Here is a 72,089-nt window from a genome sequence, read left to right as displayed (position 1 = left end):
CACCACCAAAATTCAAACTTAATCTGTATTTTGTGGTAATAAGCATTGTGTATAAGCTTCATAACATATGGTTGAGGCAAACTTAAGTAAGAGAACGGAAACGAAAATTCAGCAATTTTCCCATTTGTGAAGGGCATAACTCTAGAACAGTTAAAGTGACACCACCAAAATTCAAACTTGATCTGGATTTTGTGGTAATAAGCATAGTGTATAAGTTTCATAACATATGGTTGAGGCAAACTTAAGTAAGAGAACGGAAACGAAAATTCAGCAATCTTCCCATTTGTGAAGGGCATAACTCTAGAACAGTTAAAGTGACACCACCAAAATTCAAACTTGATCTGGATTTTGTGGTAATAAGCACAGTGTATAAGTTTCATAACATTTGGTTGAGGAAAACTAAAGTTAGAGAACAGAAACCAACTTTGGGACGTACGGACATACAAGCGTACAGACGGACAAGGATAAAACTTAATGCCCCCTCAGCTATGGCAGGGGCATAAAAATAAGAATTCACTGAACAACTCATATTACTGGCATAATTTGACAATATAAATGAACCACACTAGTTGAAGTTTACTTTTAATCACTTTACAATAGAAATTTTCCCATTACAATTCATTTATAATGATCTCTCATTATGCTGTTACAGTCTGTTGATCAGTTGAACCTACAAAACTATATGATTATATTGGGTTTTTTTCTAACACTAATATTAGTAAATTGGAATACGAAAGTGCTTTGTTTGCTCCTATATTTAATTAATATTATTGTTTTATTGATGTTTGTATTTACATATTTTGTAAAAACATTATAAAGTTGAGGGAAAACACTCATATTTGTCTAGTTTTAAAATTGTTTGAACACACAATTGTACATATAAAATGGGACATGAAAATAAAAACTTTTGCAAATACAAACAAGAATGTGTCCATAGTACATGGATGCCCACTCGTACTATCATTTTCTATGTTCAGTGGACTGTGAAATTGGGGTCAAAATTCTAATTTGGCATTAAAATTAGAAAGATCATATCATAGGGAATACCTGTACTAAGTTTCAAGTTGATTGGACTTCAACTTCATCAAAAAATACCTTGACCAAAAGCTTTAACCTGAAGCGGGACAGACGGACAGACGGACAAACGGACACACAGACCAAAAAACATAATGCCCTCTACTATCGTAGGTGGGGCATAAAAACAAGTAACTGTTTTGTTGTATTTTGCTGTATCTTATATTGGAACTTTCATATAATTTGCTAGATATACCAAAACAACTTGATGATACCTTATTTTAGAGAACACTTTTTTGGGATGCAATGTAAAAATATATAATTTCACACCAAATATTCCTATTTCATTTTTCCACTAGTCAATATTCATTTGGATATTTTTTTTCAATAGACAAAGGAAAAGTAAAGAAAAAATGGAAAGAACTAATCGAGGGCTTAGTATGTATACAAATGTCTTAAACAGAAAAAAATCTTTGCATACATTTAAGCTTTTTTACTGGATGATTAGTTTTTTAAAGTATTTTTTAAATTCAAAACTGCTAAAAAATGTATTTTTAAAGATTTAATAAGTTATTTTCACAATTCCTAATTTTTTTAAATTTTTGTATAAGGACATAAAAACAAGTACATTGTGTATGGTCTGTTTATTTAACCAGTAAACTGTAACTTAAAGTAATTTAGTAAAATTACTATGAAAACATGTAAATGTAATTACTCAAGGATTGTTTACATTTTAACAACAAAATATAAAAGTTTCCCTAAAAGCATTTACAACCATTCCCCCCCCCCCCCCCCCCCCCCCCCCCCCCCGCCAAACCAACCATTAAACAATTCAAAGTATTACTGGATTATAAATATAAATTACAATCTTCCTGCACCTATCTTTGCAGTACACTGAAGGTTCTTGTACACAGGGGTTTCTTCATACTTTCACACACATTCATTCAATTTAGGACAAATTATCAAAGTATTTCATAAGTACACACAATCTGGTACCTATAAAATGTCTCTTACTTCTCAGAGAATTCTCTCTATATTTAAACCATCCTAAATTGTTCTAACCCTCAACTGTACATGTGACGCTATGTGCCAAAGAAGCACATAAGTGATTTATTAACAGTTGCAAAAAATATTTCAGCTGTCACTATGACTAGTACCATGTTCATCAAATCCTTCACTTTCTGTAACCAGAGCACGCTCCAGGATTACTCTGCCTTCTTTATATCTTTGATTATCTTCCGTAGCAAACTCATAAACCCATCCAAGTTTAGCTTCACAATTTTTACATGAGACATCTCTAACCATATGACGACCTGTTAACATCACTCTGTCTTGGACTTCACTATAGCTGAGATTCACAACTCTGTTAAACAAAAAAGCTCTTCCAGTGGCACCTGAAAAGTAAAGACATGCTCAACATGAAACTGTATATATATATATATGAAAATGCATTTTAGTCATTCTAAAATTGTATTCTCACATATCAAAGAAGACCTTGTCTTAATGTTATACCCTATAACATGTATATGCCATTTCAATCTGATATGACAAAAATCATAACAAAACCGGCCCTATTCTTTCCCATATTCCTGTCAGTTTGAGCCAGACATTTTGTTTAAAATCCAGAACACTTCTCTTTATTATTAACATAAACGGTACCAATTTTGCTGCACCAGATGCACATTTCGACAATCAATGTCTCTTCAGTGATGCTATAGGCTAAAATATTTGAAAATCCAAAGCTTATTAAAAAGATGAAGATCTATTAGCCAAAAAAGACAAAAAAATATAGCCAAAGCCGGGCAAGGAATCAGAGCTTTGCATGAGGGAGATATATTCCTTAATTCAAAATGATTTCCAAAATTTTCTAACAGCAAATTTTAATAACACAAAATCAGTATTTTCATGCCAGTACCAGGGTAAATTCAGTCAATAAATATACCTCATCAGGGACCACCCATTTGGGGGAAAGCTTTCTGTATACACTGAAGTCCTGTGCTCTTCTGATTGGTAGATAATATTGGTTATAAATATTTTTTGATAGATGGATCAAAAGTCGAGCTAAAAAAAATAAAAAATAAATGGGGAATGTGTCCATGGGACACAGATGAAGCCCCCACTTGCATATAACATTATGAAGGGACATAACCTAAGAACAGTAAAAGTGACGCTTGCCAAATTTGTACTTGATCTGACTTTTGTGGTAAAAGCATTGTTTATAAATTTCATAACATTTAGTTGGCGCAAATTTAAGTTAGAGAACAGAAACGTAATTCAGCAATTTTTCCATTTGTAAAGGGCATAACTCTAGAACGGTAAAAGTGACGCCACCAAAATTCAAACTTGATCTGTGTTCTGTGGTAATAAGCATTGTGTATAAGTTTCATAACATTTGGTGGAGACAAACTAAAGATAGAGAACAGAAACGAAAAATTCAGCAATTTTTCCATTTGTAAAGGGGCATAACTCTAGAACGGTAAAAGTGACGCCACCAAAATTCAAACTTGATCTGTGTTTTGTGGTAATAAGCATTGTGTATAAGTTTCATAACATTTGGTTGAGGCAAACTAAAGTTAGAGAACGGAAACCAATTTTGGGACGTACGGACGTACAAGGGTAAAACTTAATGCCCTCTCTGCTAGGGCGGAGGCATATAAATGAATGCTGAATGCACTTAATTTTTTTTCTACTGAGTAGAAAAGTAATGGGGGTCAGTATAGGAATTTACAGTGTTTGTAAACAAAGATAATTTGTTATTATGTGAATGGCACAAAAATGCTGCATGACCCTACATGTATGTTTTTATTGTTGCAAAAGATGAGGCTACATTTGTACTTTAATGAATGATATATAAAAGCTTCTGATTTCTAAAGGTAAACCAGGTATAAATTTAATTCAAGACATAGATTTGCATTAAAGTCAATGGGAGATTTTTTACTGACTTTACCCCTATAGATATTTCACACCCAACAACAAAAGCAATCATTGTGATAGTAGAAAATGTGCATCAATTTAATATTCAGACTGAACAACAGATTAAAGGTATTTAGAAGGTTTGTTATATGCTGAATTTTAATAAATATATGGTGATCAGTATATTTGTTCTATGTAATGTAAATATTTCAGCCAAGTCTTTTGATAAATATATGTGAATCAGTATATTTGTTCTATATAATTTAAATATTTCTGCCATGTCTGTTTTACTACTGAACAGATTGTAAAATTGAGAATGGAAATGGGGAATTTGTCAAAGAGACAACAACCCGACCAAAGAGCAGAAAACAGCCAAAGGAAAGATGAGAAGTTTTTCCTTTTTCCATTTTCATTTAAGATGGAGGTGTGCTCAGAGCCCTTTTATGTCTAATCAAAGTATCTTCAATGCTATGATCGAGCCAATTTTGTAACTAGTCTGATATTTTTTCTTACCTCACTTTGTTTGATATCAATGCACATCTTATACAAAATTTTATTCCATTACTTACAAAAGCAAAAGGTACTGATAAAATACTTTCATAATTCTCATCAACTGCTTAAATTTTATATATTATCTTTTCAATCTAATTCATAAACAGTTATATATTATAAATTTTGTTTTACAAAATAACTATATGCAAGTGTATATCTAAAACTTAGCAGCTGTGCAACCTTTAGTTTCTTAATTTAAAGGCAAATAATGCATCAAAAGTTTGCAGTAGATGTTTAAAATGGTCTGAACTTTCTGCAAGTCATAAAACACATCATTGAATTCATGATGTGTCTTCAACTCAGAATTCTGTACCATCTTAAAATCTGGAGTGATCACATAGATCCAGCAGGGTTGGATAAAAAAATAAGGGATTACAAAATCAGGTGATTTTTGGTTTAAAGATAATAGTTTACTTTAAGTACCAATGTATGTGCAAAGTTTAGATTCGAAGATCTTTGAAATATTATGTAAATTCACAATGGTAAAATTACTTAGGATTCTCAAATGGCTGGGTTACAGAGTATGTGCAATAATCATTGTTGAATGGTTTACAATGAAAAATATTCAAGTTTCTAAGTCTGGAAAATTGTGGAATTTTCTCAAACTATTTCATAAAACCAGGTGCACAATTTTAATGTGTACAGTTCTTTTTTCTGTCAAATTTCAGGGATCTAGGTTTTTAACTTTATGGGAGTTGATTACTCAAAACTGGTACCATCTGTTGAAAAATGAAAAAGTTCCCACGTGTAGAAATATAAGAGAAAATTCTAAAAAAAATCCATAATAGCATGTGTGCAATGTTTGTATCATGTGTTCAGGTATCATGGTTGAAACTTTAGGAGTAGCTGATTACACAAAACAGGTACACACTTTTCCTTCCCTGCCCATCTGCCCAACATCACCATACTATTAGCCAGTTATAAACTTTATCTTACCCGACCAAAAATAGCAAATTTCTAATTTTTCTACTAACAACATTGCACAAACTAAAATGTATCTGGAAAGTATTTAAGATCAAGTTTTAACAACAGTATCCATAGAAAATAAGGTTAGATGAATCCTACCTTCAGCCATATACACCTTACAATCATTCCATAAATATAGTTGGTTGACCTATTGATTCTAGTATCTGAGAAACATATGTACCTAATCATGAATACCTAATGTTGACTAATAAATCATGAAAATGAGGTCACAGTCAATGACACTTGTCTGAGAGAAAATGTACACCTTAGGGGACGACTATTTGATATTCTGGGGGGGGGGCCAGGAGGATTTTGAAAATAAATAACTCGGCCTTGATAATCACAAAAATAAATGGTTTGTTCTGTGGTAGTTCGAAAATAAATAACCTGACTTACAATGTATTGAAAATGAATAACTCGGCAGGTCTTTAAGCCATTTTATAAATGCTATTCGAAAGTATGAGGTGGCACCAGATTCTTCATAAAATTCATCTTTTTTTCAAAAAAAAATTCTGGAAACACTTCCAAAATCTTTTAATAATAAAGGTATAAATATTATTTAAATATACTTGAAATGTCTGAAAATGGGTTTCATTTAACTTACCTCACTTTTATTACAGGGCTGTAACTACATTGAGGCAAATGCCTTTATGTAGGAAATTTTAAAACCAAAAGCTTGTCTTCATATCAAATTGTTTTCACAGCGAGTGTTTGCAAGAAGCAAATTCTGTTCTCCCTTGGACGTAGCACCTGTTTTTTCGGGATCAATGTTTCTTTAAATTTGTCTTTTGTTCATTGATTGCCCTTCTGTATTCTCTTAGTGTTGCATTCCTTTTATGATTTAAAAATTTTGTTTTCAACTTGATCATGATTTTTATTTTATTTAGTACTTTTTAGCTAATTTTACAACTTAACTACTTTAAATTGTATCCCAGTTAAGAGCTACATCAAGTTGTAATTGAAATGTGTTATTAAAAATTACTTGACATAGTTATATCACTGATAATCAGCCCCCTCTTAACTTAATTTGAATAAAACCCCATATAATTTACAGGTATAAAAGATTTAAATTCTGCATGCTGAAACAACAAAAAAAAAACCAAAAAAAAACCAGCAGCCACATTAATATTGGTCTTTTGATGTTGTCCATATAAACTTAAGTCTTACCCTGAATCTATACATTTTACTTTGAGACCAAAATATTGTCAAAAAATTATTAAAACAGAACTTGCGTTTTCAGAATAAGAAAGGGTCTGGAAATGCCCAGAAAGCAAGATTTTGCATCATTTGTTCTATAGTTTCCTTGGGCCTTCAGCGGCTTCAAAACCCTTCAAAATTTTTTTGCCTTGCTCCGCTCGGCGTAAATACATTTGGCAATACTTTTAAAAGAGGCTAGTCACAGCCCAAGTCTAATACCGTGTAAAAGGCGTGTATGTATGCAATACATGTATATGCAGTTTGGAATTCAGAAGATTCATTTCGCAGAGGATGATGATTAATTCTGATTAAATGGTACATTAATGACTTGACTGTACATGTATTATTTATAATAAAAAATTAATTTAAAAATTGTATGTTTTCAAATATTATTAATATAGTTATGAAAATAAATAATCAGTCCCTTGTTTTAATGAAAATGAAAAATCTTGCTTCAACAGTGCAGAAAATAAAGAATCTGTCCTCTTAGTTTACAAAAATAAATAACTGATCCAAAACAAATCCTCCTGCCCCCCCCCCCCCCCAGAATATCAAATGGTCGTCCCCTTACAATCATTTCATATACCAAATATAGTTGACCTATTGTGAATTCATTATTATTCCTGAGATAGCAATTTTCATGGATATGTACATGTAGGTATAGGTTAATCTTGAATTTAAATGTTTAATGGAGTACAAATTTTCTATGGTCTTGTATGGCAGACTTTGGCAGACATATTGTTTCCAAATGTTTTAATGTGACCCATTACATCTACAGTAGAAACTATAAATAAGCCAATAATTCAAAATCAAACAACCCGAAATCAAACTTAAAAGCACTGTCTGAATAGTCTCTTACATGTACATGCAAAACTTTAGATTATATTGTTCAAGTAAAACCTGACAGACACTTTTCTGGTTTTGGGTGTCATTTCCTATTTTATTTTTGGCTGAATTTGGAATACATTGCTACTTTTTGAAGTTTTGGGTTTTTCAATGGCTTCATTTTCTTAATAGATTTTGCCTACTAAGTGTTCTGATTCAAGTGTCACTAATTTTTTTTATTATGAGTCATATTAAGAATGAACACATATTTTGAAAACTAAGTTATTGATTGCTTTTTTATCTCAAATAAAAGAAAATAAAATGTATGAACTTCAGAAAAAGGGTTTTCAGATACTGTGAGTAGAAGCTGAATATGCATAATGTACTGCAAACTAAAAACTCTTTTTAGGGGTAGGGTTGTACTCTATACTATTTCTCAGTATGTGTTAGTCCAACAGTCAAAAATGTGTGCAATTTCACAATTTTAATGATTTTGCTGTGATTTCATTACTGTCTAACCTATGGAAAAAAATGTTCAAACCTAAAATGCAATGTTTTCTTTTTTTTATGTTTTAGTTTAGCTGAAGGTCTAAAATGTCTGACAGCTATTTCCAAGATGTTGAGTAGCATTCTTGACACATTTTTAAAATTCAAATCATACTCAATGTTTCCACAATGTTCTGTTTGTTTTTGTCTAATGGGAATTTAACCCATAAAACACAATACAAAGTTATTTTTAATTTTGTACCTGTAAATCTTGTTGAGATAAGTTCTGCTCTATTAGTCAATGGAGTGTCACAGTTGGAACACGAAAAGAGACGAGTACCTCCAATATGTCTTAGAAATATTCTTCCCATTTTCAGCAATACCCCAAATCTGGAAAAAAAAATCTATTAGAAGTCAGTTCTTTAGTATACATGTACATGATGTAGATTACAAGTTGTCCATTGGTGTAATTTTTATTTAGAGTTAATAAGTTTGTACACCACTGTCCCAGGTATGGAGAAGGTTGGAGCACTTACCAGGGATCTCCATGGATGAATATTTAACAATAGAGGAACCTTCACTCTGACAAACCCATGTGTGTCATGATCGAAATTAAGTCATTCCTTCATTTCATTCATGATTGTAAGGAATAGTGAATTAAAGACTGATATAATGTTTATTATATCAATTTCATTAATATAGAATAACCAATATTTTCATTAACTGTCATTTGTAACAATTCCAATGTCTAGCCTGGCTCCTCTTAGTCAAGGATGGCCACAATTCAGTTGTCCTGTTAACCTCAAAATCTTTTCATGTCAGAAGGTTCCTGAGTCGTTTTCTTGCAATTTTGGTAATTTTGTTAGAACTTAAAAAATCATGGTATTTTTTTCAAATTCAATCCAGAAGTAACGAATCCAGATCAATGATTTGCAGCATCAACGACAAGAAGTTTTGTACCCGTTTTCATAAAATGTTGAATATAGATTTGTGGAGGGCAATAATTTAAAACTGAAATGGTTTAAAATGACCTAAAATTGCAAGTGCCATAAAAACTGATAATGCAACATGCATCTTTTGATTCTGAATGTAAACCACTGGCAGATGTATCAATTTGATTGGAAATTACAAAATAAATTCAGAATTGCATTTGTATGATACAATTTTTTTTTATCAGAATAATGATTTGTCAACTTTTACACTACTGGTAATTGTTGTATTTAGCTCATCATTTGATTCTGTTTTATGATTCAGAGTCTGATCTTGTATTCGTTTAAAAAGGTGGATTCGTATTATCCAATTTGGTAAGTCAATAAAAGCACTGGTTTTGACTTGTTCAACCTTTGTCTTCGTAATTGATTTTAAATTTTATTTTTTTATCTAAATTTTCATGAGCAATTGCTGAAAAGTAATTAAATAATGCATTTTATCATCTATCTTCATCAATATTTTCTCTTGTCCGGTGTGTCGTTCTACCTGTTCAAGTGATTAGCGATCATGAGCCTGATTTCCCTCATGGCCCAAAAACAGTAATGAGAAGGACCCTGTGAATTATAATACAATAGGGATTATGCAATTCCATGCAATTGACTTACTAATTTCTAACAATAAAGTGTTGACACAGAGATTTATCTCATCTGTCGCAATGAAAGAACCTTAGTGAGCGCGTTCACATACCCCACGTCCCCACATTGTCATTGGAGAAATAAAATAAGGGTAAGAAAAAAAATTGTATCAGAAAAAAAAATTGAATCATAATTTCCTGTCAATATGCACATCTACATAGTATGTCCTTATTATCTACACAGTTTCATGAAATTCTGTTGTGTGGTTTGAGAGGAGTTGCGATGACAAAAGGTTGCAGTAGTATATTGGGCAAATAAGTTCAAAGGGGCGTAACTCCTGGAAAAAAAATTGAATCGTAATTTCCTGTCGATATGCACATCTACGTAGTATGTCCTAATTATCTGAAAGGTTTCATGAAATTCTGTTGTGTGGTTTGAGAGGAGTTGTGATGACAAAAGGTTGCAGTAGTATATTGGGCAAATAAGTTTAAAGGGGCGTAACTCCTGGAAAAAAAATTGAATCGTAATTTCCAGTCAATATGCACACCTACGTAGTATGTCCTTATTATCTGAAAAGGTTTCATGAAATTCTGTTGTGTGGTTTGAGAGGAATTGCGATGACAAACTGTTGCAGTAGTACATGAAAGTAAATAAGTTCAAAGGGGCATAACTCCTAGAAAAATAAAATGCTCCGCAGGGCGCAGCTTGATACGACCGCAGAGGTCGAACCCTGAACAGTTGGGGCAAGTATGGACACAACATTCAAGCTTGATACAGCTCTGAATTTGGATTGTGATTAAATATTTGACACAGCATAGGTTTCTGACACAGAATGAATGTGGTCTAAGAACTTAAAAATTTTAAATTGGACATTCACCTATTATGGTCCAATATCCAAAATCTAAATACATGGTTAGATTCAGCATATCAAAGAACCCCAAGAATTCAATTTTTGATGAAATCAAACAAAGTTTAATTTTGGACCCTTTTGACCTCAATGTGGACAAAGTTGACAACGGGGCCCAAAAATCTAAATACATGGTTAGATTCAGCATATCAAAGAACCCCATATATTCAATTTTTGTTGAAATCAAACAAAGTTTAATTTTGGACCCCGATTTGGACCAACTTGAAAACTTGGCCCATAATCAAAAATCTAAATACATGTTTAGATTCAGCATATCAAAGAACACTAAAAATTCAATTTTTGTTAAAATCAAACTAAGATTAATTTCGGACCCTTTGGACCTTAATGTAGACCAATTTGAAAACGGAACCAAAAATTAAGAATCTAAATACACGGTTAGATTCGGCATATCAAAGAACCCCAATAATTCAATTTTTGATGAAATCAAACAAAGTTAAATTTTGGACCCTTTGGACCTCAATGTGGACCAATTTAAAAACGGGGCCCAAAATCCAAAAACTTATTACACAGTTATATTCAGCATATTAAAGAACCCCAAGAATTCAAGAATAAAACCCCATTGAAATTGATCAAGAAATAAGCAATTTATAAGAAGTATCTTCTTTTGCACAATACTGTGCAATTGAATATTTCTTGCTATTGCGCAATACTGTACAATTGACAATTTCTTGCTATTGCGCAATATTGTGCTATTGGATATTTCTTGCTATTGCGCAATACTGTGCAATTGAAGATTTCTTGCTATTGCGCAATACTGTGCAATTGAAGATTTCTTGCTATTGTGCAATACTGTGCATTGAAAATTTCTTGCTATTGCACAATACTTATTATATAAAAATTTACACATCCTGTTTGGTGTGTATCTCCTACCATATCATAATTACTTGCTTTTAAATATAAATCAGAAATAACCAACTTAAAATGGAAAATTTTAAAAGAAAAAAAAAATGAAAAAAAGAAAAAAGAAGAAAAAAAAAAAAATCCCCCCCCCCCTCCAAATTTTTTGAACCCCCTTATGATTCATCACCCCCAAACTCAATCCCAGCCTTCCCTTTGTGGTATGGTACCTTGCAGTACAATTTCAGAGAGATCCATACACTTGAATACAAGTTATTGTCTTGAAACTAGAAAAATGCTTATTTTTGGCCCCTTTTTGGACCCCAATTCCTAAATGTTTCAGGCAATTACCCCCGAACTCAATTCCAGCTTTCCCTTTGTGATATGAAACCTTGTAGTACAATTTCAGAAATATCCAAACACTTACACACAAGTTATTGTCATGAAACTAGAAAAATGCTTGTTTTTTGCCCCTTTTTTGGCCCCTAATTCCTAAAATTTTGAGGAAATTACCCCCAAAATCAATTACAGCCTTCCCTTTGTGATATGGAACCTTGTGGTACAATGTCAGAGAGATCCATACACTTACACACAAGTTATTGTCTGAAAGTTACAAAAATGCTTATTTTTGGCCCCTTTTTGGCCCCTAATTCCTTAACTGTTGGTACCATAACCCCCAAAATCAATCCCAACCTTCCTTTCGTGGTATTGAACCTTATGGTAAAATTTCATGGAGATCCATTCACTTAAACTAAAGTTAGAGTGCGAAAACCAATGTGTCTTCGGACGACGCCGGACGACTCCAGATGACGACGACGACGACGACGACGCCAACGTCATACCAATATACGACCAAAAAATTTTTAATTTTTGCGGTCGTATAAAAATTGAATCGTAATTTTCTGTCGATATGCACAACTACATAGTATGTCCTTATTATCTAAAAAGGTTTCGTGAAATTCTGTTGTGTGGTTTGAGAGGAGTTGCAATGACAAGAAACAGGACTGACGGAATGACGGACGGACAGACGGACGGACAGGTCAAAAACATTATACCCTCTGCAACTCATTGCGTGGGGTATAATAAAATTTAGAAAAAGACAAGCTGATGGACAGCAACATTGCCCATTAATTCATGGTCCAGCGACTTGGAATTTATTAGCAATTAATTAAAAGTCGCAGGACCATGAATTAATGGGCAGGGCCTCAAAATGGTCAACAAACTGAGATGTACATACAGTAATGTAACTTTATAGAAAATGTTGTTGTCTATTGTAAGTAGCTCCTATCAAACTAACTTAAACAGAAAGCTTAACATTGCAAATTGGTAATAAATTCAGAGTCACTGGACCATGACTATGGGCTGGGCCTCAAAATATAATGATATATATAAGTTGGAACTATAAATAATTATAATGATAAAAACAAATAAAATAAAATATGAAGAAAACACAAATTTATTATATATATATAATATTTCTTCTTTATATATATGTGATATTTTGATTGTTTCTATATAAAGGAGTAGGTTCGATAAGGCCTAAAAGTGGCCCCCTTTTTTAGCTTAAATTTCAAATCAGGATTAATTGACCAATATCACAATGAATCATAGCTAATACAGTGCCTAAGATTGGAAATAAGCCTTTTTGTAGAAAATTTACGTTCATGCATTTTATTCTTGACGTCACAAATAGTACTCATTTTGATTTTCCACGAAAAAATCAATGAAAATATGTAAATTTTCATTGATTATTGGACAGGAATCATAGAGCACATACGTTGACAAAAAAAATCTTTTAAAATGATGTCTGTAAAGACATTTTACATGTCTAACTTGAATATTTAGTTTGTCAACCCCGGCGCTCTATGTTTCCTGGTCCTAAATTTGGTTGAAATCCGGCCGATTTTGTCAAATTTCGCCAAAATATCGTATCTTGATCTATTTGGGATGTAAAACTACGCCTTAGAATAAAACTTTGACACAAATAGTTCTATTTAACTTTAACACATGTCTTAAAGTCAACTTAAAACAGTTTTTATCTTGTAAAATTTAACTTTATAATCGGGGCCAAATATGGCCCTAACCAAACTTACTCCTTTGATGTACTTACAACCAAGAGGCTGTCAGAGTGACAGCAAACTGGATTTCCTGCTGAGGTCGAACCCTGAATAGTTGAGCAAGTATGGACACTACATTTAAGCTTAAAACAGCACTGAATTTGGATAGTGATTGAATATTTGACAAAGCATAGGTTTGTGACACAAAATGAATGTGGTCAAAGAACTGAAAAATTTGAAATTGGCAAAAATCCAATATTTAAATACAGGTTTAGATTCAGCATTTGAAAGAACCCTAAATATATTTAATTTATGTTGAAATGAAACACAGTTTAATTTTATCCATATATTTATTAACTTTCTGTTCAAAAGGAAATAACTCAAACTGAATAAATGATCTACAAATAGTTCTCTCAAATTAGATATGATTTAACCACTAAAAATTGTTCTCTAAAATTAGATATGATGTTATATCTATTTTCAAATTATAATCAATAAAATTAGATATGATTTAACCACTAAAACATTGTAAGAATCAGCATATCAAAGAACCCCAAGAATTCAATTTTTTATAAAATTAAACAAAAATGTAAAAAAAATTTGGGACCCTTTGGACCTCAATGTGGTATTATCTAATTAATAATGAAAATAAATACAGGTTTAGATTCAGCATTTCAAAGAACCCTATTTATATTCAATTTATGTTGAAATCAAACACAGTTTAATTTTGGACCCCAATTTGGACCAACTTGAAAATTGGGCAAAAAATCAGAAATGTAAATATATGTTTATTAATAGACAATATAAGCTTAGTTTTTTAAGGAGTTTAATTCATAAATAAAATGCTTCGCTGGGCGCAGCTTGATACGACCGCAGAGGTCGAACCCTGAACAGTTGGGGCAAGTATGGACACAACATTCAAGCTTGATACAGCTCTGAATTTGGATTGTGATTAAATATTTGACACAGCATAGGTTTCTGACACAGAAAGAATGTGGTCTAAGAACTTCAATTTTTTTAATTTACCTATTATGGTCCAATGTCCAAAATCAAAATACATGGTTAGATTCAGCATATCAAAGAACCCCATATATTCAATTTTTGTTGAAATCAAACAAAGTTTAATTTTGGACCCCAACTTGGACAAACTTGAAAACTGGTCCCATAATCAAAAATCTAAACACATGTTTAGATTCAGCATATCAAAGTACCCCAAGAATTCAATTTTTGTTAAAATCAAACTAAGTTTAATTTTGGACCCTTTGGACCTTAATGTAGACCAATTTAAATAAACTGCTTCGCTGAGCGCAGCTGGATACGCCCGCAGAGGTCCAACCCTGAACAGTTGGGGCAAAAATGGACACAATATTCAAGCTTGATACAGGTCTGAATTTGGATTGTAATTTAAATATTTGACATATTACAGGTTTCTGAATAAATGTAGTCAAAGAACTTGAAATTGTTTATATGAATTGAATTTATATTCAATTAAAGATTTCTTGCTGTTGTGCAATACACTGTGCTGTTGCGCAATACTTAGTAAATCTGTTGTCAGACTATAAACAAATAAAGTTCAATTAATTCTCAATGTCATATTAGAAATTTATGAAAATCAAAAGGGAGCTTACATCAATAGATATAAACAATTCACCAAAGTTTCATAAGAATTGCTGACAGCATTTTTGAGTTATTGTCCGAAAACTGGAAAATCCCCCCTTTTTTAATGAATAAAACCCCATAACTCAGAAATGTAAAATGTAAAATTTATAAAATTCTAAAGGGAGCTTACTTAAATAGATATAAACAATTCACCATAGTTTCATAAGAACTGCTGAAAGCATTTTTGAGTTTTTGTCCGAAAACTGGAAAATCCCCCTTTTTTTAATGAATAAAACCCCATAACTCAGAAATGTAAAATCTAAAATTTATAAAAATCAAAAGGGAGCTAATGTCAATAGATATAAACAATTCACCACAATTTCTTGCAAGTTGGTGAAAGCATTCTTGAGTTATTGTCCGAAAACTGGAAAATCCCCCTTTTTTTAATGAATAAAACCCCATAACTCAGAAACGTAAAATTCAAAATTTATAAAAAACGAAAGGGAGCTCACGTCAATAGATATAAACAATTCACCAAAGTTTTATGCAAATTGGTTAAAGCGTTTATGAGTGAATGTCCGACATGTTGACGACGGACGGACAGACGGACGGACGGACGGACGGACAGACGGACAGAGGTATACAATAATACGTCCCGTAAACGGGCGTATAAAAATGGGACCCAAAATTAAAAATCTAAACACACGGTTAGATTTGGCATATCAAAGAACCCCAATAATTCAATTTTTGATGAAATCAAACAAAGTTTAATTTTGGACCCTTTTGACCTCAATATGAACCAATTTGATAGCGGGCCCACAAAATAAAAAATCTAAATACATGGTAAGATTCAGCATATCAAAGAACCCCATATATTCAATTTTTGTTGAAATCAAACAAAGTTTAATTTTGGACCCCAATTTGGACCAACTTGAAAACTGGGCCAAAAATCTAAAATCTAAATACATGTTTAGATTCAGCATATCAAAGTACCCCATATATTCAATTTTTGTTGAAATCAAACAAAGTTTAATTTTGGACCCCAACTTGGACCAACTTGAAAACTGGTCCCATAATCAAAAATCTAAACACATGTTTAAATTCAGCATATCAAAGAACCCCAAAAATTCAATTTTTGTTAAAATCAAACTAAGTTTAATTTTGGACCCTTTGGACCTTAATGTAGACCAATTTAAAAAACGGGACCCAAAATTAAAAATCTAAATACACGGTTAGATTTGGCATATCAAAGAACCCCAATAATTAAATTTTTGATGAAATCAAACAAAGTTTAATTTTGGACCCTTTTGACCTCAATATGAACCAATTTGATAGCGGGCCCACAAATAAAAAATCTAAATACATGGTAAGATTCAGCATATCAAAGAACCCCATATATTCAATTTTTGTTGAAATCAAACAAAGTTTAATTTTGGACCCCAATTTGGACCAACTTGAAAACTGGGCCAAAAATCTAAAATCTAAATACATGTTTAGATTCAGCATATCAAAGAACCCCATATATTTAATTTTTGTTGAAATCAAACAAAGTTTAATTTTGGACCCCAACTTGGACCAACTTGAAAACTGGGCCCATAATCAAAAATCTAAACACATGTTTAGATTCAGCATATCAAAGAACCCCAAGAATTCAATTTTTGTTAAAATCAAACTAAGTTTAATTTTGGACCCTTTGGACCTTAATGTAGACCAATTCAAAAACGGGACCCAAAATTAAAAATCTAAATACACGGTTAGATTTGGCATATCAAAGAACCCCAATAATTCAATTTTTGATTAAATCAAACAAAGTTTAATTTTGGACCCTTTTGACCTCAATATGAACCAATTTGATAGCGGGTCCACAAATAAAAAATCTAAATACATGGTAAGATTCAGCATATCAAAGAACCCTAAGAATTCAATTTTTGATGAAATCAAACAAAGTTTAATTTTGGACCCTTTTGACCTCAATGTGGACAAAGTTGATAACGGGGCCCAAAAATCAAAAATCTAAATACATGGTTAGATTCAGCATAACAAAGAACCCCATATATTCAATTTTTGTTGAAATCAAACAAAGTTTAATTTTGGACCCCGATTTGGACCAACTTGAAAACTGGGCCCATAATCAAAAATCTAAATACATGTTTAGATTCAGCATATCAAAGAACCCTAAAAATTCAATTTTTGTTAAAATCAAACTTAGTTTAATTTTGGACCCTTTTGACCTTAATGTAGACCAATTTGAAAACGGAACCAAAAATTAAGAATCTAAATACACGGTTAGATTCGGCATATCAAAGAACCCCAATAATTCAATTTTTGATGAAATCAAACAAAGTTAAATTTTGGACCCTTTGGACCTCAATGTGGACCAATTTAAAAACGGGGCCCAAAATCCAAAAACTTAATACACGGTTAGATTCAGCATATTAAAGAACCCCAAGAATTCAAGAATAAAACCCCATTGAAATTGATCAAGAAATTAGCAATTTATAAGAAGTATCTTCTTTTGCACAATACTGTGCAATTGAATATTTCTTGCTATTGTGCAATACTGTACAATTGACAATTTCTTGCTATTGCGCAATATTGTGCTATTGGATATTTCTTGCTATTGCGCAATACTGTGCAATTGAAGATTTCTTGCTATTGCGCAATACTGTGCAATTGAAGATTTCTTGCAATTGTGCAATACTATGCAATTGAAAATTTCTTGCTATTGCACAATACTTATTATATAATAATTTACACATCCTGTTTGGTGTGTATCTCCTACCATATCATTATTATTTGCTTTTAAATATTAATCAGAAATAACCAACTTAAAATGGAAAATTTTAAAAGAAAAAAAAAAGGAAAAAAAGAAAAAAAAAGAAAAAAAAAAATCCCCCCCCCCAAATTTTTTGAACCCCCTTATGATTCATCACCCCCAAACTCAATCCCAGCCTTCCCTTTGTGGTATGGTACCTTGCAGTACAATTTCAGAGAGATCCATACACTTGAACACAAGTTATTGTCTGGAAACTAGAAAAATGCTTATTTTTGGCCCCTTTTTGGCCCCCAATTCCTAAACGTTTCGGGCAATTACCCACAAACTCAATTCCAGCTTTCCCTTTGTGATATGGAACCTTGTAGTACAATTTCAGAAATATCCAAACACTTACACACAAGTTATTGTCATGAAACTAGAAAAATGCTTGTTTTTTGCCCCTTTTTTGGCCCCTAATTCCTAAAATTTTGAGGCAATTACCCCCAAAATCAATTACAGCCTTCCCTTTGTGATATGGAACCTTGTGGTACAATGTCAGAGAGATCCATACACTTACACACAAGTTATTGTCTGGAAGTTACAAAAATGCTTATTTTTGGCCCCTTTTTGGCCCCTACTTCCTTAACTGTTGGTACCATAACCCCCAAAATCAATCCCAACCTTCCTTTCGTGGTATTGAACCTTATGGTAAAATTTCATGGAGATCCATTCACTTAAACTAAAGTTAGAGTGCGAAAACCAATGTGTCTTCGGACGACGCCAGACGACGACGACGACGCCGCCAACGTCATACCAATATACGACCAAAAAATTTTCAATTTTTGCGGTCGTATAAAAAAATAAAGGGATATAACTCTAGAACGGTTAAAGTGAAGCCACCAAAATTCAAACTTGATCTGTGTTTTCTGGTAATAAGCATTGTGTATAAGTTTGATAACATTTGGTTGAGGCAAACTTAAGTTAGAGAACGGAAACCAATTTTGGGATGTACGGACAGACGGACACAGGTAAAACTTATTTATCATTAATACAAATTGTCTTTTAAAAATCTATAAAACTTATCTGTAAGTATAATTAAACTTTATATATATAATTATAACCATTTCTGTTCAAAGGAAAATAACTCAATCCATAATAAGTACCACTTTTGGCTTCTGGAAAGGGCTATAACTCATTAACGAGAAAAGCTAAAATCGTGAAAATTGAACTTGACCTTCATTTAGTCACAGGAAACTACATATTTAAATTTGAAAAAATTTCGTCAAAGCGTTTTCATGTTAATGAACAGACACTCAAGAACGATAAAAGTGACGCAACCCAAATTCAGACTTGATCTGAGTTTTGTGGTAATAAGCATTGTGTATAAGTTTCATGACATTTGGATGAGGCAAACTTAAGTTAGAGAATGGAAACAAAAAATTCAGCAATTTTTCCCTTTGTAAAGGGGCATAACTCTTGAAAGGTAAGAGTGACGCCACCAAAATTCAAACTTGATCTACGTTTTGTGATAATAAGCATTGTGTATAAGTTTCATAACTTTTGGTTGAAGCAATTTCAGGATGTATGGACGTAAGGACGTACAAACGGACAAGGGTAAAACTTAATGCCCCCTCTGCTACGGCGGGGACATAAAAATGCAGATTAAATGATGTTTGTTAGGTATGAAAACCAACATTGTACATTATTTTAACATATAAAGTTGTTTATAGTTCTATAATTAAATTTTACAAATCTCACACTTTTTTCATTATCCAACTGTTATAAATGTGACTGTCATTTATTGACAGGAAATAGAGAAATGTTTATTGTAGTCAACAACTACTGGCACACTTCAAAGGTAATTATGGCAATAAAAATTATGGTATTGGGAGAAAAGATGCCAAGGTTATAATCTATTAAATAGAGCTTATGGAATTACTCCAAGTTCTCCCAGATTTTGGGAGTGTTGCTGTAGTTTTTTGGTGTGCCACCAAGTTTTTACACAGTGTTTGGAGTATATAAGAATCAGTACACCCTGTGTGTACTGTATGTGCTCAGTTCTGCCAACTTTTCATGAAGCAAATGCGTGAGATTTGGCCAAAATTGTAAAGATCAAAGAGAAAAAACAATAGATGAAAGGAAAATGCCGCCAAATAAGCATGAAAATGCATGAGTCTCACGCTAAATGCGTGAGACTTGGCAGCCCTGTGTGCTGAAAGTAATGCAACTTTATAGAAAATATCATTGATCTATCACAAGTAGTTCCTATCAATATAACTTAAGCAGAAAAATTCACATTGAAAATTGCTTATCTATTAACTGATATGAACTGATAGTAATGCAACTTTATAGAAATTATCATTGTCTATTACAAGGAGTTCCTATCAAACTTCAACTTTATTTGAACTTTGGTGGATAGTTGTCTCATTGGCAATCATATCACTTCTCCTTTTTCTTATAACCTAAGCAGAAAATTGAAAATTGCTAATTAATTCAAAGTCACTGGACCAACTGATATGTACTGATAGTAATGCAACTTTATTCAAGATATCATTGATCTATCACACGTAGTTCCAGTGGGAAATCTAGTGACAAAATATTGCCTCCCCTGTAAACACTGAAAACTAGATCTTTTCAATGTTAGAACAGTTTTAGCAAGGATGCTATCAATTATAAATTCACGGGAAAACATTCTGGTAAAAAGTGAAAATAGAAATAAGTTGAATTACTAGATGTGTCGGAACGGCACTAATGGCCCCGTCTCAAAAAGTTTGAAATCTGCAATTTCAATTACACATGTGGACACAAACATGCATGGATAGTATCCAGCTCTCAAGACCAATACTAGTTTGATGAAAAATTTCCTTGATCAATGAGTAGTTAAATATCAGCAAACAGGAAGTGGATGTACTGAAGATGTGTTGAAACGACATAAAAATCAGCATATCGGAACGAAACATAAACCTCATCTGTAACTCATCATGGTAGACGCTCATATCAAAAATCAGCGCAAAATCTGAAGGCGTATAGAAAAAAAGTCCGTATAACTGTGATTTTCAACAGTTTCCAAAGTCCAAAACCCGTAATTACGGCAAAAATCAGCAGAGCAGAACGAAACTTAAACTAGATCTGTAACAATTCATGGTTTAAACTCACATACCAATAAACTGCTTCGCTGAGCGCAGCTGGATACGCCCGCAGAGGTCCAACCCTGAACAGTTGGGGCAAAAATGGACACAATATTCAAACTTGATACAGGTCTGAATTTGGATTGTAATTAAATATTTGACATATTACAGGTTTCTGAATAAATGTAGTCAAAGAACTTGAAATTGGTTATATGAATTGAATTTATATTCAATTAAAGATTTCTTGCTGTTGTGCAATACACTATGCTGTTGCGCAATACTTAGTAAATCTGTTGTCAGACTATAAACAAATAAAGTTCAATTAATTCTCAATGTCATATTAGAAAATTATGAAAATCAAAAGGAGCTTACATCAATAAATATAAACAATTCACCAAAGTTTCATGGGAATTGCTGAAAGCATTTTTGAGTATTTGTCCGAAAACTGGAAAATCCCCCTTTTTTTTAATAAAACCCTGCAACTCGGAAACGTAAAATCTAAAATTTATAAAAATCGAAAGGGAGCTCATGTCAATAGATATAAACAATTCACCACAATTTTTTTGCAAGTTGGTGAAAGTATTCTTGAGTTATTGTCCGAAAATTGGAAAATCCCCCTTTTTTTAATGAATAAAACCCCATAACTCTGAAACATAAAATCTAAAATTTATAAAAAACGAAAGGGAGCTCACATCAATAGATATAAACAATTCACCAAAGTTTTATGCAAATTGGTTAAAGCATTTTTGAGTTAATGTCCGACATGTTGACGACGGACGGACAGACGGACAGACGGACGGAGGGACAGACGGACAACGGTATACCATAATATGTCCCGTAAACGAGCGTATAAAAATCAACCCAATATCTGAAGGTGTTTAGAAAAAAAATCTGTATAACTGTGATTTTCAAAAATTTATCACAGTCCAAAGCCCGTAATTTCGGTAAAACTTATCAGAGCGGAATAAAACTTAAACTTGATCTGTAACTCATCATGGTTAACTCACATACCAAAAATCAGTCCAATATCTAAAGGTGTTTAGAAAAAAAGTCTGTATAACTGTGATTTTCAACAATTTATCAAAGTCCAAAGCCCGTAATTTTGGCAAAAATTAGCAGAGCAGAACAATACTTGAACTTGACCTGTAACTCATCATGGTTAACTCACATACCAAAAATCAGCCCAATATCTGAAGGCATTTAGAAAAAAAGTCCGTATAACTGTGATTTTCAACAATTTTCAAAGTCCAAAGCCCGTAATTTCTGCAAAAATTAGCAGAGCAGAACGAAACTTAACTTGATCTGTAACTCATCATGGTTAACTCACATACCAAAAATCAGCCTAATATCTGAAGGGGTTTAGATAAAAAGTCCGTATAACTGTTATTTTCAACAATTTTCAAAGTCCAAAGCCCGTAATTTCAACAAAAATTAGCAGAGCGGAACGAAACTTAAACTTGATCTGTAACAAATCATGGTTAATATAACTCACATACCAAAAATCAGCCCAATATCTGAAGGTGTTTAGAAAAAAAGTCCGTATAATGGTTTGTTGCGGAATGACGGAATGACGGAATGAGGGAATGATGGACAAGGGTAAAACTATTTGTTGAGGGGCCATAAAAAGCAAACCTTCCATTTAATGTTATCCTTTCCGTCCTTAAATTGCAAACGACGAGTACAGCAGGCTATATAGCTATAGGAGCTTTATGTAAAATTGGTTAAAATGTTGCTATTAAAATATACGAATAAATTCCTGGAGTACCAACTTCAATTTATTTTTCTACTGGCTGTAAACCTTTCTCAAACATGCTAATTATCCGTAGATAGATGCAGCTAGATTAGAGAAAGTCTGGGAAAATATTCCAAAGGAATCGATTGATATGCAGCAAAGATTAACACTTTTGAAATTAAGTTACTAAGCAAATTTAAACGGACCTTATTTCGATGTAAACACTGAATGTGAATAAATTGTGAAGACTGCAAATACATGTACAAAAATTGAGAAGAACTTTTCTTAAAATGGTTTAGAAATAGGAAAAAGATACCTACTTGACAAACATATTTATCTTTATTTTTTTACCTGCACAGACAGACTTTTAAATTGTTATATTCACAAAAAAATAATATTTTATAATACTTCATGTTAAATTGCAGGATTCTAATTGATCAATACGAGGGAGACAATTTACTCTATCCTATGGCAAATACTCTATTACCCTTCACCGAGACGCTTGATCATTTATGCGCTTTACTGAATAGGGATGCCTGTTATGTACAAGAAGTCATAGTTTATAACTTTGAATTTGAAATTTAACAGACAGTTTTAACAGAACATTCAGTATAACAAAGTAAATAACACATAACTGAAAGGGTGATAGAGCAGATTGTTATCCCTCGTCGTGGTTAACAGTGTTTTCTCCGGGTAACAATCTGCTCTATCACGCTCTCAGCTATGTGTTGTTTATATATTGAGTGTTCATGTGACAAGAGCAGACTTCGTAGTTTAATTTTGGACCCTTTGGACCTTAATGTAGACCAATTTGAAAACTGGATCCAAAATTAAAAATCTAAATACACGGTTAGATTCGTCATAACAAATAAATAAATGAGGTCAAAGATTTTACAAATCCAATGCGCCATACTGTGCAATTAAAGATTACTTCTTGAAATTTTTCAATATTTGAAATTTGAAAAAAAATAATATTTGAAGAATAATTCTTTTTAATTTATGAAATCTGAAATGAGAAAAAAATGACCCCCCACAATTTCTCCCCCCCCCCCCCCCTTTTACCCACAAAAAATTCTTTCCCTCAAGATATGGTCATAATTGCAATTCAAATTTCCAATTACCCATTTAAATTTACCATAGTGCTAACTTAATCTATTTTATAATAGAATTTAAAATATGGTGTCAAATCTTTCATATGGATTTTTTTGTAAAAAAAAAAAAGATGCAACATTTGCAGATATTTTTACTGGTCTTCCTTTATAAATATGCATTTCTTTAAACATAATTTAAAAGCAGTGTAAGGGAAGTAATCAAAACGTTGTATTTGGATTACCTCCCTTACACTGTTTTAATTTTTCATTAATCATTACTTTATACATAATTTAAAAGCAGTGTAAGGGAGGTAATTCAAATATTGTATTTGATTTATCTCCCTTACACTGCTTTAAATTATGTTTTGTACTAAAGTATTTGTGCATTAACCAGGACAACCTTTTTTTTGCCCCTAATTCCTAAGCGGTTTGAGCCATTTCCCCCCAAAGCAAATCCTAACAACCCCTTTGTGGTATGGAAACTTGTGGTATAATTTCAGAGAGATCCATACATGTACACTGTTCCAGAAGTTATTGTCTGGAAACTAGAAAATGCATATTTTTGGCCCCTTTTTGGCCCCTAATTCCTTAACTGTTGGTACCATAACCCCAAAAATCAATCCAAACCTTCCTTTTGTGGTATTGAACCTTATGGTAAAATTTCATAGAGATCCATTCACTTAAACTAAAGTTAGAGTGCGAAAACCAATGTGTCTTCGGACGACGACGACGCCAAAGTCATACCAATATACGACCCCAAAATTTTTTTTCGGTCGTATAAAAATAAGTATATTTTGGGAAATTGAAACATGCTAAGGACTTTGTGGAACACTCTGTTGAAAATTGGTGACTCAAAAGATCTTTAAATTTTGTATGAACATGATTTTTTCCATTTTTTTTTTTTTATTAATATGCAACAAAGATTAACATTTCACAAGTTTCTAATGCAATTATCTCAATAAGATCTGAACATAAAACATCGTGTTTTTGCATGTATATTTCTAATAACACAGTTTGACAAATAATTTCTTTAAAATGTACAATTGTCATGATTGTTATTTAAAAATTACTTGATTTTCTCAACTCTATCATAAGAAGAGTGAATTTTCTTTTGTTCTCTTTCACTAAATTTCCCACTGGTTCCTATCAAACTAACTTAAGCAGAAAACTTTAACAATTGTGAATGATGACGAAGTTGTCTTCAATGGAAAAGCAATGCCTATGTCTTGCCTAAATGTGACTTTCGTCGCAGGGGAGACAAAAATTTTGACTACACTTTTCAATCGCAGGTATATAACAATGGCGAAAATAATTTAACAATGGCTGAAGATAATTTAACCATGGCGGGGCACCATCATGCAGGTTAAAGAGAACCCTGGCTTATATACATGTTTTACCCCACCATATATGCTGTAATAATATTGTGCCTGTCCTAAGCCAGGAGCCTGTAATTTAGTGGTTGTATTTTGTTTATGTCTGTCATATTTGTTTTTTGTAAATTGTATTGTTATAAATTAGGCTGTTAGTTTTCTCGTTTGAATGTTTTCACATTTTTCATATCCAGGCCTTTTATAGCCGACTATATCATTATCATGGTATGGGTTTTCTCAAGGCCATACTAAGTGACTAAAAAAGGTTTATATCCAGTCATTTGATCTCTGCTCGAATGTTGCCTCATTTGCAATCATACGAAATCTCCTTATTATTATAGTGTTTGCCTTCCAAGGGAAATAACTCCAACTTTAATTTTGTCAATGAAAAACTATCTAAATATTTTATTTGAATATTTACAGTTCATAAAATTAAATTATTGGGCTTCATTTTGAATGACTGGGGTTACCACTCCATAAGGCAAACTTGATTTTTAAACTGTTTTGGCTGTGACATTTGGGCCCTTTTTGTTTTTATATACTTGTATGAAAGTAATTGAGGAAATTCCTACACGAGAATGATAAACAAATAAATTCCATTGAAGTTGCACAGCAAGTTCTTAGTAGTTGAGGGATTTTGGGTTAATGGATATTTATCAGTGAAAACAAATCTTTCTTTAGAGTTTACCATACCAGCTTTATACTCTTATACCATGTATACTGTTTCTATTTCTATTATCTCTTAGAAATAGTCTTGTGTCCTCATATTTCATAGCAGATGCTCACTTTATGACAAATACAACTATTTGTTAAGTAATACCCTTTTCATGTTGAGTACATTATGAATAAAATGCTCCGTTGGGCGCAGCTTGATACGACCGCAGAGGTTGAACCCTGAACAGTTGGGGCAAGTATGGACACAACATTCAAGCTTGATACAGCACTGAATTTAGATTGTGATTAAATATTTGACACAGCATAGGTTTCTGACAAAGAATGAATGTGGTCTAAGTACTTTAAAATTTTTAATTTACATATTCAAACCATATCATTATTATTTGCTTTTATATATAAATCAGAAATAACCAATTTAAAATGGAAAATTTTAAAGAAAAAAAAAGGAAAAAAAGGAAAAAAATCCCCCCCCCAAATTTTTTGAACCCCCTTATGATTCATCACCCCCAAACTCAATCCAAGCCTTCCATTTGTGGTATGGTACCTTGCAGTACAATTTCAGAGAGATCCATACACTTGAACACAAGTTATTGTCTGGAAACTAGATAAATGCTGGTTTTTTGGCCCCTTTTAGGCCCCAAATTCCTAAACGATTAGGGCAATTACCCCCAAACTCAAACCCAGCTTTCACTTTGTGATATAGAACCTTGCAGTACAATTTCATAAAGATCCATACACTTACACACAAGTTATTGTCCTGAAACTAGAAAAATGCTTGTTTTTTTTTGCCCCTTTTTGGCCCCTAATTCCAAAAATTTTGAGGGAATTACCCCCAAAATTAATCCCAGCCTTCCCTTTGTGGTATGGTACCTCAATTTCAGAGAGATCCATACACTTGAACACAAGTTATTGTCTGGAAACTAGAAAAATGCTTGTTTTTTGCCCCTAATTTCTAAAATTTGGAGGCAATTACCCCCAAAATCAATCCCAGCATTCCCTTTGTGATATGGAGCCTTGTGATACAATGTCAGAGAGATCCATACACTAACACACAAGTTATGTCTGGAAGTTACAAAAATGCTTATTTTTGGCCCCTAATTCCTTAACTGTTGGTACCATAACCCCCAAAATCAATCCCCACCTTCCTTTTGTGGTATTGAACCTTACGGTAAAGTTTCATTGAGATCCATTCACTTAAACTAAAGTTAGAGTGCGAAAACTAATGTGTCTTCGGAAGACGACGCCAACGTCATACCAATATACGACCACAAAAATTTGTTTGCGGTCGTATAAAAATTTGTATAATGTTCATATTAAAAAGTCTGAATCGATGTCACACGTTTTCACATGCTTTTTGACATGTCATGACATGATTTGTCATTGCAGAGGTTGGTAACTATATATGATGGTTTTTTTCTTGAGTGATTAAAGAGTGATTTGAAAACAGTTGCAGACATTATTTTTTGTTAGTTTAATTAAACTCATATTTTTAGAGTTGAAAAATTAGTTAAGGATAAACCCTGCAAGCAAACAAAGTGTTATTAAACCTATTAAAGTTTCCATGTATTGCTTAAATTAAAAAAATAGTTCTTTGGAAATTTTCTACTGCTGGAAGCATTTTTTTTATGTTATATTTTTTTTTTTTTAAATCAAAATTATCTCAAAAGGTTTTATAACACATTTTACCTACATGTACATGTATCTATTAAAAAAAAATCATAAATATATTGTTGAATGGAATAGTATGCATTAAATATTAAACATTTTAAAACTTATAATGAGGCAGTATGAAGGATCTTTCCTTTCTTGAATTATACATTTTTGTTTTACAAAATCTCCAATACCGATCATGCCAATGTTGGGACAAAATTTCAATAATTTACAAATATATGTATGATACGAAATAGTACATGTACACATGTACTTAAGTCTATGAGGTAGGAAATTGTTAATGCAGTTGTCCCATAGTGTATGAAAAAAAAGAAAGAATTACAAAAATAACAAAACTACAAGGAAAATTCAAAACGGAAAGTCCCTTATTATCAAATAGCAAAATCAAAATGTCAAACGAATGGAAAACAACTGTCATATTCCTAAATTAGTACAGGCATTTCCATATATAGAAATGGTTTTGATCATGGGTACGAAATAGTAATTTTGGGTACAAAGTGGTAAAGGTACAAATGACTCGGTACAACGAATGACCGAATAACACTGTTATTAACAGAATAACACTTGTAATGACCGAATAACACTTGAAATTTTAATATTAGCACATATTGGTGACTTTTAAACATTAATTAATAAATAATAGTATATTATTATTGTATTTTATAACTTAATAAAATGCTCTGCTGGGCGCAGCTTGATACGACCCCAGAGGTCGAACCCTGAACAGTTGGGGCAAGTATGGACAAAACATTCAAGCTTGATACAGCACTGAATTTGGATTGTGATTAAATGTTTGACACAGCACAGGTTTCTGACACAGAATGAATGTGGTCGAAGAACTTAAAAAATTTTAATTTACCTATTCAAACCATATCATTATTATTTGCTTTTATATATAAATCAGAAATAACCAATTTAAAATGGAAAATTTTAAAGAAAAAACAATCCCCCCCCCCCAAATTTTTTGAACCCCCTTATGATTCACCACCCCCAAACTCAATCCCAGCCTTCCCTTTGTGGTATGGTACCTTGCAGTACAATTTCAGAGAGATCCATACACTTGAACACAAGTTATTGCCTGGAAACTAGAAAAATGCTTATTTTTGGCACCTTTTTGGCCCCTTATTCCTAAACGTTTAAGGCAACTACCCCCAAACTCAATTCCAGCTTTCCCTTTGTGATATGGAACCTTGTAGTACAATTTCAGAAAGATCCATACACTTACACACAAGTTTTTGTCATGAAACTAGAAAAATGCTTGTTTTTTGCCCCTTTTTTGGGCCCCTAAAGCCTAATATTTTGAGGCAATTACCCCCAAAATCAATCCCAGCATTCCCTGTGTGATATGGAACCTTGTGGTACAATTTCAGAGAGATCCATACACTTGAACACAAGTTATTGTCTGGAAACTAGAAAAATGCTTATTTTTGGCCCCTAATTCCTTAACGTTTTGGGAAATTACCCCCAAACTCAATTCCAGCTTTCCCTTTGTGATATGGAACAATTTCAGAAAGATCCATACACTTACACACAAGTAATTGTCATGAAACTAGAAAAATGCTTGTTTTTTGCCCCCTAATTCCTAATATTTTGAGGCAATTACCCCCAAAATCAATTCCAACCTTCCTTTTGTGGTATTGAACCTTATGGTAAAAGTTTCATAGAGATCCATTCACTTAAACTAAAGTTAGAGTGCGAAAACCAATGTGTCTTCGGACGACGATGCGACAACGACGCCAATGTCATACCAATATACGACAGCAAAAAATTTTTGCGGTCGTATAAAAATGATTTACAGAAAGCAGGGAAGTTCATAAAGATTATTTTAAATAGAGTGTGTTCATCCAACATGGCAACCAAGGAAATCACAATGGTCGCCGTGTTGGATGAACATTCTAAATTTAAAACGATCTTTATGAACTTACCTGCTTTCTGTTAATCATTTTTAAGTTATAAAATACACATATAATTTAATATTATTTAATAATCAATGTTTAAAGGTCACCAATATGTGCTAATATTAAAATTTCAAGTGTTATTCGGTCATTACAAGTGTTATTTGGATAATAACAGTGTTATTCGGTCATTCGTGTTACCCCAAATGACTTGCTACTGCCAAAACGTTTCGGAAAAAGATAAGGTAGATTATCTTATCTAGTAAGTCTTTTTGAAAAATTAATTTAAACAAGCATCAAACATTGACCTAAAATTTTAACTTTTTATTTTCATTTTGTTTTAGAAAATTTTATGATGAGATCATACACTTATCATCAGGTGCTTATTCTATATGTAAATAATGACATAAAACATGATTATGAGCTCATTGTTATTTATGCTAACACGGGTACGATTTGTAATTGAACTTTCAGAACATTGTTTACCGATTGAAATAATTGATGAAGCGTATGTTTTGAGTTATTTGTTTTCTTCTAAACTGTACAATCGTACAATGTCGTCTTGTGTGTCTCAGCTGAAAGAAACCAAAACATTGAATGACGTAAACAAATAGTCGGAACTCCTCTGCTTTTTTACCCGCATAGGATAAGATAAAACCCAAGAGCATCCGTTTTATTGCGGGAAATGTTTATTTCCGGATTATGAATTGAGCAAGCGCACATAATGATATTCACTTCCGCAGTATTTGTCACGTCTGAAATAAACCGACTTCAGAAGTGAAAGTTATTTTGTATTTCAAGATGAAGAGGTGGCTTGACGGGAATAACAAGCGGAAAGAACCGGAGGTGTTCGATACTGTTGCCGATGGCCTAAAATCTATTTACAGAACAAAACTATTACCTTTAGAGGAACATTATAAGTTTCATGACTTCCACTCCCCCCAACTTGATGATCCAGATTTTGACGCTAAACCAATGATACTGCTCATCGGCCAATACTCAACTGGCAAGACAACCTTTATAAGATACCTCCTAGAGCAAGATTTTCCTGGAATACGAATAGGTCCAGAGCCGACAACAGATCGGTTCATAGCCGTTATGAGTGGAGATCAAGATGGAATTGTTCCTGGTAACGCCCTTGTTGTTGATAGTAAAAAGCAATTCAAACCACTCACAAAATTTGGAAATGCATTTCTAAATCGATTTCAGTGTTCAACATTAAACAATCCAGTTGTTGATAGTTTAACAATTGTAGACACCCCAGGTATTTTGTCTGGAGAAAAACAGAGGCTTGACCGTGGATATGATTTTGCTGGTGTGTTGGAATGGTTTGCAGAAAGAGTGGACAGAATATTGCTTCTTTTCGATGCACACAAATTGGATATTTCAGACGAATTCAAAAGAGCAATTGATGCAGTCAAGGGATATGATGACAAAATCAGAATAATTTTGAACAAAGCAGACATGGTGGATCATCAACAATTGATGAGAGTTTATGGTGCATTAATGTGGTCCCTTGGAAAAGTTTTGAACACACCTGAAGTTGCAAGAGTATACATAGGTTCTTTCTGGGACAATCCTTTACACTTCGATATGAATAGGAAATTATTTGAACTTGAAGAACAAGACCTGTTTAATGATTTACAGAGCCTACCAAAAAATGCAGCTTTACGGAAACTAAATGACCTCATCAAAAGGGCAAGGTTGGCAAAGGTAATTATCTCTGATTTGAACCAGTCAAGAATATAAATCATTTATATATACATGTTGATCTGAACTTTGTTTTATAACAAAAATGTACATGCACTTGTGAGCTAAAGGTTTCACTACTTGTACAAGTACAAGTACAAAAAACATCCAGTTTTAATTGATGCAGGATGCGATGTCCATACTGCCACGTCGTCCATAGGAGGTATCGTCCATACCTTGAAAAGATGTATCGCCATAGGACAACATCGTCCATACTATGTGAAGACGCATCATCCATCATTTGCAGTAATCACATAATGATCAATTATAAAATTTAAAAAGATTGTTAATTGCTTATTATCATTTCTTTGATGAATTTAAGTACTAATTATGCTTTTGTCAAGAAATTGTAAAGGAAATACAAAACGAGATCACTATAAAAACTACAGCACCAATGCTGGAACTCAGCAGTGACAAATATATTGGGTCAAGAAATTCTTGTTCTAACGAGAATAAAATATGGTACGCAGTACTGCACAGATGGAATGATATGCTCTTTAGTTTCTACTCTCTATCTGAAAAGCTGTAAATCAATTTTCAAAGAATGAATTATCAATAGCATTAACCTAAAACCAGTCTTCTATGCGTCTACTTGTCTTGTTGAACAGCAGATGTACAGAAGTAAAAATAAATATTTAGTTGACATCTACATGTATACTGACTCTTTCAAAGCTGCAAACTTGTACATTTGTACATAATAAATACTACAAAATCTTATTTATGTTATAACTATGAAATAATACTTCTTGTATTATTATATTTTATGTTATAACACCAATGGAAAAAATACTTAAAGTATGGACGATACGTCTTTACAAGGTATGGACGATTTGGCGGTATGGCCGACACATCCAATGGACGACGTGGAATTATGGCCTTCGCATCTCGAAAGCGTTTTAATCAAATTAAATGTATGTTTAATTTTTGTCGAGCCTGCGACTTTTGTCACAGAAAACTCGACATAGGGATATTGATCCGGCGGCGGCATTAGCTAACTACTTAAAAGCTTTATATTTTAGAAGGTGGAAGATCTGGATGCTTGATACTTTGTATAGGATACCTCATGCTACGAAGTTTCCGTCAGTCACATGTCCAATGTCCTTGACCGAATCCATGACAAATCGCCCCACTGGCAAATCGCCCCACACCTAATCGCCCCACTTTTTCACCAACTCGCCCCACTTTTAAAAAAATCGCCCCACTCTTGTTTACCAACTCGCCCCACTTATGAAAAGGGTAAAATCCCATTGAAAATAGGTTGGATAACATGCCCCACTCATGTAAAGGGTTAAAATCCCGCTGAAATAAGGTCTGCCAACTCGCCCCACTCATGACAAATAGATAAACCACGATGAATTTAGTAATGCCAACTCGCCCCACTTATGGAAAAAGATGCTATCCCGTTGTATATGTTCCTGCCACTTATAAATAAAATCAATACCTATGAAAACCTTAGATAAACATCTTTTGTAATTCTTTTCTTTTTGTTTTTGTTTTTCTTTTCTTTTTGTTTAAATAAAGCAGTAAGAAGTGAGTACCAGTATTTCGGTGACGTGAATGTCAACTCGCCCCACTTGTGAAAAATAGAAAAATTCTGATGAATTGAGTTATCCCAACTCGCCCCACTTATGAAAAATAGGAAAATCCTAATATTGAGTCATGCCAACTCTCTACACTTATGAAAAAGGAAGTAATACCGTTGAATTTATGTCTGCCAACGTACCCAACTGATAAATAAAAGTATGAATAGAATTAATGGCTACCAACTAGCCCCACTTATGAATAAAATGATTAAACTGTAATGAGTGTAGGCCTTCCAATTCTGTCCTCTTATGAAAACGTTAGAAATGCATCTGTTTTTTTGGTTCTTTTCTTTTGGTTGAAATAAAACAGAAAGAAGGTAGCATCAGCATTTATGTGACGTTTTTTTCCTGCATGACATTTTAACATTCAACTACATTAGGAGTGCTTAATATAAATTGGAATTTAAATGTTATCATATTGGTTTCTGATGGATACTTGTCTCATTGGCAATTATAGCAATCTGCTTATTTTTATGTAGATTTCTTATTCTCAATAACATTATATTGTAACGGTTTATTTCTTCCTCTGTGATATTTTATCCTGGGGATAATTTGTCACAGAAATTTACTATTTTAAGTCTTAAAATAAAAGGGTTTACCTTTACGTTGTACGTTAAGTGGGGCGAGTTGGCAGGAGTAATATTAACGGGATTTAACCCTTTTCAAAAGTGGGGCGATTTTTTAAAAAGTGGGGCGAGTTGGTAAACCAGTTGGGGCGATTTTTTTAAAAGTGGGGCGAGTTGGTGAAAAAGTGGGGCGATTAGGTGTGGGGCGATTTTCCAGTGGGGCGATTTGTCCTGCTTCCTCCTTGACCTCATTTTCATGGTTCAGTGACTACTTGAAAAAAAGTTAAGATTTTTTGTAATGTTAAATTCTCTCTTATTATAAAATAAGTAATAGGATAACTATATTTGGTATGTGTGTACCTTGCAAGGTCCTCATGCCCGTCAGACAGTTTTCACTTGACCTCGACCTCATTTTATGGATCAGTGAACAAGGTTTAAGTTTTTGTGGTCAAGTCCATATCTCAGATACTATAAGCAATAGGTCTAGTATATTCGGTGTATGGAAGGACTGTAAGGTGTACATGTCCAACTGGCAGGTGTCATCTGACCTTGACCTCATTTTCATGGTTTAGTGGTTATAGTTAAGTTTTTGTGTTTTGGTCTGTTTTTCTTATACTGTATGCAATAGGTCTACTATATTTGGTGTATGGAATGATTGGAAGGTGTACATGTCTAGCTGGCAGGTGTCATCTGACCTTGAACTCATCTTCATGGTTCAGTGGTCAAAGTTAAGTTTTTGAGTTTTGGTCTTTTTTTCTAATACTATATGCAATAGTTCAACTATAGTTGGTGTATGGAAATATTTTATGATCTATATGTCAGTCACGCAGGTTTTATTTGACCTTGACCTCATTTTCAAGGTTCATTGCTCAGTGTTAAGTTTTTGTGTTTTGGTCTGTTTTTCTTAAACTATAAGCAATAGGTCAACTATATTTGTTGTAAGGAAGAATTGTTAGCTGTACATGCCTACCTAGCATGGTTTATCTGACCTTGACCTCATTTTCATGGTTCATTGGTCAATGTTTAGTTTACTTGGTTAATGTTAAGTTTATGTGACAGTTGTAATAAAGCTTTATATTTAGGACTATCAACATAACATCAATGATTAGTAAAGAAGGCGAGACATTTCAGCGTGTGCACTCTTGTTATATATGTTATGATGTATCCTTGTAGGCATGGCTCATTCTTTTGGAGAAGTGAGTTCCTTTGATGGAGACTTTTAGACACTTAGGGAAGTGTACATGTATACTCATTCACATTGCTGTAATGTTTTTGCTTAAGAAGTTAAACTAGAATAGCTGGATATCAATATTTTGTATTCAGATGCTTTATTGTCTTGTATGCATACTTTTACATAGTATATGTCTGTTGTCCTTGACCTCATTGTCATTAGTTCAAGAACTGCACAAATTTCAATTATTAACAGTCAGAGCTCAGATATGATGATCATCAACAAGGCATTTTTTATACCCCCACCTTAGCGGAAGGGGTATTATGTTTTACCCTTGTACGTCTGTACGTACATGTACGTCCCAAAATTGGTTTCCCTTCTCTAACTTAAGTTTGCCTCAACCAAATGTTATGAAACTTATACACAATGCTTATTACCACAAAACACAGATCAAATTTGAATTTTGGTGGCATCACTTTAACCATTCTAGAGTTATGTCCCTTTACAAATGGAAAAATAACCTGAATTTTTCGTTTCCATTCTCCAACTTAAGAAGTTTACATGTAGTTTGTCTCAACAAAATGTTATGAAACTTATACACAATGCTTACCACAAAAAAAAGATCAAGTTTGAATTTTGGTGGTGCCACTCTAACAGTTCTAGAGTTATGCATGTTAACAAATGGAAAATAGCTGAATTTTTCGTTTCCGTTTTCTAACTTAAGTTTGCCTCAACCAAATGTTATGAAACTTATACACAATACTTATTACCACAAAACTCAGATCAAGTACAAATTTGGGTTGTGTCACTTTTACAGTTCTTCAGTTATGACCCTTTATAACTTTACATGATATGCAAGCGGGGGCATCATCTGTGTCCCATGGACACATTCCCCATTTATTTTATTTTCATTACACATCCAGTGGTTGATTGTTAAGAGATCATAAACAGTCAGAAAAAAAAGCATGACCTTGTGCAATGCCATAACATAAGAATTGACAGGAAGTAAGACTGTAATATTAATTGTTCATACTGCATACATGTACAAAAAATGTATATAGGAATTATACATTTAGGCCACACCAATTTGATTAATAGTTCTTTGTATTTTCCCGCTCCTGTCTTGGAGAAATTGACTTTTCAATAAAAAAAATAATTACCGCTTCCGCAAATTTTTGGGCCGCATGCCGCTCCAAAATTAGTTTCTCCTTGAATTTTTTTTTTCACAAAGACGTTTTTCTCGTGCATATATTGCTCTTGTCGATTCAAACGCACTTGTGATAAATCGATTTGTAAATGAAAGGTAAAAAATCGGAATGCCAACAAGTAGTTAATGAACACACAGTTATCTGAAATGCATCTCGTTTTATCATTGAAGACCAGTTCTAGGAGGCAAAAATAAAAAATCTTTGGTTAGATGACCACAATCACATCAATATTTTTACTCTTACGTCCAACAGCGGTTTTGCCAGACAAGCTGGGGTCGAGGGACAACGACCCCAGCTTGTCTGGCAAAACAGCCGTTGGAGGTCAGAGTAATCTCCAACCATATTTGTTAGAACCATCATCATCTCCCATCATCTTGGTAGAACAATCATCATCTCCGATCATCGTTTCAACAGACATAGACATATCTCTATCTTAAATGAAGTTAATATTAAATTCCCATGAACTTTTAAAAATATCACAGAATTATCTTATTTTGATGAAACCCCATATTCCCTTGTTCATGTTGTTAGTCTTATGGCATGCAAGCAGATCTCTTTTGTAAGGGTAAATTTAAGAGTTCCAACATGGTGGTATTGGGATTGGCATGCTCATAATAATTTGTGATGTGTTATCAACCACTTCTAGTCAAGTTTAAGAGTTTTAAATGCATTGCAGCTTTTAGGAGCAAAAGGAAAGAGTATATTTTTGCATGTGAATGTGGTGACAGGTATTTTAAAGAGATTAAAACATTGAGATCTACATGCATATCAATATAACTATCTTACTCATCATGCTCATGATGTTGTTGAAATATTCACACCACTCATTATGTTGATCCTAAATATGGATAAATAGTTCCAACTGGATGTCAAGCAGCCAATAAACAATCATTACCATATAATGAAAACAACTATATCAAAAAATATTGTTATGGGGCATTTTTTGGGATACATACACATATTTTGATTTATTCAACATATGTCATTTATCCTACTTACATAATTCCTCTTGTTAAACTGCATCTGAAATGCTTTCTTAATATATACACATGTATGGATTTAAATGAAAATTCATGCATACAAAGCTTATTTGAAGAAAATAATCAACTGAACCACAGCGAGACAAGAAAGTAGGATATGGTACAGGCACCAATACATCAAATTATATGCATTAGAGCATGTTTCTCCTTGTTTTTCCTTGAAGTAACCCAGTTTTAACATGTACATGTACATAAATTCTGAATCGCAAAATTTTAAAAAATATTATATCGCTTTCTTCACTTGTAGAGCACTCGCCTCACAAAAACTCATTCTCAAGAAATAAATACAATCAAAAAAATTTCGCATTTACATATTGTAACATGGACTGTATGTAAATTTAAGGTCTTTTTAAAAAAACATCATCTTTTAAATAAGAGTGTGATATCCCATTTGTAATATATTTTCTTCCATGCTACAGGTACATTTGTACAGCCAAACTTCCAAACCATATCTTTATATTTATGAAAGAATTAATTTAGTAGAGGTTTCCAAGTAATTTTTGGAAACAAAATCCTTTGAATTAATAATTTACCAGTAAGACATACATGTACATTTAGATTATGTTCATTAAACATCACTGCAGTCAGTTTCTCAATTCGTTACAACAAGAAATAGGCCAAGCAGGTGTAGAATAATTGCAAGGTGTACCAAATTTACAGTTCCATCTGACATTGTCTAACAAGATACATGTATAAGACATGAAATATAACTTCCTCATAATATAAGTTCCAAATGGAAGAAATATTAATGAATATTATTTTAACTGGAACAAAAATCACAGTATCCTAACAGAATAAAGGTTATAGAATATTTGTTCCAACAGGAACAGATATTATGGCATTGTTTATTATAAAGTTTCCAGGGGATCTTTTGTTAGGTGGAACAAATATACATGTATGTTGACAATTGTCAGACCTTGACCTTATTTTCATGGTTCATTGGTCAACGTTAAATTTTCCAGATTACAAATGTTAGTAATTAGTAACAGGTTAATTACTTGAACTTGACAGTAACTTACATTGTATTGTAAAATGTACATGCCTGTTCTTCTGACATTTAACCATTTCCTCATTTTCAGGGATCATAATATTAATAAGTTTTCATGATTGTTCATCTACCCATGTTCATGTTTATGCCTCTTAATGTCCATCATTAAGTTTCCATTAGAAATCATCTGCCCATTTTTATGTTTATGCCTTATAATGTTCATCATTAAGTGTTCATGATTAGATCAGATTCTGAGTTACTGCACTTGAATTGCTGAAGTTTTTAAAATTTGAACAAGTGTTTTTCTCAACCATGTGTCTACAGGAAAAGTAGAATATCTTTGTCATGGAAGAGACAAGTCTGTTAAAAAGTAAAATCACAAAAATACTGAACTCAGAGGAAAATTCAATCGGAAAGTCCCTAATCACATGGCAAAATCAAATGACAAAACACATCAAACGAATGGACAACAACTGTCATATTCCTGACTTGGTACAGGCATTTTCAGATGTAGAAAATGGTGGATTGAACCTGCTTTTATAGCGCTAAACCTCTCACTTGTATGACAGTCGCATCAAATTCCAATATATTGACAACGGTTGCATGTACATGATGTACAAAATTCCTATAAAGTATAGAATTGTTTGTAAAATTAACATAACAACTTAGAGATAATCTATTTGAAAATTGTTTACCTTCTCATAATAATGTCTCTGATCAGTTTATGAATAAAATCTTAACCAAGAACAAAAAGTAAAAGAATTGCTAAACCTCTATAACATTGAACATGTTTAAAATATTGGCTCCTTTATAAAAGAAAGTCATTAGAACTGAGGGCAAAAAACCGAATAACTTTTTTTCCATGTGTTTTGATTTCTTATAGAATTGTTATTTCTTTGCATTATAATGTTTGTTTTGGGTTTTTTTTTTGGTCAGAAACTTGATTAAATTGTAATATGTTTATATGACAATAAAAAAATTATCAATTTTTCTGTAATGAATATTTTGAATATACATGTATTTATTCAATAGAGAAATAATGAATTGCCTAAATTTTATTTAAGATAATCTTAAACATTTGTTAAACAATGTTAAATGCAGTAAGTATAAACAATTTTGATTTTAGAAAATTAATTTTAGAAACACCTTTTCAATGGAAAAAGGCATGCATTGTGAAAGTTTGCTTTAGATTAGAAGATGATATTCATTTATTATTCACTTGCCAAAAAATACATGTAAAAAATAACTTAAATTGATAAAATTATTTAAAAGTTATAACATCAAAACAAACATTTGCAAACAGTCATGAGAAAATTTTTACAAAAAAAAAGTTAGGAAGCTATATGTTCAACTAGTTTTATTATCATACCCCATGCAACGAGTTGCGGAGAGTATAATGTTTTTGGTCCGTCCGTCTGTCCATCCGTCAGTCCTGTTTCTTGTCATCGCAACTCCTCTCAAACCACACAACAGAATTTCACGAAACCTTTTTAGATAATGACATACTATGTAGTTGTGGATATCTACAGGAAAATATGATTCAATTCTTTTTCTAGGAGTTACGCCCCTTTGAACTTATTTACTTTAATGTACTACTGCAACAGTTTGTCATCGCAACTCCTCTCAAACCACACAACAGAATTTCATGAAACCTTTTCAGATAATAAGGACATACTACGTAGATGTGCATGTCGACAGGAAATTACGATTCAATTTTTTTCCCATGAGTTGCGCCCCTTTGAACTTATTTGCCCAATATACTACTGCAACCTTTTGTCATTGCAACTCCTCTCAAACCACACAACAGAATTTCATGAAACTGTGTAGATAAGAAGGACATACTATGTAGATGTGCATATTGACAGGAAATTATGATTCAATATTTTTTCTGATACAATTTTTTTTTCTTACACTTTTTTTATTTCTTCAATGACAATGTGGGGACGTGGGGTATGTGAGCGTGCTCACTAAGGTTCTTTCATTTCATTTTATTTTAGAATTTTCTTGTCATAACCACAGTTATTAAATTTGACAAACACAAAAAGTCATATATTTTCCCTGAGACACTTTACCTATAAGTTATGTAATTTTAACACTTCAATGCAGTCATGATTTCTCTTTATCCTTGACTAGTTTTTATACGACCGCAAAAAAATTTTTGTGGTCGTATATTGGTATGACGTTGGCGTCGTCGTCCGAAGACGCACTAGTTTTCGCACTCTAACTTTAGTTTAAGTGAATGGATCTCTATGAAATTTTACCATAAGGTTCAATACCACAAAAGGAAGGTGGGGATTGATTTTGGGGGTTATGGTACCAACAGTTAAGGAATTAGGGGCCAAAAATAAGCATTTTCTAGATTCCAGACAATAACTGTGGAACGGTGTATGGATCTCTCTGAAATTATACTACAAGTTTCCATACCACAAAGGGATGGTTAGGATTTGCTTTGGGGGGTTATTGCTCAAACCGTTTAAGAATTAGGGGCAAAAAAGGGGGAAAAACAAGGTTGTCCTCATTAATGGACAAATACTTTAGTACAAAACATAATTTAAAGCAGTGTAAGGGAGATAAATCAAATACATCATTGAAATTATCTCCCTTACACTGCTTTTAAATTATGTATAAAGTAATGGTTAATGAACAATTTAGATAATTTAAAACAGTGTAAGGGAGGTAATCCAAATACAACGTTTTGGTTACTTCCCTTACACTGCTTTTAAATTATGTTTAAAGAAATGCATATTTATAAAGGAAGACCAGTATGGCGCATTAGATTTGTAAAATCTTTGACCACATTTATTTATTTGTTATGCCAAATCTAACCGTGTATTTAGATTTTTAATTTTGGGTCCAGTTTTCAAATTGGTCTACATTAAGGTCCAAAGGGTCCAAAATTAAACTTTGTTTGATTTTAACAAAAATTGAATATATGGGATTCTTTGATATGCTGAATCTAAACATGTATTTAGATTTTTGATTTTTGGCCCAGTTTTCAAGTTGGTCCAAATTGGGGTCCAAAATTAAACTTTGTTAGATTTCAACAAAAATTGAATATATGGGGTTCTTTGATATGCTGCATCTAACCATGTATTTAGATTTTTTATTTGTGGACCCCGCTATCAAATTGGTTCATATTGAGGTCAAAAGGGTCCAAAATTAAACTTTGTTTGATTTCATCAAAAATTGAATTATTGGGGTTCTTTGATATGCCAAATCTAACCGTGTATTTAGATTTTTAATTTTGGGTCCCGTTTTTTGAATTGGTCTACATTAAGGTCCAAAGGGTCCAAAATTTAACTTAGTTTAATTTTAACAAAAATTGAATTTTTGGGGTTCTTTGATATGCTGAATCTAAACATGTGTTTAGATTTTTGATTATGGGACCAGTTTTCAAGTTTGTCCAAGTTGGGGTCCAAAATTAAACTTTGTTTGATTTCAACAAAAATTGAATATATGGGGTTCTTTGATATGCTGAATCTAAACATGTATTTAGATTTTTGGCCCAGTTTTCAAGTTGGTCCAAATTGGGGTCCAAAATTAAACTTTATTTGATTTCAACAAAAATTGAAAATATGGGGTTCTTTGATATGCTGAATCTTACCATGTATTTAGATTTTTTATTTGTGGGCCCGCTATCAAATTGGTTCATATTGAGGTCAAAAGGGTCCAAAATTAAACCTTGTTTGATTTCATCAAAAATTGAATTATTGGGGTTCTTTGATATGCCAAATCTAACCGTGTTTTTTTAGATTTTTAATTTCGGGTCCCGTTTTTTTAATTGGTCTACATTAAGGTCCAAAGGGTCCAAAATTAAACTTAGTTTGATTTTAACAAAAATTGAATTCTTGGGGTACTTTGATATGCTGAATCTAAACATGTGTTTAGATTTTTGATTATGGGACCAGTTTTCAAGTTTGTCCAAGTTGGGGTCCAAAATTAAACTTTGTTTGATTTCAACAAAAATTGAATATATGGGGTTCTTTGATATGCTGAATCTAACCATGTATTTTGATTTTGGACATTGGACCATAATAGGTAAATTAAAAAAATTGAAGTTCTTAGACCACATTCTTTCTGTGTCAGAAACCTATGCTGTGTCAAATATTTAATCACAATCCAAATTCAGAGCTGTATCAAGCTTGAATGTTGTGTCCATACTTGCCCCAACTGTTCAGGGTTCGACCTCTGCGGACGTATCAAGCTGCACCCAGCGAAGCATTTTATTGATTAATACCTTGTGTATTAATTAAGCAGCAGGGGGTATAATGATGGACATTTAGGGCCATCATAATTACCATATTTTTTATGGCCACCATTAATAAGATAATGTCACAGGTAGTACTGTACATGTAATGACATTCCTAGGGTTCATTGATCAGCTTTGAAGTTTGGCTGATTACTGGTATATGTACAAAAATGTTCATGTACCTACATGTAATTCTCTGTGTTAATTTTTTGTGATACCTGTTAGAAAATTTTAAAAAGACTTTTAAAATATTGCCGACGACCTTTCAGTGATTTTACTCTTATTTCATTTATATAACACTGACTTATGATTGATTTAATGAAAGAGAATGAAATAATACAAATTGTACATGAGTCAAGCCATTTCCATCTAATTTTTACAGTTCTTATGTTGTGCTGTTTCACAACTGTTTCAGATTTTAGGAAGGTTGAGTGTTCATAAACATGTTTATTAGAGGTGAATTTAGGGGGAGCGATCCTTCCTCCCCCCTTTATGGAGCTACATGTCCCACTCCAAACGTTGCTTACTTGATTCACATTTCACATTATGTCATGTCAGGGCCTTTTATAGCAAATTATACTTTATTGAATGTGCACATTTAATATCTAAGGCCATATGGGTTTTTTTTTTGCACATTATTGAAGGCCATACAGTGACCTATAGCTGCTTTCATCCATATTATTAAGATTCTGGTTGATATATAAGAAGTCTCATGGGCAATCAAACAATTTTATACCACATCTCATTCTTTTATACATGCCATGTACATGTACTATCAATTAAATTTTTATTTGACAGTCAGTTCTGTTTTATCATATTTATCATGATTGTTATATATATCACAATATTTGCTAGTATCCATTGATATGAGCTGACTAGCTTGGAATTTATTTCATCTCAACTTTTCAAAATTCAAGTGATCAATCATGTTACATACATGTACATGTATCAACTTTATGGTATAAAATTTGCAAAAAAAACTTCCTACATGTAGTTGTAAAAATAATTCATATCAGATAACATTAACCCTGCTATCATTTGATGTTATTTTTTTAGTTGTTTAAATTTAGATTTGTTACCTTTGACTTCTGTGGTCCACAGATATATTTAATTACAAACGTATATATTTATGAAACACTTAATGTACATTTTATTGTGTACTTACATGTACTTATGTTTATCAATAACCTACACAGTCCTAACATCTTGAATATAAATCCATTGTTAATGCATAAAAAGATAGTTTAGGGAAACTCAGGGGTCACCACACCAGGCGAAGTGAGCGAATATAGTTGCCCTAGGACTCCCCACTTTGCTCTAGAGAAGCTTCAGGGAGAATTTTATTTCGCCCTCCGACTCAAACTGACTGTACATGTATCTGATTTCTGAGGCAAAGTTGTGATTTTCCTGAAAAATTAAATATTTAAACTTTGAGATTATGCAATAAAAAAGTAATGTTCTCTATAAAAAGTTTATTGTTCTCGGGTGTTGAACATGCATGCAAGGGGTCAGATGGGAAAATGCTACTTAAAGAAGTGATTTCTAGGCAGAAAATTACCATATACATGTACATGTACACATGATGTACTAATCAAACAAGTTATTTCAGATTCAGATATCACTAAATGTTTATCATTTATAATAATATAAGAGTTAATTTGCTCTGTTGATATGTTTATCTTTAGTATATTCTTAAAAACAGCAGTTATACTTTGAATCTGGGAGAAAATGTAACAAAATATAAAATCACATGTTTTAGTTAAATAGTACAAAGGCATTTGTCTCTGAAAAAAAATATTATAAGTATATACATGTAACTATTTTTTTTTTTTTCAGAGACAAGTGCCTGTGTTTTAGTTCTATAAATTTACTACTCATTTTAGGGATTTGAGACTTAATATAAAGGTAGATAACTTCATTTGTAATAATTCTGGACAAAAGTTTGCTTAAGCAAGTGATTTCAAAAATGAAATCACTTGTGATGTTAATAGCTTGCATTGTTAATATTTGTTGAATTAAAAAACACAATTTAAAAAATTATGAGAACGATTTTTCTAGGGAAAAGCTGCATTAAATTATAACCTTTAAAAGGTTTATTTTTTTCTTACAATTTGATAATGTTAGTAACCATTAAAGAAAACTGTTGCTCTGTATGAGGTAAAAACCATCCAGCAACAGTTAATTTCAGAGTCAATTTCTGGCTTTTGTAGATTAAGGGCTGAACATTGTCATTAATTATACATGTATACAGAAATGCACTGTCCATCTGTACATGTTGTAGTCAAAACATATTTTGTTGTTAAAAAAAATAGAATCAAGTTTAGCAATATAAACAGCTTCTGATGGATTGATTTTAAAAATCAGCCATATTTACAAAGTATACAAATTTGTATGAAGCTCTTGACTAGTAAAGAATTAATATTTGTTTATATCTTGAATAGAAATGAGTTTCTACAATGTATGCTATTTATATTAACCTCATCATCAGGACATTACTATAATCATGATAATATACATTGTTATTTGTACATGTACAATGTAGATAATTAGGTGTTTTATAAACATTGATATGACACACAAAGGAAAGTGAACTTTAGCTTGTGTGTCAGTCTCTTTATCCATTAATATGTGTTGTCATGTTGATATTATACATGTACATGGGATCTAGCAGCATCCTACTCCTTTATAGTTGGAAGAAAATTAATACCTTTTGAAAGTGTATTTTTAGTGTAAAAGCATAAAGGAAACTATGACACACATTTTTTTGGAGGTGTCCTCATTGCTCAATTTTGAGTTATCCCTGTGGTGTTTGTCTTTTTCTACATTTTTATGCCCCTGCCGTATTGGAGGGGGCATTAAGTTTTACCCTAGTCCATCTGTACGTACGTCCGTACGTCCCAAAGTTGGTTTCCGTTCTCTAACTTTAGTTTGCCTCAACCAAATGTTATGAAACTTATTACCACAAAACACAGATCAAGTTTGAATTTTGGTGGCATTACTTTAACTGTTCTAGAGTTATGCCCCTTTACAAATGGAAAAATTGCTGAATTTTTCGTTTCCGTTCTCCAACTTTAGTTTGCCTCAACCAAATGTTATAAAAACTTTTAAACAATGCTTATTACCACAAAATACAGATCAAGTTTGAATTTTGGTTGTGTCACTTTTACTGTTCTAGAGTTATGCCCTTTACAAAGGAAAAAATTGCTGAATTTTTCGTTTTTTAACCGGATTTTCGAAGGAAATATCGGTTATTGATTTGGGGATGTACAGCGGGCAGACGGGCGGCTGCCAAACAGTGTCTCTTCAATAACATGATAACGCTGTGATGATTTTTTATACGACCGCAAAAAATTTTTGTGGTCGTATATTGGTATCACGTCGTCGTCCAAGACACTTGGTTTCCAGACAATAACTTTAGAATTAGTAAATAGAAATCTATGAAATTTAAACACAAGGTTTATAACCACAAAAGGAAGGTTGGGATTGATTTTGGGGGTTATGGTCCTAACAGTTTAGGAATTAGGGGCCAAAAAAAGGGCCCAATTAAGCATTTTTCTAGTTTTCAGACAATCACTTGTGGTACTGTATATGGATCTCTCTGAAATTGTACAACAAGTTTCCATACCACAAAGGGATGGTTAGGATTGGCTTTGGGGGGTAATGGCGCAAACAGTTTAGGAATTAGGGGCAAAAAAGGGGGAACAAACAAGGGTTTCCTTGTTAATGGACAATCACTTCTAAGTACAATGTTAAATTTGGATTACCTCCATTACACTGCTTTAAAATTATGTATTAAGAAATTTTGTATTGTCTTGAGGTGATTAGCTGTCAATTTATTTTTAGAAGTTACTAATAAAAATGCTGATTAAAGATATATTATTTTTAGACATGATTATGTATGTCATTTTCTATTTTAAGACTTTTATGATGTATTTAAATGGGTAATTATGGTCGCAAACTCCAGTTATTTTGTGTCAGAAACCTATTATTTGTCAAACATTTAATTTCAATCCAAATTCAGACCTGTATCAAGCACGAATATTGTGTCCATTTTTGCCCCAACTGTTCAGGGTTGGAACTCTGCTGTCGTATCCAGCTGCGCTTGGCGAATCAATTTATTTTCAAATTTAGATATTTTGTTTCTTGTGACTAAATGAAGGTCAAGTTCAATTTTCACTATTTTTGTATTTCTCCTTTTTGAGTTATCACCATTTCTAATATCTAAAAGTGGTATTTTTTAAAATTTTCCTCTTGTTATCATATTATGACTAAGCATATGGTAAATGTCTTATCTCACAATAAAAATTGGAGTGACAGATTTATTTGAAAATTTTCTATTTCCTAAGTGGTGATGATTATAAGCCATATTATTAGACATTTTGAAGTTAATTACATTATTAATTATTATATATGTAATGTTAGAGTACTATGTTAAACCATAGTACTGTTCAAAGGGATATAACCCTTCAGATTTGCAAGTATGAATTTCATTATTAATTAGATCTGAGAAATATCTTAGCATATGATAATCATTGGAGTGACAGATTTATTTAAAAATAATCTGTTTCCTGATAAGATCTGTAGGACTGTAGATATAAAGTTTTAAATTTACTAGTAGGACTGTATCAATGAAGTTTGAAATTTACTTTTCATTATTAGACATTTTGTAGATAATTAAGTCTCCCTAAACCATATATATTCTTACCCCCACCCCTCTTCAATTTGAGAATGTGCTTTTATCTTGTAAATGGTCGAGATCCCCACCCCTAAACCATATATATTCTTGTATGGGACAATAAAACAAATCAAATGAAATATTGGGGGAGTCCCCGGGTTTACCCCCACCCCTCTTCTTTTTGAAAACTTGTAAACGGTCAAGATCCCCACCCCGAAACCATATATATTCTTGTATAGGACAATAAAACAAATCAATTGAAATAAAAGGCGAGTCCCCTGGGGTCACCCCCACCCCCTCCTGTTTGAGAACTTGTAAACGGTCGAGATCCCCACCCCTAAACCATATATATATTCTTGTATGGGACAATAAAACAAATGAAATATAGGGGAAGCCCATGGGGGTAACCCCCACCCCCTTCTTTTAGAAAACTTGTTAACGGTCGAGATCCCCACCCGAAACCATACATACTCTTGTATGGGACAATAAAACAAATCAAATGAAAAAAAAGGTGAGTCCCCTGCAGTCACCCCCACCCCCCTCCTGTTTAAGAACTTGTAAAAGGTTGAGATCTCCACCCCTAAACCATATATATTCCTGTTTGTCATTTCAAGAAGATTTGAATGACATACAGGGTCAATCCATAGGTGTCACTTATGCATATCACAAACCAATTTGTACTGGACTTTGCCCAATGTCAGGCGACCATGGGAATGACAAATTATTGGAGCTTTGTTTGGGAGACTTCGTAACAGCATCTTGTTACAATTATTTCTTGTTACTGATAAGTTTTATAGATTTTGAAAAGACATTGTATTAATGATTAACAAAATTTTGGATTTTTTTCTTCTTTTCTTTGTTGTCTAAATTGTTTGAAGAATTTTGTGGCAAGTTTGTTTGTTATTCTGTAAAAACTAATTTTCTGAATGCTATATACTTTTTTTTTATGAATGAACTTTAAAAACTAAGCTTATATTGATTATCAATAAACATATATTTAGATTTCTGATTTTGGGCCCAGTTTTCAAGTTGGTCCAAATCGGGGTCCTAAATTAAACTGTGTATGCAATTAAGTGGAGCAAAATGTAATAAGATAATACTACATTGAGGTCCAAAGGGTCCTAAATTAAAATTTTGTTTAATTTCATCAAAAATTGAATTCTTTGGTTTTTTGATATGCTGATTCTAACAATGTTTGAGTGTTAAATCATATCCAATTTTAGAGAACTTAGTCATCACTGGTTGTTGTTATTATATTATTGATTATAATTTGAAAAATTGCATCATATCTCATTTTAGAGAACTATTTATCCAGTTTGAGTTATTTCCCTTTGCACAGAAAATATTATGGATAAAATTAACCTGTGTTTCATTTCAACATAAATTAAATATATATAGGGTTCTTTCAAATGCTGAATCTAAACCTGTATTTAAATATTAGATTTTTGGGCCCAGTTTTCAAGTTGGTCAAAATCAGGGTCCAAAATTAAACTTTGTTTGATTCAACAAAAATTGAATTTATTGTGTTCTTTGAAATGCTGAATCTAACCATGTATTGAGAGATTTTGGATTGTGAGCTCCTTTATCAAATTGGTCCACATTGAGGTCCAAAGGGTCCTAAATTAAACTTTTGTCTGATTTCATCAAAAATTGAATTCTTGGGGTTCTTTGATATGCTGATTCTAATATGTACTTAGATTTTGGATATTGGACCATAATAGGTACATAAATGTCCAATTTCAAATATTTCAGTTCTTTGACCACATTCATTTTATGTCACAAACCTATGCTGTGTCAAATATTCAATCACAATCCAAATTCAGAGCTGTTTTAAGCTTAAATGTAGTGTCCATACTTGCTCAACTGTTCAGGGTTCGACCTCTGCAGGAAAATCCGGTTTGCTGTCACTCTGACAGCCTCTTGTTTTTCTCTAACTTAAGTTTGCCTCAGCCAAATGTTATGAAACTTATACACAATACTTATTACCACAAAACTCAGATCAAGTACAAATTTGGGTATTGTTGCTTTTACCGTTCTTCAGTTATGTTCCTTTATAACTTTAAATGATATGCAAGTGGGGGCATCATCTGTGTCCCATGGACACATTCCCCATTTATTTTTTCATCTTTTTGTTGTTGTCCATCTTAGATGTATAGTATTTAAATTCCCTCAATTGTATCTTCTAATTCTAATTGACATGCATGAACAGGATTTCTAGAAAAAGCTTAAGGAAGAGTTTTATATCTGTTTATTATTGCAATCCAGAATTTTGTTTAAACAAACAGGAAAGAGGACATATAAGACTGAACAAAAAGCTTTCAATTTTTTCCGGTCCTTTGATTTATTATAATTATTAGACTTTGGATAGGATTATACATAACTCTTATGTTTATTAACTTTTGATAGGATTTTAAATAACTCTTATGTTTATTAACTTTGGATAGGTTTATAAATAACTCTTTATGTTTATTAGACTTTGGATGGGATTATAGATAACTCTTATGTTTATTAACTGTATAACACTTAAAATTGTTTGTCCCACACTTGATTTTTATACGACCGCAAAAAAATTTTGTGGTCGTATATTGGTATGACGTTGTCGTCGTCGTCGTCGTCGTCGTCGTCCGGCGTCGTCGTCCGAATACACATTGGTTTTCGCACTCTAACTTTAGTTTAAGTGAATGGATCTCTCTGAAATTTTACCATAAGGTTCAATACCTCAAAAGGAAGGTGGGGATTGATTTTGGGGGTTATGGTACCAACAGTTAAGGAATTAGGGGCCAAAAAGGGGCCAAAAATAAGCATTTTTGTAACTTCCAGACATAACTTGTGTGTTAGTGTATGGATCTCTCTGACATTGTACCACAAGGTTCCATATCACAAAGGGAATGCTGGGATAGATTTTGGGGGTAATTGCCTCCAAATTTTAGGAATTAGGGGCCAAAAAGGGGCAAAAAACAAGCATTTTTCTAGTTTCATGACAATAACTTGTGTTCAAGTGTATGGATCTCTCTGACATTGTTCCACAAGGTTCCATATCTCAAAGGGAATGCTGGAATTGATTTCGGGGGTAATTGCCTCCAAATTTTAGGAATTAGGGGCCAAAAAGGGGCAAAAAACAAGCATTTTTCTAGTTTCATGACAATAACTTGTGTGTAAGTGTATGGATCTTTATGAAATTGTACTACAAGGTTCCATATCACAAAGGGAAAGCTGGAATTTATTTTGGGGGTAATTTCCCACAACGTTCAGGAATAAGGGGCCAAAAAGGGGCCAACAATAAGCATTTTTCTAGTTTCCAGACAATAACTTGTTCAAGTGTATGGATCTCTCTGAAATTGTACTGCAAGGTACCATACCACAAAGGAAAGGCTGGGATTGATTTTGGGGTTAAATCCCTAGAAATTTGAGGAATTAGGGGCCATAAAGGGGCAAAAAACAAGCATTTTTCTAGTTTCAGGACAATAACTTGTGTGCAAGTGTATGGATCTTTATCAAATTGTACTGCAAGGTTCCATATCACAAAGGGAAAGCTGGGTTTGAGTTTGGGGGTAATTGCCGTAAATGTTTAGGAATTTTGGGCCAAAAAGGGGCCAAAAAATAAGCATTTTTCTAGTTTCCAGACAATAACTTTTGTTCAAGTGTATTGATCTCCCTGAAATTGTACAGTAATCATACATGTGAACCTCCCGAAGGGAATACAATAATCCCGTTTTCAGGGGTCTCCTCCCGACCTCCCGTTGAAGACAAAAAAATCCTGTGTATGAAATATTTCATGAATGAAAAATTTCAGCCCAACATATCTGGTGTAACTGACATTACCTTAAGTTATATTTTACCTGTAAATCAATTAACATGATAATTATATGGCTTCACTTGTCACCTTGGGTGTCAAACATACTGGTAATCAACGATTTTTACATCAGGCTAACTGCCGTTGTGTAATAAAACTTTGTATATTTATAAATGAATGTTGGGTTACTTCCCTTGATTTATCCTGTTTTAAGTTACTTTCCTTTAAATAATGTAAATTTTTAAAAGAATATAAATAAAATATAAATTGAACAAATAATCATAAAAGGATGGTAATTAAATGATTTCAAATGTCTTAGGACAAATAAAAAAATAATAATTTGAAAATTATTTGAGGGTTCTATACTTCCTTTCAAGGCTTAAATTGAAATTTATATATTAACTATGACCCATAAATCCAGTTAGAATGTGTTACTTATCATGCATTAAAAATCTACTTGCATAAAGATTAAAATAAAAGATCTATTTGCAGATAGATAAGCAAATATTCTGATTGCAATGAATAATGGAAAAAAAGATATGACCTAAAAAATTTAAAGAACATACTTAAAAAGAAGAATGTTAGATTGAACAAGTTGAAAGTTTAAAAAGATAGAGAAAATTTATAAGTACAAGGGTACTATAAACATAATACATTCGGATGGAAAGTTGAAGAAAGCACACTTTAACAGACAATTTCTACAGCACACGGTTACATTTACGACAGAATTTATGTCGATTAAAAACCTCCTGATCTGAGTCCTAATCTCCTGACCAAAATTTCCCAAACTCCTGATCTTAGTTTCACAGTCCATCATATGTACTGCAAGGTACCATACCACAAAGGGAAGGCTGGGATTGTGTTTGAGGGTGATGAATCATAAGGGGGTTCAAAAAATTTTGGGGGGAGGGGGATTTTTTTTTCCTTTTTTTTCTTTGAAATTTTCCATTTTAAATTGGTTATTTCTGATTTATATATAAAAGCAAATAATAATGATATGGTTTGAATAGATAAATTAAAAATTTTTAAGTTCTTAGACCACATTCATTCTGTGTCAGAAACCTATGCTGTGTCAAATATTTAATTACAATCCAAATTCAGTGCTGTATCAAGCTTGAATGTTGTGTCCATACTTGCCCCAACTGTTCAGGGTTCGACCTCTGCGGTCGTATCAAGCTGCGCCCCAGCGAAGCATTTTATTCAATGTGTTTAAAAATACAATTTAGATATGAAAAGTGAAAATATGGAGAAAACACAAATAATACATACAGCAACCCAGCAACAAAATAACCGCAGGACATCTAGAGGTCAACATATGGTCTTTAAAATTAGAAATATGGCCAATTTATCAATGATACAACAATCAAACAACAAAAATCATGAATGGAGATTTAGAGGGCAACATATAGTCTTCAACAATATTATGCATGTTATAGACATGTGTCTAGACAATATGTCAAGCTCTAGAATTGTCCCAAGTCTTATAAAACTGAGAACAACAATATGATACATGTGATAGACTGGTGTCTATACAATATGTCAAGCCCTAAAATTGTCCCAAGTCTATAAAACTGAGAACAACAATGTTATACATGTGATAGACAGGTGTCTATACAATATGCCAAGCTCTAAAATTGTCCCAAGTCTAGAAAACTGAGAACAAATAAACAGAAAGAATTAAAGATTTGCCATCAACATCAAATGTTCCAAATTAAAAATACAACATAAAAATAGGACATAAAGATAGGACATAAGACAACCACTGATGAGGTTCTTGACATGTGACAGACACATGAGTGACATGAGTTTATTACTGTAATTTCTGTAAATTCATAGAATTATAGAGAGGTTTTGATTTATGCGAATAATTCAACTGGGTTAGTTTGCAATTAAAAACTTGCATTCTGAAATCTGATGCATCTATCTTTATGCAGACATTCCTGAAATCTTGCAAAATAAATGCATGCAAAAATTTCTGAATTTATAGTATTTGACATAATTTTATGAAATATCAAGATAACAATTAAAACCAATTTCCAGTGTCAAATGATAGCTCATTGTATGCTGATACTAAAAATATATGGTTTCTATTCAATTTTGTTTGAAATAAGTGATGTAATTTGTTACTTCTGATTGGCACTGCTTTCAAAAATATATGGTTCTATATACTTTTACATGAATTAAGTACAAAAAATACTACTTCCGGTTTACACAAGGTCACTTCCAGTTTGCTTTTTCAAGGTCATATGGCTTGCAACCTAATGCATAAAGTCCTATGGCTTTATAATGTAGAAATATGAATTTAAAGCAAAGGTCAAAATCTAGAACGTCAAATTTACCAATGACCTTGACCTTAATTTCAAGGTCATACAGTAAGGACCTCAAATCAAAAGACCCTAGGTCTCTACTATATATGGTTAATGAGTTATATCACCATACAGCTAGTTTTAAATATGAGAGGGGAGAAAACTCCCATTTTATGTCAACGTACCCGTTCAACCAAAAATTATGTGTTATGACATGTCGCATATAACAATTTAATACAAATATTTTGTTAATATCTTGTACAGCTTCTGATAATAAGAAATAAAAAGCCAAAATCAAAATTTAGAACATGACCTTGACCTCATTTTTCTTTTAGTGGACCAATGACCTCAAATCAAAACACCCTAGGTCTCTATCACTTATGGTTCAAAAGTTACAAATACATATCACTAATTTCAAAAACATAAGGGGGAATAACTCTCATATGGAGTATTTGTAACGCTGGTCAAAATTAAATGTAACATCCTGAGGATATAACGAGAAATTTGGTAAAATAAATTTGTCGGTTTCTTCTTAGGTTGTGAAGAAGAAGAAATAACAAGAAAAACAGTGTTCGTGGAGATAACTCTTACATGGAAAAGTATTCGGTTAAGCGGTGTCAGTTTCAAAAGCGTATAAACTGTTCAATATCATATACCAAATATCTTAGTGATTTCTTGAGAAACAACCAAACAGCGAAAGAAAAAATAAAGACAAAAGAAAAGAAAAAAAGAAAAAATAATAATATTCAGAACAAAAGCAATAGGCCTTTCCAGGAAAAGTTGAAAGACCTAATAAATTCATAAATTTTTGATGTGCATTTGTTATTGATGTTGAAGAATTGACAAAAATGTGAGATTGATTATTGCGATATCAGCAGTAGATTCCTTACATATAGTGTATGCATGTATGAGTATAAAAATGAATAAATGAGTAACAGCTGTGGTAGTCATGACAAATGATAACTCAGTCACTGACTATAATCTTTCTGAGTTACAATGTAGATCTCTACTTACATCTTGGTGTTTGATTTGTATGACAATGTTAAGACAGACTTATTTTGATAGTTATGATATCAATATTTTCTCATTTTAGGTACATGCCTATATCATTAGTCATTTGAAGAAAGAGATGCCCTCAATGTTTGGCAAGGACGCAAAAAAGAAAGACTTAATTAAAGGATTAAAAGAAATATATGATGTTCTACAGAGAGAACACCAGATTTCACCAGGAGATTTCCCAGATATAGAAAGAATGAAAGAAGTACTCCAGCATCAAGACTTCACAAAATTCCATGCATTGAAACCAAAGTTAATTGAAACGGTTGATAACATGCTATCTACAGATATAGCCAGGCTTATGCAAATGATTCCACATGAGCAAGAAAGTCAAGTAGAAGGACCAAATGTAAAAGGCGGGGCTTTTGACACAATGAATGAGAGTATGTTTGGTTATGGAAGGGGAGAAGGCATTGATGAAGGTCGTGGTGAACATGAATGGATCGTTGGTCAAGAGAAATATAAATATGATGAATCATTTGATAAACTTAATCCAATCAATGGAAAAATAACTGGTGCTGCAGCTAAGTCAGAAATGGTCAGGTCCAAGCTGCCAAACTCTATGTTAGGAAAAGTTTGGAAACTGTCAGACATTGATAAAGATGGTATGCTTGATGCTGATGAATGGGCATTAGCCAATCACCTGATCAAGATTAAATTAGATGGACATGAATTACCAAATACCTTACCAGATCATTTGATCCCTCCATCCAAGAAAGATTTGTAATTTAAAGAATTGAAGTGGTTATATTAGTGAAAGGGCATACCGGTAGTCTTACCTGTCAAAGATTGTTATATTGTTATACACATTTAGATTGTTACTTCTTGGTGTACACCTAATACAAATATTATGTTCTAAGACACGTGATCACGCTGTACTTTAGTAGATGATCTGATCTCTACATACAAGAAACATTTTTTGTTTGATCTGATTTTAAGTCTTATTTTTGTTTTAAAAAAATTGAAACAGTAGAATTTCATTTGATCAACTATTTTTAGCTCACTTGGCCTACAGAGTCTATGAGAGCTTTTGCAATCATTTGGCTTCATAGTATGAAGGTCATGACAAACTTTTCAAGAGCCTTCTCTTCTGAAACCATGGGATCAACTGTGACCTTATTTTGTCTCCATCATTCTTACAAGGATAGTTTAATATTATAGTTATGTCCAGTGGCCCCAGGACAGACCAACATTAATGGCTAAAGAAAATAAAACATAATGGTTAATCAACGAAAGAACTTATTCAGAAAACTTTTTCAGTACCATGGGTCTAAATTTTATTTCAAGTTGAAGTATGAATTGAAAATGATCAACTGGTGAACATTTTAGCATATTTTTAGTAAGCAAGTGCATGGGATTACATTTCTGATTGTCCAATGACTATTTTTTAGGTACATTTGTAATTTGTCAAAAAATTTTATTATTTTTTTAAAATTGATAAATGTATCATTACATGGTGGATTACTATTGGACCAAATTATAGGGTCAGCTGTAATGGAAATAGTCATTAAATACATTTGTTCATGTATTCAAACTAAGGTATAACTGGAGGCAATATATTTCGGTTGGTGAGAAAATCATCATGTAATGATATTCATTATTTTCAAAGGCATTTGTATAGAAAGAATTATTAGAATAAGCAGATGAACTTTGAAATTTACCATTCTGTAAAATTTTACAGGTGAATTTGTCCTTAATTTCAGATAGATTTTGTTCCCTACAAATTGAAGTTGTTTCTGTTATTGTAAAGCTATCTTCAATTGATTTTCATTTTTTTTAATAATAATTAGGGATGTCAACGAGTACTCGAGTATCGCTCGGTAGTACCGAGTATCGATTACCAAAATGATACTCGACTAATCGGTTTCCTGTAATAATGTTGTTGCTTTCTTAAGCTAAAACAATAACAACAAATTTTTTTGAGAGCGCCTCCCGGGAAATTAAATATTAATCAAAATTAATAAAACTTAAAATTCGATTCGAATGTTTGTGTTTAATTGTCATTTAAAATTCCTCCAAAGAGAGGTAGGATATATGAACAAGAGCATGTTTCCAAGGCTTACACCTTTGACTGATCTTAATTATTCCTCCACTTCTCAACCGTAACTATATATTTTCTTCAGCAGGACTGTTAGTTACCTAACAAAGATGAGAAATAGCCTCGTCCCAGAAAAAGTATACAAGATGATATTTATAAATAAGAACAAATTCGTTGCACCCTGTGTTGACCCTCAGAAAAGGATTAAGTTCTAATCATCACCCCTTTGGTGATCATTAAATGTGTTTTTTACGATTACTGTTGTTTGAGTAATCATTTTTCTATAGATATTAATTAATTACATGATTAGATTATTGTCAGCTTACATAATCAGCTCATGTAGTAAATGAACTATTAATTATGATATAAAATTCCTTGGACTATTATCTAGTCCTAAGTAATAATGTTGAGGGTTTAACGTTTATAATGCAACAACCCACAATACATAAAATGTATATAATTTTGTGTTTCCATTTTGTAAATATAAAATGCTTGACCGAGCGAGTACTCGAGAATCGCTCAGTAAATCCTACGAGTACTCGATTAGTTTATCTTCACCGAGTTGACATCCCTAATAATAATACATCCTTTGTGTTAAAGAAATGCTTTATGTGATTAGCTGCAATAAACCACTTAACAAAGAAACCAATTGGTAAGATAAGTGCCTGATTTTCATACAAATTTAGCTTTTGTTTGAACATATTTTTTTAGGTATATTATTTGGTAATAAATTTGTTTATACATTGTAAATTTTGATTTTATTTTATGAATTCACTAATATAACTTATATGTACATGTGTTAACCGCAATCTATGCATGCTGTGTATATATAACAATCATTTTTTTTAATTGTCTGTAGAATGTTTACCATAACCAGAGGCGGATTTTGTAACTAAAGGCATTTTTGCCAATCAAGGTAGAAATGAAAGGGGATCAAGGATTAGGAATTTGGTCACAATTCCTGAAAACCATTACTTCATATTATAATTTGTGTTCTGTTTACTGACAGTAACTCTTACATTAGTTATAAAACAGTAATATCATTGAAATGCAGATTGTCAAGGGACTTACAATGTAAGTTTCTCCTATAGATAAGTTTTGATTGACACAATTTGAGCAAGAGTTACTTCCCTTTGGAGGTCGGTTCACAAATTCCTTCACAAATCAGCCAAATTTAACTTGTTAACTGCTAGATATAATTTTAATTTCTTTTAGCCTTGCTGGATTCATCATTTCGATCTAGGATCTTCTATTAGACTTTTTTGATCCACATGTTTCAATTTGGAAATCAACCAACCATCTAACCCTTAAAAATGGTGGCAAAGGGAAATAACTCAAACTCAAATTACCTCATATCGAAACCTATATTACTACTCTTTATTAATGCTTTAACATTCTGATGAGAAAGTTAATTGGGACATGTATTCCTAATACCCGATGTTGACTTGACCACAATTAATCTACAAACTGAGACGAAAAACATGAAATCATTGTATCAGATATATATTATTGTCAAACACCTAAAAATTGTGCCTTATCTTGTTTCTTCAAATTCATACTTGAGAGAAACATATGATAAGTTATACAACTTATTTATTTATTTTGAAAACTTTTTCCATGCTCTATGTGCAAACAGGGTGTAATGAAAGAAATTGTTTGTTAGAACTAGAAAAATGTCAGATGTTTAATGTAGTAACTTATATCTACTATTATTACCCAGATGTTATCTGATTTACAATATAATAAGCAGGATTTAAAATTGATGTACATTCTTCAGATAATTTATTAGTAGTATTGGGACATATTTACTTTATCTTTTATCAGATATATTTATTTATATTATAAACATATAAATATTTAAAGGTGTGTTATAATAAATGTTTCTGACTAGTAAAAATAGTTGGAAATATAGGAAAAAACTTGAAACAGAAATAATCAACTGATAAAAATGTAAATGTGCAAATTTTTAAGTTTATTTATCAAATATAAATTTCCGCTCTAAAAACTGGAGATGGCCTTTTTTGCATATACATGATTTCTTTTGGTAAGATAATTCAGTTGTGTAAGTATAGTTTTGTTCTGGTGAATAACTTAAGTTATGAATGTAATAATAAGATAATGTAATTGCTGATAAGACAATTATCCACCAAACATGGTTGCAACCAACAACAGGTCACTGTAAAGCCTGATGAGACAGTGGTGGATCCAGAACTTTTTACAAGTTTGTAATGGGGGGGGGGGGGGGGGGGGCACTGACTGCCATTAGAGGGGGCCCACTACAGTCATGCTTCAGTGATTCCCTATATAATCAACCAAATTTTTCCCACAAAAAGGGATATATTGCTATATTGATCAATGATCCGTGGATGTTTGTTTAATGTTGAGGATTTAGCTTTAATGCTAACTTTTTATGAGTTAAAAGTCATCTCTAAGGTGAACTGTAGACTTCTTGTAAAAAGGACATGTCTTGTTTTCAAGTTACACTGACCTTGACCTTGTGGCTGGGCGTCAACAATGCATAGTTTATGATTAAGTCAGTTTTAGGGGAACCACTAGTGGTGAGTTGATTAAGCAGTTGCACATTTCCATGGAGATGATTTGGCTTGACCCCAGCAGTCATGGTCTATTGACTTTGAAACTTTTGCTTAGTTTATAATATATTTTATGTTGTGTTTGTGATTTGGTCAGTGTTAGGGGAATTCCTTGTGGTAAATTAATGATATTTGGTTTGCAAATGTATGAGCATTAGCATGTGTCATTCCATGGAAATTATTTGGTCCCCTACCCTTCAATCATGGTTTGTACTAGCATTGGCAGTTTTCAGTTGGACATTATTTCGAGATTAATTAACCCTCCACCTTCAGTCAGGATATTGACTGACTTTGAATGTATTTATGCTCCATTTATGGGCATTAATTTTATTGGTCTGTGCGTCCGTTTCGCTCGTTCCTTCGTCCATCCGTTCGTCCGACTGACCCGCTTCAGGTTAAAATTTTTGGTCAAGGTAGTTTTTGATGAAGTTGAAGTCCAATCAATTTGAAACTGTTCCCTATGATATGATCTTAGATTCTTTCTAATTTTAATGCCAAATTAGAGTTTTGACCTTAATTTCACGGTCCACTGAACATAGAAAATGATAGTGCCAGTGGGGCATCCATGTACTATGGACACATTCTTGTTTGTTACTATATTAAAGTATTGCTATTTTTTTTCAACATTTGCATTATATTATCAAAATTACATTCAGATGTATTAAAGCAGTTCAAAATTGACACTGGCACTTGTTAAACAAAATATTAAATGGCAGCAACTAAGTAATTTATATTTGACACAGCAGGCATAAGTGTGATTAGTTAGTATTGTTCTAATTCAAAACTTCAAAATTTTTATGCCCCCGCGGTAGCGGTGGGGGCATTAAGTGGGGGCATTAAGTTTTACCCTTGTCCGTCTGTATGTACGTACGTCCATACGTCCCAAAATTGTTTTCCGTTCTCTAACTTGAGTTTGCCTCAACCAAATGTCAGGAAACTTATACACAATGTTTATTACCACAAAACACAGATCAAGTTTGAATTTTGGGGGCGTCCCTTTAACCGTTCTAGAGTTATGCCCTTTTATAAATGGATATTGCAAAATTTTTAGTTTCCGTTCTCTAACTTAAGTTCGTCTCAACCAAATGTTATGAATCTTATACACAATGCTTATTACCACAAAACACAGATCAAGTTTGAATTTTGGTGGTGTCACTTTAACCGTTCTAGAGTTATGCCCCTTTATAAATGGAAAAATTGCAAAATTTTTAGTTTCCGTTCTCTAACTTAAGTTTGCCTCAACCAAATGTTATGAAACTTATCCACAATGCTTATAACCACAAAACACAAATCAAGTTTGAATTTTGGTGGCTTCACTTTAAATTTATTTTTAATTTTGTACAATGAATTATATTGTTATAGATTATGAGCTTTTGTTTTACATTTCAATATATTTATTAAACAGTTACATTTTCACACATAACAAAATTTGTATAAAAAAATGATAGTAAATACGTATACTATTCAAAAGAATATAGATTTTTTGAAGTTGAATTAATACATATGCAATGCATATATTGATATCAAACAGATCTGAATTAAGTTGATTATAAAATGAAAAACCAGCTTATAAGTGTGAAATTTATCTACATGACATTTTTCCCATTTTATTCAAATCATTTTGTTGTTTGATTAATGTCTCTGTGTAACCTTGAGAGTGTGATTCAGTACTTTGATTTGTCTATTATATACATAAAATTTCACCATTAAAGTTGAATTAAAAGAAAATTATTTACATTTGATGCCATATTTTCACTACTGTAAAATGTATTATTGTTTATGTCAATATGTTGACTTACTGCACTATTAATATAATTTATAGACGTATCATTCATTTATAATTATACATTGCTTCTATCTTGTATTGCTTGAAAATGTTGATTGATTTGATTATTGAAGTTATATGGGTGTTCCAGGAAATAAGAAAAAAAAGGTTTCTATTGTAATTTAGCAAGTGTTATGTAATTTGATGCAAATTTTTGTTGTCTGTAATGGTATATGTGTTTCATCATTGTATGTCTGTAGAACAATGGTTTCTCACAAAACCTTTACAGTTGACTGATTCTTAAGAAATTTAACAACAAAGATTCAAGATTGATTTTAGGAATTGAGGCCTCACCCAGTTCTTTCAAAAATCTGTCAGTATTGGTGAACAACAGTGTTCTCACTAATTTGATGAACAGCATGCCTATTTTTCATTCTATATGATGCATTTTGGGTTTTTGTTATTATTGAAAGAAATTCCTTTCTGAAAAACAAACTTTTATTTTGAGCACACTTATAGACATGTCTTGTGCCCTGAAATAGTACAAGTTCATAAAGTCGACTCCACTCAGTTGCATAATTTGGTTATCTGCATAACTTTCTCTTGCATGGAACTATTTCCTATTCATTTAAATGTAAAAACAAAAATCTGGTTATTTGCATAGCCTGACATTTTTCTTCAAATACTCAGTTTTGCTCATTGTTGAAGGCCTATAGTTCATAACATCTACTTCATTTGGTCTATGGTGTATAGTTGTCACATTGACAATAATACCACATCTCCTTATTTCATATATATATTTCATTTAATTGCATAGCAAAAATGACATCTACATATATTTTTGTATGTTAGATTGATGTTTTACATGGTCCATTGATGTATCATGCTGCAGTCAACCTAGTCTTTTATTGTAACCTGGAACAGCTAATTATAATATAATACTCAATTGATCTAATGACCAAATGCATGGATATAAAGTGTTCTGTCTTTGATTTAAGATGATGAATTGTAAATATAATAGAAGTTAACAGTATTTATGAGTTATCTGCTAGATTTGATTGCATTTGGTAATTGTAAAATTTGTCTTACCAGAATGAATGGGATGAAGATTTTTATAGGCTTTACTTTTTTGGTGATGATGTTGTCAACATCTAATATTCCAATATTACTTCATGTAAGTCATCTGAAAGGATATAGTGAGACTTTGGTGTCTTCTGCCTGGTTTTCAAAATTTGCAGTCATGCCTCATTATTTAAATGATTTAAAATATTGATGCAGGTGAAAGAAGATATTATTTGAGCTGCCAAAAAAGAAATTCCAGTTCCTTCTAAAAATATACCTAGGCTAATATTTTTTTGACAGAAGTAAGTTTATTTTATAATTCAAAAATATATAAACTAAGAGTCTGGAGAGCTAATAGAGGTGAAACATTCATTGCAGTGAAATACAGGGTTCAACTTCAAAGTATTTAAAGAACATATATCTTTTATTTTTTACAAGTTTCCATTTGTGTACAATTACATGTTGAAAATAGATACGAAGGAGAAAATATGATAAAGCCAAAAAGAGAATGAGAAAGACTTGAAAAAATGATTTTTTATTACCTTTTTTTAATTTTTAACAAACTGACATTTTTTCTGGGGTTTTTTTTTTCTGTAATATCATAGTTATCGCTCGGATAACAATTTGTTGGAGCATTTCTTCAATACATATGAAACCAATACAAAATTCAAAACACAACAATACTGTATGCAGGGGAGAAAAGTTCTGCAGAACCCGCATTATTTTATAATCAATAAAATTACTACATTTTGTAGTAATGATCAGTAATGCCTTTAGTTATTGTCAAGTAATCTCCAAATTTTAAAAAAGGTTTACAATCATCAGTGTCTTGGATGAGATCATTTATCAGAAAAAATGCAAGACTGTTATTATTTTTTTGGTTTCATTACTTAGGTTTGTTTTTATTTTCAATAATTTTCTGGGGTAGTTTTAGGGGATAAACAACAGTTTTTGTCCTACCTTTTCTAACATTGAAATTTGTCTGATTTTGACAAGAATGGTATTTAGAAAATTAGTTTTAAAAGTATGTTTTATTATTAGAGGAAATTCATAACCACAGCTACTGAAACAATATGGTAGAATGCTTTGAATGTTATGTGTATTATTGTTAATGATATGAATAAACACTTTGAGTTTCATTATAATTTAAGTTGTTTTGGCTTAAATTTTAACACTCAGTTTGTTTTTAGGGTCATTGAAGGCCTGAAAGAATTGATAATTATATTCAATAGTTCAGGAAGTACATGTATGTAGAAAACTTTGAAAATGAACAATAATCTGCCACAATCTGAAAGCAACAGTGAAGTACATGTAGTATAGGCAACCCGATACACTGAGAGTCCCTTTATCATTGATATTTCGGCAATCATACAGAACAGACACAAGACGAAATTTTATGGAAGTATTGAACTACCAGTAAAGCCTAGTTCTGTATGTACTGAAAGTGTTTTGCAAGTAGGCCTCATTTTTTGACAAAGTTCAACCTTACAATGATCATTCATCACTGACAATTGAGTCAAACATAGGGTATCAAGTTCTGTTTCACCGGACAGAGATAATGATGATTAGTTTTCTATTTCGTCTCAAAAAGTACATTTTGTCGATTGCTAAAAGGAGATGCCACTAGGTGAACATTATACATCTGGTCCCGTCACTGGACTTCTACAATTATAAAATTTCAACAGGCCTCAATATAGACCCTGAATACATACATTCTCCAGACAATATTGCCTTTCATTCTTTTCAGCGAGGCCAAAAGCTAATAAGACTGAAGAACAAGTACTATCTTTTAAAAAGATATTCGATGCCCTAAAGATGTGAGCAAAATATATACCGTTAACTAACTACTGGAATAACAAGTAAAATCGTTAGCCGGCATGACATGAAAACAAAGAATCAAAGAATTCAACTTTATATATAACTAATACAGGACAATGGTGTTGATTAAAAATAACACTATTCCAGGCTATTTTGTTTTCCACATAATTAATTACCGGGTCACTTAAGACCCGGTCTAATAGTCATACAGTTCACGTCATAATGGGGGTAAATCTGTTAATGGATTCTCATTGGTAAATTATTAGCTTATGCCGTATGAAGTAAAGGCTTTCTTAACGTCTGAATGGGTAATATTGGGATGCATCTATTATATGAGGGTATCCGTAAATGAGGCAGGAAAGAAAGTCAAGAAAATGACAGTGAAGTGTTGAATGTGCAGACCCATTATAAATGTTACGTTCATAAAAACATAGGGGAAGGAATGCGTATGATTCTGTCTGTAGTTAAGAAAAATTAAACATACGTATCTGTTAACTGATATAATTCAAAAGTATAAAAAAAATTGTGAAAACGGGTATCTTCAAATGACTTATTTTGTATTAATTTTAATGTTCATTTATCCCGGGTCTGGCGGAGAGGTGGGTTGATGTAAACATGCGTCGAATTCCTCATCACGTCAACGTCCATCACGGTACAGTGTAATCCGAATACTGATTGCGACGTCTTGAAAGGCTATTCTAATTTTTGCCCAGGAAGGCATCACAGCAAAAAATTTAAATAGCCTTTCAAGACGTTTTAATTACTCGGACTAGGTACAGTGAAGTTCTGATTACAAAACGGTCTACTCCTAAGGTGAACTTCAAAGGGGGAAACTTCGGGAAGGGGTATTTTATACACATAGGCGTCGGTAACGGTCTGTTTTGAAAGCAAGTATACATGTATTTAAAAATATTTAAAGCATTGCCAGATTTATTTGCGTAAATAAAAGGAGATGTAGGGTATCAAAAAAAAAGACAACAACCAAATTTATACCAAAGCTAAATAAGGTGAACACTAGGGTTTCTTCAAAGGACGCATGTCTTTACTACATTTCAAGTTCTAAATTAAAAAAAAAATTAATTGTGGATAATTTTACAAAGACTTTCAAAAATATGCAGTCCGCACAAAATCCCTTAAATAGCAAAATTAAATACACAAATTTAGGAGACCTTAAGGCAATGAACAGGAGCAAACTCCGTTTGCTAACATCTGAGAAAACAATAATCACAGATTCATGTACATGTTTGTATTATAATGTTCTGACAACAAATGGTATGTAGTTGAACTTTGCCATTGTGCATGTGAATAGCGCTGGCAAATGTTCTAAACCATAGTTTTAGTATATGTTTTGCAACGGCCCAGAAAATGAGTCAGTCGGATATTTATAACATACAAATAAGAAGATATGTTATGATTACCAATGTGGTAACTATCCACCAGAGACAAAATGACATAGATGTTAGCATATATATATACGTCAACCTACAGCATTTAACAATGAGAAATACCCATACTGAATTGCAAGCTATAAAAGGATTGGACATGACAAATGTAAAAAAGTTCAAACGACGTAACCAACGGCATGTTACTATTTATGTAAAAAACAATTCTATATCAACGAAAAGCAGGCGTAATTCACAGCAACAAACGACAACTAATGAAATGATTTGAACTGAAAAGTTACATTATGGTCATAAAAGGTATGCATATCCAACGTCCTGAACGTGGATTTTGTCTGATGTCTACTAAAAGTCTTATTATGGTCATAGAAGGTATGCATATCCAACGTCCTGAGCGTTGTTTTTTTTTTTTTATTTCAACTGAAAAGTCATATAATTGCCATGAAAGGTATGCATACCCAACGTCCTTAGCATAGATTTATTCTGATTTACACTGAAAAATCAATAAATGGTCTAAAGAAATTGTTCATTCCCAACGTCATGAGCGTGGATTTGTTCTGATGTACATCGAAAGGTCATATTATGGTCATAGAAGGTATGCACATCCAATGCATGAGCGTGGATTTTTTCTGATGTTCACTGAAAAGACATATTATGGTCATAGAAGGTATTCATATCCAACGTCCTAAGCGTGGACTTATTCTGATGTGTACTAAAAAGTCATATTATTGTCATAGAAGGTATGCATATCAAACGTCCTGGGCGAGAATTTTTTTCTGATGTCCACTAATAGTCCTAGTATGGTCGAAGAACTTTATCCATATCCAATGTCTTGAGCGTGAATTTATTCTGATATAGACTGAAAAGTCATATTACGGTCATAGAAAGCATGCATATACAACTTCCTGAGCGTGATTTTTTTTATTCTTCATTTCGACTGAAAAGTCATAAAATGGTCATGGAAGGTGTCACTGTGCATACCCAACGTCCTCAGCGTGTATTTATTCTGATGTCCACTGAAAAGTCATATTATGGTCGTAGAAGGTATGCACATCCAACGTCCTGAGCGTGGATTTATTCAAGGAATGACTGTAATATTTTTTCTTTTTTTTTGTAAATATATTAAAACACGTGGTGCACACTGAATAACCCGCACAGTGTGTTATTTAAAAGTGTGTACCATATCTTTTAGGTTATTTCGACTAGACAGAAAAATATTGCAGTCATTCCTTATAATTTAATTCTAAATTCTATTTTTAAGGAGTAAATCATGAAAAAACGTTGATGACGTCACGTTCACATGACAAAATTATGTCTATTGAGTCGATAGACAAAAAACTTTCATCCAATCAGAAGACGTGTAACATCAAACACTAAATTATTCTGATATAGATTGAAAAGTTATATTATGGTCATTAAAGGTATAAATATCCAACGTCATGAGCGTGGATTTTTTTCTGATGTTCACTGAAAAGAGGGTGGTAAAGGGGGGTCTGAACGCGGAAACACGTGAAATAAAAATCGCAAAAACGTTGCACGGAAAATAAAAATCGGGAAAAACGAAGCACGAGAAATAAAATCGTAAATATTAAGGAAAAAGTACTAGAAGTTATTACTCTGCCGTTCTTGGAGATCATGCAGTCATTATTAATGGATATGAAGACCCTGCGGTCACCTTTTTAGCGTCCGCTAGTTGCATCTGATTTAAAAAATATTATTCATAGTAAAAAAATAATCCGGGTTGACTCTGAATTAGTCCCGGTTTACTTTTTAATCAAATGCGGGACAAGCACGAGAAATTAAGAGTACCGACACGAAACACGGAAAATAAATAAGGGGAAACACGAAGCACGCACATCGAACCAAACACGAGAAAACGAGAAATAAAACGTCAAAACACGAAAACACGTGAAATAAAAAGACCGAAAACGTTGCACGAAAATAACCCTTTACCACCCTCCGAAAAGTCAAAGTATGGTCATAAAAGGTATGCATATCCAACGTCTTGAGTGTGGATTTATTCCAACGTCATGAGCGTGGATTTATTCTTATGTCCACTGAAAAGTCATATTATGGTTATAGGAAGTCTGCACATCCAACGTCCTGAGCGTGAATTTATTCTGATATCGACTGAAAAGTCATATTATTGTCATAAAAGGTATGCATATCCAACGTCCTAGGGGTGGATTTTTTTCTGATGTCCACTTAAAGTCATATTATGGTCACAGAAGGTACGTACATCCAACGCCCTGATCGTGGGTTTATTCTGATAAAGACAGAAAAGTCACATTATGGTGATAGAAGGTATGGATAGCTAACGTCCTGGGCGTGGATTTTTTTCTGATTTTTACTAAATGTCTTATTATGGTCATAGAACGTATGTATATGTAACGTTCTGAGCAAGGATGTTTTCTGATGTCCATTGAAAAGTCTTATTATAGTAATAAAAGGTATGCATATCCAACATCCTGAGCCTGGATTTATTCTGATATCGACTGACAAGTCATAGTTTGGTCATAGAAGGTATGAATATCCAACGTCCTGAGCGTGGATTTATTCTGATGTCCACTAAAAGTCTTATTATGGTCATAGAAGGTATGCCTATCCAACATCCTGAGCGTGGAATTATTCTGATATCGACTGACAAGTCATAGTTTGGTCATAGAAGGTATGCATATCCAATGTTGATTAACTTTTAAAAGCCTATGTTAGTAAATGTAAGTTTAATACTGCATAGTATTTGCAATGTCTCGAGCGTGGATTAAACATACATTTGAAAATGTAAAAGAAACTGTAGCCTTAGTATGCATATTTTGCAACGTCCTGAGCGTGGGTTAAATGTTTATGTTCATGTAAGTTAATTTAAAAATCTAAAACTGCATATTATTAGCAACGTTCTGAGCTAGGATTTAATTTTTAAATGCCTATGTTATTCAAACTTTAGCCAAATACTGCATAGTATATGCAACGTCCTGATCGTGGATTAAACATACATTTGATAACTTTTAAATGCCTATGTTAGCTCAAATTTAGCTTAATACTACATATGTTAGCAACGTCCTGCGTGTGGATTAACTGTGAAATGCTTATGTAAGAAAATCTAAATGCTAATTTTAGCCAAAGTATAGACTAAAACTAGATATATTTTAAATTCTAGTTATAGTCAAACTTTAGCCTAATACTGCATATATTTTACAGCGTCCTGAGAGTGAATTAACTTTAAAATGCCTATGTGAGAAAGTTTTAGCGTAATACTGCATATTATTTGCAACGTCCTAAGCGTGGATTAACTTGACTGATGAATGCTTATGTAAGTTAATTTAAGTCTAAAACTTTAGCCTAATACTGCATATATTTTACAGCGCCCTGAGAGTGAATTAACTTTAAAATGCCTATGTTAGTAAATTTAAGCGTAATACTGCAATTTATTTGTAACGCTCTGAGCGTGGATTAACCTTTAAATACCTATGATAGCCAAAATTAAGCCTAATACTGCATAGTATTTGCAACGTCCTGAGCATGGATTATTCATTTGATAATGTTATTCAAACTTTAGCCTAATTGTGCATAATTTTGCAACGTTCTGAGTGTAGATTAACTGTTAAATGCTTATAAAAGTTAATCTAAGTATAACACTGCATATTATTTGCAACGGTCTGAGTGTGGATTAACTTTTAATTGCTAATTTTACCAACACTTTAGCCTAATACTACATCTATTTTACAACGTATGCATGGCCTTCTATGACCATAATATGACTTTTGAGTGAACATCAGAATAAGTCCATGCTCTGGACATTGGGAAAACATACCTTCTATAACCATTATATGACTTTTATGTGGACATCAGAATAATCCACGCTGAGGAAGGTGGGTATGCATACTTTCTATGACAATCATATGACTTTTCAGTTGACATCAGAATAAATCCACGCTCAGGACGTTGGATGTGCATACCTTCTATGACAATAATACTACCTTTCAATTGACATTAGAATAAATCCACGCTCAGAATGTTGGATGATGAGCATACCTACAATGACCATAATATGACTTTTCAGTCCATATCAGAAAAGATCTACGCTCAGGACGTTGGATGTGCCTAACTTCTACGAAAATTATATGACTTGTCAGTGAACATCAGAATAAATCCCTGTTCAGGACGTTGCATAAGCCTACCTTCTATGGCCATAATATAACTTTTTATTGGACATCAGAATAATTCTACTCTCTGGACGTTGAATGTGCATAATTTCAAACACCGTTATATGAATTTTCAATGGACATCAGAATAAATCTACGCTCAGGACGTTTGATGTGCATACCTTCTATGACCATAATATGACTTTTAAGTGGACATCAGAATAAATCACCGCTCAAGACGTTGCATATGCATACCTTCTATGCCAATAATATTACTTTTCAATGGTATGGAAATAAGAATAAATTCACGCTCAGAACGTTGGATGTGCATACCTTCTATGGCAATAATTTTACTTTTCAATGGACATCAAAATAAATCCACGCTCAGAACGTTGGATGTGCATACCTTCTATGACCATAATATGACTTTTCAGTCCATATCAGAATAAATCAACGCTCAGGACGTTGGATGTGCATACCATCTTTGGCCATAATATGACTTCTGATTGGACATGAAAATAAGTCCACGCTCAGGACGATGAATGTGCATACTTTCTGAGACAATAATATGACATTTTAGTCCATATCAAATAATCCACACTCAGGACGTTGGATGTGCCGACCTTATATGACAATAATATGACATTTCAGTCCATATCAAATAAATCCTCGCTCAGGACGATGGATGTGCCTACCTGCTATCACCATAATATTACTTTTCTGTGTATATCAAATAAATCCTCGATCAGGACGTTGGATGTACCGACCTTCTATGACCATAATACGATTTTTCAGTGGACATCAGAATAAATCAACGCTCAGGACGTTGCATATGTATACTTCTATGACCATCTTATGACTTTTCAGTTCATATCAGAATACCTTCTATGACCATAATATGACTTTTCAGTCGATATCAGAATAAATCCTCGCTGAGGACATTGGATATGCATATGCTCTTTGGCCATAATATGGCTTCTTATTGGACATTAAAATTTATCCACGCTCAGGACAATAGATCTGCATACTTTCTATGGCTATACTATGACTTTTCAATGGTCATCAGAATCTGACATAATATGACATCTTAGTCCATATCAAATAAATCCACGCTCAGGACGGTGGATGTGCCGACTTTCTATGACTATAATGTTACTTTTAAGTGGACATAAGAATAAATCCACGCACAGGACGTTGCATGTGCATACCTGTTATGGGAATAATATAAATTCACAATCAGGACATTTGATGTCCATACCTTCTACGACCATAATATGCCTTTTCAGTCCATATCAGAATAAATCCATGCTCAGGACGTTGGATGTGAATACCTTCTATGACAATAATATGACTTTTCAACGGATATTAGAATAAATCCACGCTCAGGACGCTGGATTTGCATACCTTCTATGGCCATAAAATAAATGACTTTTCAGTCCATATCAGAATAAATCCACGCTATGACAATAATGACATTTCAGAATAAATCCACGCTATGACAATAATGACATTTCAGTGGACATCAGAAAATATCTACTTTCTATGACCATAATAGGAAATTTCAGTGGATATTATAATAAGTCAACGATCAGGACGTCAGTTGTGTATACCTTCTATGACCATAACATGACTTTTCAGTCCATATCAAATAAATCCACGTTCACTACGTTGGATATACATACCTTCTATGACCGTTATATGACTTTTCAGAGGACATCAGAATAAATCCACGCTCGAGACGTTGGATATGTATACCTTTTCTGACCATAAATTGACTTTTCTGTCGACATCAGAATAAATCCACTCTTTTTGACACTGTCTATTTTAAGTAGTATTTTTTTACCTATAAATATTCTTATATATATGTACACGGGGATAATTAATGAGAAAACTGAAATTTCCCTTGAAAAGAGTCAATGAAAGATATTTCATAGCATTCGAGCTGATAAAGCTTCAAATGTAGATATACTGGTATAAAACTAAGATTTATCAGTACAGACGGTATTAATAGGCTTCAAATGTAGATATACTGGTATAAAACCAAGATGTACCTGTACAGACGGTATTAATTAGGCATAAATTATTAATGATCGCAATGACAGTGAACTGAAAACCTGCAAGTTCAGAAATATCAAAATATTAACATTTTGGTTTAATCGGAGAACAGATCGGCGACAACACTCATGCCCAATCGGAGAACAGATCAGCGACAACACTCACGCCCAATCGGAGAACAGATCGGCTACAACACTCACGCCCAATCGGAGAACAGATCGGCGACAACACTCACGCTGCTACCATAGTTTAGCATCATTAAGGTGAGTGGTAATGAATTCGACTGCGTCGATTAAAAAGACATTGATTTACCTTACGAAGGTGCCATTATTGACATGGTGTAACAGGTGGCGAGGGATTTGTAAAACAGCTTTACGTGGCAGGAATGACAAGACCTTCGATATTAAGAAAGATGACTTTCATGCTTTCTGTAATCCTCCCAAATTGATGGTCTGGCTGTTGGACATACAAACGCTTTTAATAAATATAGGGTTAATATGCTACCTTTTTACAGAGAATAAGATCCCGATTTCCGTCTACGAAACTAGGATTTCTGCTTTTTTGGATGAGGCAATCCGTGAAGATAATATAGTTGAAGGACATAAGGCATTACTTTACTGCTTTGTAGTATCACTGATTTGTCAGCTGAATCATGGCCAATTTAATTTTAAGTTGATGGACAGTTTTTATGTGAAATGTTAACTTTATAAGTAAAACTAATAAACAAAGTTATTGATAATGAAAATAACACTTTATATATTGGTGCATCCGAACTGCCTTTCTGGATTTACTTCATTTTGTGTATAGATAGTAATTATGTATATCCCCATTGAGAGGCCCCTGACATACTGTAATTGCTTGAAGTCTTTGTTGTCGACAGCCAGTGATACACACGATAACATTTAATTACAATGTGTCCATGTCCACGCTGTTATGAAATTCATTCTAAATAATTCAAAATTTGGTGACGATGCTGAACGCATCTATCCCAGCGAACTTGAGATAAAGGATACAACACATACAATTAAGTTTGCCTCATATCTTGACTTACTTTCCATTTCTATGAAATTCCAATGCTTGTATTTCCTATTATTATTTCCTTGATAGAGAGTTGCTGCTCACAAGGAAGCTATAAAACCAAGATTTCCAAGGTTGTGAAATTGAAATCACCCCTTCGTAAATTTTACGGACGCCATCGCGACCGTTTCACAGTTGACGACGGATATGTTCCAAATGTCGTAACTATAATCCCGTCCCCTTTCCCCGAATGTGACCTACCGAAATAGACTTATCACCGGATGTCTACCTACATGAGCAAAAGCGACGGGTGCCACATGTGGAGCAGGATCCGCTGACCCTTCCGGAGTACCTGCGATGACCCTAGTTTTTGGTGGGGTTCGTGTTGCTCAGTCTTTAGTTTACTATGTTGTGTTTTGTGTATTGTTGTCTGTCTGTTGGTTTTTTCCTTTTTTAGCCACGGCGTTGTCAGTTAATTTTTCGACTTTTTGTCCCTTTTGGTATCTTTCGCCTCTCTTTGTAATAGATTCTGGTATTGAGATTACCACTTATGTCAAATTC

The 72,089-nt window shown here is 32.8% G+C and overlaps 1 protein-coding gene across 1 annotated transcript; it reads left to right on the top strand.

Annotated features, from left to right (window-relative positions):
• Positions 1–29,971: 29,971 nt before the first annotated feature.
• Positions 29,972–57,540, top strand: LOC127738115 (EH domain-containing protein 3-like). The gene is made up of 2 exons (XM_052249247.1): positions 29,972–30,969; positions 53,678–57,540. The coding sequence occupies exons 1-2, from the start codon at positions 30,058–30,060 to the stop codon at positions 54,365–54,367; spliced, it is 1,602 nt and encodes a 533-aa protein (XP_052105207.1). The 5' UTR covers positions 29,972–30,057; the 3' UTR covers positions 54,368–57,540.
• Positions 57,541–72,089: the final 14,549 nt, after the last annotated feature.

This window comes from Mytilus californianus, unplaced genomic scaffold (assembly GCF_021869535.1).
Source record: "Mytilus californianus isolate M0D057914Y unplaced genomic scaffold, xbMytCali1.0.p SCAF_4, whole genome shotgun sequence".
Lineage (NCBI taxonomy): Eukaryota > Metazoa > Mollusca > Bivalvia > Mytilida > Mytilidae > Mytilus > Mytilus californianus.
This window is presented reverse-complemented; position numbering and strand designations above follow the sequence as displayed.

What these genes read in the sequence shown, in the direction of transcription:
- LOC127738115 (XM_052249247.1), top strand. Translation starts at nt 30,058, where the DNA reads ATGAAGAGGTGGCTTGACGGGAATAACAAGCGGAAAGAACCGGAGGTG. An exon ending in AAAGGGCAAGGTTGGCAAAG is followed by an intron (nt 30,970 to 53,677) that starts GTAATTATCTCT and finishes TTCTCATTTTAG; the next exon opens with GTACATGCCTATATCATTAG.